The 71,862-nt window shown below is 41.5% G+C and overlaps 4 protein-coding genes and 1 long non-coding RNA gene across 8 annotated transcripts in view; 3 read left to right on the plus strand and 2 right to left on the minus strand.

Annotated features, from left to right (window-relative positions):
* The first annotated feature begins 25,023 nt into the window (after positions 1-25,023).
* On the plus strand, positions 25,024-30,692 carry LOC311022049. Of its 2 annotated transcripts, none has more exons than XR_014598084.1 (3): positions 25,024-25,114; positions 29,104-29,263; positions 30,566-30,692. It is a non-coding gene; the product is annotated as an uncharacterized lncRNA (long non-coding RNA). The 2 variants fall into 2 exon arrangements; XR_014598085.1 differs by lacking the exon at positions 25,024-25,114 and adding an exon at positions 28,028-28,142.
* A 4,637-nt stretch (positions 30,693-35,329) lies between these two features.
* On the plus strand, positions 35,330-41,792 carry creb1b (cAMP responsive element binding protein 1b). The gene is made up of 8 exons (XM_084023770.1): positions 35,330-35,475; positions 37,062-37,165; positions 37,364-37,510; positions 37,596-37,696; positions 37,802-37,956; positions 38,164-38,349; positions 38,602-38,755; positions 38,920-41,792. Exons 2-8 carry the CDS (start codon positions 37,070-37,072, stop codon positions 39,062-39,064), a joined length of 984 nt encoding a protein of 327 aa, XP_083879896.1. The 5' UTR covers positions 35,330-35,475; positions 37,062-37,069; the 3' UTR covers positions 39,065-41,792.
* Positions 41,793-42,542: 750 nt separating this feature from the next.
* Positions 42,543-52,372, plus strand: ccnyl1 (cyclin Y-like 1). The gene is made up of 10 exons (XM_084023312.1): positions 42,543-43,533; positions 45,628-45,702; positions 46,040-46,083; positions 46,460-46,560; positions 46,931-46,966; positions 47,059-47,110; positions 47,603-47,722; positions 48,730-48,896; positions 50,939-51,101; positions 51,195-52,372. Exons 1-10 carry the CDS (start codon positions 43,371-43,373, stop codon positions 51,309-51,311), a joined length of 1,038 nt encoding a protein of 345 aa, XP_083879438.1. The 5' UTR covers positions 42,543-43,370; the 3' UTR covers positions 51,312-52,372.
* Positions 52,373-53,475: 1,103 nt separating this feature from the next.
* On the minus strand, positions 53,476-57,618 carry fzd5 (frizzled class receptor 5). Its single transcript, XM_084022873.1, has one exon. The coding sequence runs from the start codon at positions 57,084-57,086 to the stop codon at positions 55,341-55,343; it is 1,746 nt and encodes a 581-aa protein (XP_083878999.1). The 5' UTR covers positions 57,087-57,618; the 3' UTR covers positions 53,476-55,340.
* Positions 57,619-66,695: 9,077 nt separating this feature from the next.
* plekhm3 (pleckstrin homology domain containing, family M, member 3) overlaps positions 66,696-71,862 on the minus strand; it is a 38,163-nt gene continuing 32,996 nt past the window's right edge. For all 3 annotated transcript variants that reach the window (XM_084023034.1, XM_084023032.1, XM_084023033.1), the window contains exons 7-8: positions 71,616-71,773; positions 66,696-67,416 (exon numbers count right to left, since the gene is read on the minus strand). In XM_084023034.1, the coding sequence (XP_083879160.1) occupies positions 67,254-67,416; positions 71,616-71,773 (321 nt within the window). In that variant the 3' untranslated portion in view covers positions 66,696-67,253. The remainder of the gene's footprint in view (positions 67,417-71,615; positions 71,774-71,862) is intronic.

The following is a 71,862-nucleotide window of genomic DNA, read 5'->3' on the forward strand; positions in this document are numbered from 1 at the left end:
TCGGTTCAGTCTTGCAAACTATTTCATGCATAGCTATGCATTTAAATTGAATAACTGTTTAAAAAAAATCTGCTTTTTCAAAAGAAAATCAATAAATAAAGAAAATGAGCATTAAAGGTGCAGTGTGTAGGATTTGGCGACAACTGAAACTTCTATCCGTGTTGCCGAACATGTCAGAGAAACATAACAACACGAATGGACCAATATAGAGCCAATGTTTGGTTTGTCCATTCTGGGCTACTGTAGAAATATGGCAGCTCCACAAGTATCCTCATTGTAAGCAAACAAAAACACCTGATTCTTTGTTTTTCAGGTGATTATACTCTTAACAAAACATACTCATATTATTATATTCCATTTCTGCCAATAGAACACCCTAAATGCTAAACACTGTTCCTTTAAGTACACTAAAAAGACAGGAGTTACTTTGCCACTTTGCGTGATCCATGAAATTAGACAAGCATGCAACTCATAGTTCTTCTCTTTTAATAAAAAGCCATCAATCCATCCGACAGATCTCAAAGTGATTTCAGATCCAATTTTGTTTTCTCCGTGTCGAAGCAGGTTTTCTGTCACAGTGTTTGCTCCGGGTCTCCGTCTCTTGGGTTCCTCCGGGCCATCTAGCAGCTCTTTAGCAGCATTAGCACTCCCGGGGTCCTCGTCTCTAGTTGCAGGTCGGCTTATAGGTTAGCTGTGCGTCACAGGGAAATGGTTTGGAGGGGAAAAAACCCAACAGGGACCTTGAGATTCCAGTGCTACCGAACCCAGTGGACAGATTTGATGTGGAACAAACAGAAGATCCCGTTAGCATTGAGAAATGCCAGGAGACGGCGAGATATTTAAAAGAATATATAATAATTTACCCTAATGAATATCCAAATCATCAAATCAGCCCTTCATCTTATTAGCGTTTATCTGCAAAAGGCCCTAAAGATGTTTAATCCAGTCTGCATCTCCGAACCCTCCCCTCTTCCTTCACAGCTAAAGTGCCATTTCTTGTCTCCCTCCATCCTCACCCCATCTCCCCCTTCTCTGTCCACAGCAGTCGCCCATGCACTATCAGCCGCAGGAATGCTGAATGCACACTTTACACATTTTTTTGCCCAAAGATTTGCATATTTGCAAGTTAACTGCTGTGAATGTAGTAGATGGTAGAGGAAAAAGAGCCGAGAGGCAGAAAAAAGGAAGCCTTTGGGGTGAGAAGGTAGGAGAGAGGGGGGATTGTTTTTCCTTTTACGTGATCGTCCCATTAAATCTTAATTACCGCGATGCTCCGACTCTTCATGCTTCATAACGTTCTCAGTCTCTTTGTCTACTGTCAGCTGGAGCCCAACTCATTGTTCACAAATGTAAAATAATGTTCTCGTGGTCTTATAGGCGGGAGCGAAGAAGCTTATGCTTTTCATCGGCTTCCGAGCAAACCGCAGATAGTAGAGTCTTTTGGGAAATGTTATACTGTAACACCATTGTTACGCCGAGTTTAGCCTTTCCCCATACATCCGTTAAAGTTCGATTTGAAATCCAGAGGAGAAGTTCTTACCCTTTGGGATTTTGCTAAAGGTGCTTTCACACTGGAAGGTTCGTTCGAATCTGGGAATGGTTTGCCTAAAAAAAAAAAAACTTGATTGCAGACGAAACTGAGCCCCAAATCTTACCTGAATGGGATTGGAAATTTGGAATCACAAAAGTAGTTCATACCTCACAAGGGAAAAACTGGCATTCTTGCAGAATTTGGACCAACAAACCAACAAACCCGGCGTGAAAACAGCCTTTAGACATCGTCTTTGACCACAGCCAGTCGTTTGGACACACCTTTTTGTGGGACCAGGCTTCAGTTTCCACAGTTTTTTTCTACCATATCAACCTTGAAGAAGGATTGTCACTACTGGCAGCTTTTGTAAATAGCTCGAGATCGTTCTGCGCAGACCGATCTGCGTGGGGAAAAAAACGACATTTCAGCGTCTCTATAGATCCGCTTTAGTTTCACGCAAACATTGCACTACATGATCATACTTAGCTATCGCACTCGCCGTGTGCACGCACTGCTAGCTTAGTCTGTTGGAGCACTCTGTCGAAAAATATCCACTTAACATTCGTTTTACACGTCCAGTTTGCACTTTGCCACGAGAACCGCGTACTGCAGGTCCACGCTCGCGATAGATCAGAGTGACGCTTAAACCTCCAGTGAAAATGCCTTTTTTTTCATCAACATTGTTCTGGCGGAGTATGTCGTACTTTACGAACTTTCTTGGTATCAGTGGCATTCTGGAGTGACTCTGTCTGTAACTACTGTGTTTGTCCATGCTTGATGTGTCAGTATATAAGAGATTCACAGATCTTTACCCCTCCCCCTCTCCTTGTGTCTGTATATTTCACCGAACCACCAAAAAACCACAAGCAGTCAGAGCCCTCCGGGGCCGAACTCATGATCTTCGGATATCCTGGGAAGTATTCTCGAGAGCTAGCAGTTTGTCTGGTGAGACTGCAATAACTTCTCCAGTTTACCGGCTAAAAGGTTGAAGTTCAGTCAGTGCATTTCCATCTCTGTCGGTTCATCTGCTCAGTTAGTCCCAAACGCCTGATGGATTCTTGTTAGGATACTTGGGAACTCATTTTTGGAGTTTTGCCCAGTTGTTTGAACCCCTCTAAATATGTGCAAAAAGGATTGGTATCAAAAGTGTTTTATTTGTCTCTGGTACAGTAGCTACAGTATCACATCGTCAGCAAATTGACAAACTTAGTAATGGAATTTGGCATTACTTGCTGATTAACTTATTGTAATTTCTGTCCAAACAGCACAAGACATGCTTAAACTATCACAGGATCAAATGTCTTCTGCCTTAGAAAATATTCAGACATGTGTTTCCGATCTGCCCGCCCTGCTACAATTGAATTGCCGTTTACCAAGAAAGATAATCCATATGGTTTAACGCGAACTGTTAAACCTTCAAAAGAAAAAATATTTAAAGTAAAAAAAACTGAGCAAGGAGTGTCTCGTCATTTACAGGAGAATAGCTGGTCCACCTTAAAGATCTGTCCACCTTAAGTGAAGTCGTCGCTAGCTTTAGGGCTAATCCCCTTCACTAATCCCCTTCACTTTAATAAACCAGTAACTAGCAACACACAGGAATTAGCTTGGGTCTTGAGGAGTTGTAGCATTAGATAACAGAAACTGCAATGCTACGTTCATAGCTGTAACTTTAAAGCTAACTTCATACTCAAAACTATTTAAGCATCCCTACTACCTACATACCTGGATATTTTATACAGATGCAGAAAGATGAATTGTTATTGTTTTGAGACAATTACTTCCCAACAGGTAACGGTTACAAAAAAGGTCGCATTTCCAGGTGTGTAGGATCCAAAATGACAGTAGAAACAAAAAAAAATATTATATCGTCGATCAATGTTTTTGTCGTCAAACCTTCTTACGTTACCGAAAAAAACTAATTGCTGCTCACCAGCAGCGTTCCAGAGATTTAGGACACGATGGAAAAGACACAAGACACCTCTCTATACGTCCCTCAGGTTAAAGTGCCAAACAAAATTTTAGCTAATTTTGGTTGAACTTGAGGTTTTTTAGAAATGTGCGCCGATGCTCATTTCGCGTGCCCAAATGGATGTTGCTGTATTAAATGTGATCTCCTAAAATCTCTGTGATGCATCCGGTGGGTGACACATTGTTATTATTATTATTAATAAAAGAAAACTCATGGCAGCTACAAAAGTAAGAGACATAGAAATGTTTTTGGTGCCAATCCTCATGCCACATATCGGAGGGGGGGAGGAAGTGTACAATCGAATGTCATCATTTAGGGAAAGTTTCAGCACCTTTTTATATCATCACAGTGATGTCAACCCGTAACTGTGTTTCCCTGGATGAGTCGACATGTCGAGAAGAGAAGACAGCAGGTGTGTTTTTACCGTCACAACATCCCTCTCACTCATCCTGCAGGGGCTGTGTTTCATATCAACGTTTAATCCATGAACCTTCACTCCACCGACTTCCTCTCCTCCGTTACCGTCGCCTCTGTTGACTTTTTTTTTATTTTTGTTTCTCTTGTTTTACATTCAATGTTTTGCTGTACAAAGTGTTTAAAATATTATTTGTATTATATGATGTTAGTATGGTAATGTTCTTTATTAAGGAAGAAGAAAAATTTATTTTTGTTACTGGTCTGTTTCATAATTCTTTTCTAAATTGGTATTGTAAGATATCTATGCAAGAACTGTTAAGTGGAGCATTTTTATTTAAGAATGTAATATGTGTAATAAATGGTAGAATCTGGTCGTGGCTCTGTGGTGTTTTTTTTTCACTTCATGAACCAAATGTTCATGTTCTTTTAGCGTCTAAAATTTTGTTTTTTTTCTCATATATTTGCCGCTTTAATCTAAGAATATTTAATTTTTTTTTTCATAAATTTACGACTTTAATCTCACTTTTTCTTTCTACATGATCCTTGTCTGTATTTTTTATTTTATTTTTGTTACCTTATATAGCACTAATACGCTATCATAGACACCTGCGAAAAGGCAAAAGACAAAAAAAAATGATAAGAGTGGACCTAATGATGATATGTCAATTGATCAATACATTATTTGGCCCATAAAATGTGAAAATGCGTAAAAAAAAAAAAAATTAAATCCAAGGTGACATCTTCAAAAGTGGTGAGTATTGAGTTCATAAATCATTTTACTAAGCATTATTTGTATTTATTTTTTACCACACAAGTGTAAGGAAGTTTTCTCCAAATCTGAAAATCTAAGTTTTCGTGGGCGAAGGTCGCTGCCTCTGGCAACTTTTCAGCTCCCACAATCCAATGCGTGGTTAAAAATACGGATAAAACGCCTGTGAAGAGTCATGTTAAAATGCTACGTATTTTTACAGCCTTTTCATAGACTGTTCTTTCACTCTGTTTCATTCCACTGTGCTTCATTAATGTGTTTAAATAGTTGTTGTTCAGGGATGGGATCCCCCCGATGGCATTCACTTGCACAAATTAAACACATAAATTAAAATCCATGTATCTTTTCCCTTTTTATTGTCATCTCATACCTTTGCTTCATAGGCAGAAAAAAAAACCTGTGAGCGTAACCTTCTGGAGAACGACCTGTATGGTCACCCAGACGACTTTAATTATGAGCACCACGGCGGCACATTATTTCTTCGTAACGGCCACTTAAGGCAGATGGACACGTCCTGTCCAGCCGCTGGCGGCGGCGCAGACGTACGGAGAGAGCCGGCGTTGGCATTAACCACAACAGCGAGGCTCGTCCTCTCAACACCGCCGGTAATTTAGCTCTTTATTACAGATTAAAACAATCTCATGAATATCTATAGCTCTCCCCTGCCTGTAAACGACTTCTCCTAGGCTGCTTATAGTGTCCCGCTCTTTAATTAGCACTAACTCGTCACTGACTGAGCTGACATACAAGCCGATACACACACACACACACACATTAAACGGGGTAATCAAATAATGAATGGCTAATTGGGGATAAATTAAGCAGAAGTAAGGGAGCTCATATAGAGCATATCTGCTCTGTGAGTTTGTCCTCCTACACAGAAATTGCTAATTGACTAATTAAAAGGGACCAAATAGTGATTGTACGTCTCTGGATGGACATGGCTTTATATCCATCCCTCTGATTTAATACATTTTAAACTGGTCACTTGGCTTCTTTTTTTGCAAATACATACTTTGCATTTCCACTCATGCTTATATTTGCTTTTTCTTACAAGACATTTGCAGCGAAAGGCAAAACACGCAGGATTATTATCATTTTCTCAGCATTGGCTGCGTTGGCTGGAAAGTGGGTGTTAGGCATTTTGAGGTTCTGCAAGCTTATTCAAGCAGTGAGTTGCTCCGTGACATATTCCTTACTTATCGGCCAGAAGGATGCCGTCAGCTGGTAATTACGAGTGACCGGGCCGAGCTGCTCCGACCACCTCCCGCCGATTCGTACGGAAAAAAGATGAGTTTTTGCCTCAAATTGCCGCCTTCTGCAGCCACAAACAACATCACGAGAGCAGTGAGAGTGAACCTAGATCATAAAGTTGCTTCTCAATTAGCAGCTGCACCAGAATATTTGAAGTTGGAGGGTGGTTACGTGTTGGTGGGTTGACCTCGGGGCATCCTGGGGCAAAAAAAAAAGAGTTTTAACTCAAACCCTCCAAACCTTTGGTAAGAAAGTGCAAACCGTTTCGCTTCCCAACTTGTTACATTCAAGATTCAAAGAGTTTATTATCATATGTACAGTGAAGAAATGTGTTTCCCCATACAATGGAATTCTTTGTTTGCTGTTCACAGAATGCCAAACAATGTTAAATCTAACTATAAAAGAAGATAAATAGTACTAAAAGAAAGTAATTTTAAAAGGCAGCATGTGAGACATGAATAAAACAACATTAAACAGTGCAGTTATAAAATGTAGTCCCTGATCAGCTGTTTAGGAATCTGATGGCAGTCTGGTGGTCCATAAAGACCTCTTGGCATCTCTTTGGTTTAGGCTACTAAAGTAGTAAAACTACTAGTTTAGTAAAAAATTGTAGTTTCCGTTAAAATAAGCACTTTTATTACTATGATGAGTGAAGTCGGCCTAAGTGATGTAAGGACAGTATGTTAGGGAAGTTGACTTTGGTAAATCACTGAAGATAAATCTGCATTGGGGTTTTTTTTCACATTGGACACGAACAGAGGTCTCCTGGGTGAGAGTCCTGCCTCCCCTCTCTGTGGACAGTAATTGCCACGGATGAGTTTAAGTTACACAGTTATTGTTAGTGTTAAAGTAAGTGTAGAAAAGCAGCCACCCGCCTCTAAAAGAAATCCTCTGTGAAAGAATCCGGTAAAAGATAAACGAGGTCTCGATTGAAATGCGAGATGTTTAATCATTTTTTACTTCCTCTTATGTAGCAGCGCATCTCATCAATCAGCAGTCGGCCTCCAGAGCTTTTTACCGAACACGCTGAGCTAAAAATATAAAACGACGAGCACAATCCCTCTCTGTTTCACACACACACACACATACACACACGTATTCCACTACCTGCTTGTCTTCCTAAATATTAATACAGCAGTGAAGTTTAACAGCTTCCAAAATTTGTCACAATCATAAAGAGGCAGCCTGGTGTGACATGAACCAGAGTGTGTGGGCTGAATACTGTGGAAGGTGTTTAAAACATGAAGGAAAGATGTCGTACACTCAGGAAGTCTACTGTTTTTAACGTTTCCGATGATTTATACTGTCCTTTCCACACGACCTGATATTATCGTGAATCAGTGAACAAGAAGATTTATATACGTTTGTGTACACGTTATTAGAAACATGTTAGATGCTTTAAAAATTAGACCAAATTACATAAATGTGTTTCCTCTCATTAGTCAAACAAACCAAACGTACACTAGCCTTTCATATTACCGTATATTCAGCGTTGTAAGTTGGCAACAATTATCAGAGCTATACGACTATTCAGAACTGCAGATCGAAATGTTGAACAAAAGATGGTGGAAGAAGGAAAAGTTTATTTTGCGCCAGACCAGGTGGCAACCTCCGGTTCTGAAAAGTGAAGCCAAGGCTGAAGTGCCTTGAAATTGCATTCTCTCTGCTGACCATCAGGGGGCGGAGCAAATACAGCATGATTTAGTACATTATGGTTCATTTAGAGTCCAACAGACCAGAAAGCAGGGGATGCTTTAGGGGGCGGGGCTTACCTGTTGATTGACAGGTCCATTTAGAGTCCAACAGACCAGAAAGCAGGGGATGCTTTAGGGGGCGGGGCTTACCTGTTGATTGACAGGTCCATTTAGAGTCCAACAGACCAGAAAGCAGGGGATGCTTTAGGGGGCGGGGCTTACCTGCTGATTGACAGGTCGCTACCATGCTACCAATGCTAGTTAGCTACTAAGATGACTTTAACACTTAGCTGTAAAGTTAACCTTGAAGTACGACGCTCACTTTGTTAGCAGCTTCACACCAGAATCCAGATGGATCCAGATCCAGTAAGGGTGCTGCTTGTGTTCCCAGATCCACCCGTCGCTCCTCCACAGTCCAAATATGGTCACTTCCTTCACTGGTTCACTTCTCAAACACAGTCTATAGTCCTGACCCCGTCTTTGGTAACAACTGCGTAAGTTTACGTTCTTTTTTTTAACTTTGTGAAACAGAACTTTTGCCAAGGTTTTAGTTGCTTCTACCTTGAATATTGTTGTGCGTTTTGGTCCATTTAGATTGGAAAATGAATGGAGGAAACACACACACACACACACACACTAGAGGAATAGCAGGATGTAAATATTGATCCTTCTACAGCAGATTATTTTGTAAACCGTCGACCATCTGGACTAAATAAACATTTATTCACAGCAAAGTGTTATTTGTTGACCAGAAATGGTTCAACTTTATGATAATATTTCACTTTCTGTGTTCACGTCCTTCTTATTAAAACAATCAGAAATCATAGATCATTTATTATCATCAACAGTAAGCAACAATAAGCTGACAGACAGAATACCACCTTTTTTTCCTGTTTGAGCAGATGCTCTAAGCTCCTTTATAAATATTGTAAGAATATTGTATTGATGACTCGTGATGTGTTTGGGATGAACATATAGGAACCTGGAGCTCCCGCTGTGTTGCTGTTGGACAGGTGTGTTCCTCTCGCCGTCGGTTTCCTGGTGGTCTGGCCCGTTACAAGCTGCCAAACTCAATACAGCTGCCGCCAGCGTCTGGAGGTGGAAACCCTGATTAGTTGTGACTCCTTCTTCCTGCGTTTCAAACACTATCGGCTCAGTCTTGATAGCGTTTGCCTGCTTGTTTCCTGAGCTAAGTTTTGTTCCAGAAACTTGTCCTTGAGGGTGTTTTGTTTTTCCCCGGGTTTCTATCTATTGTAATGTTAATTTAGCAGCGGCACAAGAACTTCTCCGGGACTCCGGCAGCTTTAAGTCCACAGAGGTCAAAAGCTCAGGAGTCTGGACTGCCGGGGTCGCCGGAGCAGCGCGAGGCGGTCCGTGTAGCTGACTGTCTGCACATGTTCAGATAGATGAACTCATTACAGCGAGTGTCTGCCGAGGTCCGCGGACAATCAAGTCTTTAGCTTATCTGCTGCTTACAGCCACTCAGGAGGTCAAACACACATTAGCCCGCTATCGCCGCTAATCTCCGTCTCCCCCCGTCAGTCTCTTCCTGCTCACTCCACTTCAGTAGCTCTCACACACACACACACATATACACACACACACACACACACACACACACACACACACACCATGCACCATCGATACCTGCTTCGTTCCAGGAACTGGGAAATAAAATGTCTAATTATGTGATGTAGGTTAAGTACGTTACTACTTGGTTGGATTTAAGTACAACACTTTTGTTGCCTAATGTACGGAAGTCAAAATGATTCGGCATTGATCTTTGGTTTCACGCGGGACACAAACTGCGGTCTCCTGGGTTACAGTCCGTTCGTTTGACAATGATCAACCTCAACCTCCTTACTACACTGACGTTCTTTATACTACATCGCCCAATTTTCCTCCTTTACTCCCGTCATAATTACCACGGCCACTAGAGGCCACTAGCTGAGGTACGTGGATCGCCATGGTTTCGCCGACCAAGCTACTGTATTTTGCGAATCACTGACCTGCAGGATTGTAGGCGGAGTAACTGACGTGATAATCTCTATAGTCGGACGGGACAAACATGTCGAGGTTTTCTGTTTCAATCTTTCTTGAAACTTTCATCCAACTGCAGAGGCGTGTTCTTGTAATGTCAACAAACAGACACCATTTCATTCTTTTTTTTTTACAAATTCTTTGCAATTTGAGCACTTAAATCAACATTCATCTGTCTGAGTAATGATCCATAACGCTTTAAAAGAAAGAGGTTTTGGATGATTTTGATATGCAGCGTCATCATCAGTCATTAAACTACACCTATTTTTTTTTAACCTAAATTTGATATTTAAAGTACTTTTCTGCTGCTCAATCTATTTATTTAGGACACTGCTTTTATCTATATTTATAAATGAATATCTTTCATTCTTGCTCACAGATATTAAATTTTTTTTTGCCACAACAGGCCTGAAAGGCGTTTTATCCTATTTATTTATTCTTTTTTCTTTTTTTTTTGCCCTCATAAGCAAAAAGCACCGTCAAGTTTCACACACAGACACACGGACGTCGACTAAACGACGGCGTAGAACCGAGGTGTAATCAGGTTGCATTACATCTTTATCTGGAGCAGCAATCTGGGAAAACGTCGTCCTCCTGCAGACAATGAGCGCCGCCGCGTGTTCCGCTTATCGCCGAGAGTCAAATATCGAGCGGCGATGCTTCCACCTTCGTTCTCCCTCTGTCTCAGTCAGAGCTTCTGCCATTTGGTTGACTTTATCACCGGCTGCACTGTAAAGCTTTAAATTATTCAGTGCCTGAGCAGATCGAGAGAAAGAGAGTGGTGGAAAGGAGGGAGGAGGAGGGGGAGGACATTATCTTTGACAGCAGCCTCTATTTTTCTCCTCTTCCGTCCCACTGCACATCAGTTCAGACGCTGTTTACCAGAATAAAACCCGTCGCCCTGTTTTCCGCAGGAATGTTGCAGCTGGACAAAGTGTTAAGTTAGATCATCAACTACAATAGAACATCATCAGCATACTGTTGCACACTAATATCACCCAACATATGTTCTGTTGCAGTAAACTATACCTTTTCATGTCTGATACCTTGACCTTGGGTATCTGCCGATACCGACACCAGTCGGATACCGTCTTTTCCTTAAAACAACCAAGCTGTTCATAATACATTTGTCTGGATGCACAAACGTTGTGCTCAGATTGTGAAACAAATATTCTACTCCCCTAACGGAAGAAATACGTAGCCCACAAGTCAGTTATGCAAAACCTTTACAGACATAGAACTGGTCCTTTGCAGCATTTTTTATTTGACTCACATTCTAGCAGCTGGTAACATCACATATGCTGCTCTCTTCTGAGTCATTTAACAAGGTAAATTCATCGGATCGGCTCTGGTTTCTTTTTACCGATATCCAAAATAGTAATTTTGGTGGATATCAGATCGATTGCGATGTCAAGTATTGGATCGGCAGATCCCTAATATTGGTGCTTGGTCGGTGGCAAGAAGTCTCGAACTGTGATGCTCTAGTTACACCTCTAGTATGTCTTTTCAAAATAAACTTCCATCTTTGCTCATGGTCGGGGGAAAGACTACGTCGCACAAATAGATAGAATCCTTAGATAATAAAAATCTTAGTTTGAGGGAAAGACCGCGGTTGATGTTTACTTGAAAGCGTTTCTTTGACCCGTCCTTCCTGTGTGGACGAAAGTATCGGACGCTGAGGGTGATCGTGTTTTGTTATCGTCCCAGAGTGATCTCTATCGTGTCCTCTAGTGTCTCATTCTAGTGTCCTATTATTATGTTTTCTTATACTATCCAACAATGTGTGTTCAATTGTATTTATTTTATGGGTCCATAATTTGGTACTTATTCTACTGCTTAATTGGCACACTTCCAGTTAGTAGTTTCAGATGAATGCTTATAGTAACCTGGAGACTCTTTTAGTCAGATGCACAGCAAGTCAGCTTGAACGTGCAAAAATGGGAAATTTGTCTTCAGGCGACCATAATGAATGGAGATTTAAACTGAGCCTTTGCTTTATTTATTTTTTTATAAATATCTAATTTCCTTCCTAACAAATAATATCCAGGAAGCTTCCTGGGAAAGTTTTGGTGCTGTAATAGTACTTTTTTCTGTTTTATCAAAACCTCTAGACGGATCACCAGCCGGAGAAATGTCACCTCTTTAGCTCAGAGGCCTCTAGCTTAGCAACAAAATACAGCCTGTGAGCTGCTTTCATTCATCAGCCTCCAGAAGAAACACAAAATATTACCTGTGGTGCTAAATTATCAATTGATGTGGTTTTGGTGTGAGTTGTCGAGTGTCGGCTTGTGGTGTTTTTGTGTGAGCAGTTTCGTCATTGGAACTATTTTCTGCATGGCGAAAGAAAATAGTTCCTATTTCGCTCACATGAAGCATCATTTTGCATCACTAGCTCTTTATTTATAACCAATAATAACTTTTGATATGAATGTAAAGGTAGAGACAAAGGATAAATGATAAAAACCAACGATAGAGCTATAGGTAACAATCTTCCCATCGCCTATAGGCAGACCTGAGGTCAGAGCTTCAGTCTGTCACCACATCCACAGAAGCGAGCGAGCAGAATGTAATCACAATAACCCACAGGAATAATCATGGAAAACAACAAAATGAGAGTCGTACAGAAAAAGAACCTTCCTTTTCCTTTAATCAGAAAAGCCGCCGGCTCCCCGTCGGATGTAAGAGTGTGATGGTGCTCCTGAGAGGAGACCGGATAGATCACCGTGGGCTCCTCCTGTCCGCCCAGCTAAAAGCCTCCAGCTCTTTGTGTTCTCTTCTGTCAGTCCGCAATCATCAAACATGAAACGAAGCAACGGGAGTGAACCGCAGAGCTGCAGAAGTGGCCGGTTCTCCTCGCAGGAAGACGGCGGAACAATGAGACCCTGTTCCTCGTCGAGCCACGAAACCCGGGTTCAGATTTCTGAGGGTTAGTTTTCTGTATCCTTTATAAGATTTCAATGACAATAAGAGTGATTTCTTCAGATTAATGACGCAGATGGGAGGAATGTTTATAAAGTATATAGTGTTCTGTAGTTCTCTGTGTTTATTCAGAGTCCGTTTGTGTGTTTTCTGCACCTGGTGCATCCTGCAGCCGCCCACTGTGGAAGAGGAAGAGGAAGTATGACCTCACACACACACACACGCAGCCCGTTCACGCTCGTACACAATTCCTGTGAGGTCATCGTGTGAGAATCTGCTCTGATAGAACTGGAACAAAGAGTGTATCTCACCAATGCATCATAGTACCGCATTCAGCACAGTGTATGTGTGTGTATGTGTGTGTAATGCAATATTTATACATCATAAACCAAGTAATATGCTTTGTTTTTCATGTGTAAACATAAATTAGCTGCAGCATACACTGTGTGAAGAAGCTTCCCTTCAAGAGGTTAAATTATTGATGTAGAATTCCAATAATCTTCGTCTCATCATCACTTCCCCGTTTAAAGCTGCACTAAGCGGCATCCGCTGAGAACCACCGCCAGCTATTTTGTCGCCACGTTGTCTGTAATTTTTCCATTGAATTAACATCAGAAACACTCCAATGAGCTGAACGTGGTCCATGGATTCTTGACAAGCTGGAGACTAAAGACTCCTTTGAGACTTGACCTTTATCAATCATAAAACCATATATATATATATATATATATATATATATATATCCACCTGCAGCCGTGCTCACCACCACCTGGATCTACTCCCCTTTTTCCTGGATCTTCTGGACTCATCCAGCTCCATCCCCCTCGACCCTACCTTCCCTTGACTCTGGTGCATATTTCCACTTTTATTTAATAATCCTTCATTTTGCTCCACCACCTGTCCCGGTATATCTAAAAACACGAGTAACTCTCCACCGCTGCGTAGCCGCACATGGACTCTGAAAGAAAAAAAATGTTTGGTGTCATTTTTAAAGGTCAGGAATTCAGAGACTCCGTCTGGAGACTTAAATGCAGCGGAGCAGTCGTATCACACTACAGTGAATCAGTGAGTGTCCCTAAAACACAAATCCACTTAATGGAGCTCCGGCGTTCAGAATGAAGCCCCTGATGAGTGTGTGTGTCAGCCCGTCCTTGCCCGGGTCCAGCGGTGACAGCAGAAGCTTTGGTCTTGTCACCGCTCATCGGCCGCCTCGCGTCCGCGGCGCTCACAACGCGTCAGTGTTCCTGTTCCACGCCACGGGGGCCGGCGGGGGCGGCATTACCATCTGGATATAAGGCTACGCTGGTGTCAAATATAGGCCAGCGAACACACACTGGCATGGGCTTGCACGCTCGTCTCGTGACACCACACACACAGCGGGCCGCGGAGCAACGAGGGGTGGGGGGGGGCGATGAGGACGTGAGGCGAGCTGCTGTGACAGTCCGTCCAAAAATTGACCGCCAGCGCTCTGGTGGCAGTTGGCCTGGTTCCTTCTCATTGCTCGGTGACATTCCCTCAATCAGCACCCCGCAACACCCACCCACACCCACACACACACACACACACACACACACACACACACACACACACACACACATGCAGAGTGATCTCCTCCAGCAGCCCTCATTGTCTCACTACACTATCCTTATGACTCATCCCCCCCCCAACTACAGCTTCCAGTAAAACACACACACACACTTTATTCAGCAACAATAAAGATCAACACGTGGCCTGTTATGATAAAAAAAGGTCAACTATTCAGGAAAAGGGGTCTTTTTTTCGGCCCCTTTATAGAATAAATGGCTTCCCGTTTGTGAGAGGAGGAAGAGTTTGTTTCTAGAGTTTCTACAACATGCTTTAAATGCTTCTTAGCTTCTCCTTTGCCCCTCCCTCCCAAAAAGCCCCTCACCATAACCAGATAACCGGAGTTGTTCTGCTGAGGAATAATGATAAAAATGTATTTTTTCCACTCGTTTCTTCAGCTCCTCTTCCTCTAGAAGTCCAGACAAAGGTTTTACGTTTGTTGGAAATTAACAAGATTAAACCAAATAGGAAAGATTCTGCAAAAACCCCAAACTAGGAGCAGAGAGAGGCTGAAAGAATGCTGCAGAATGAATCTGATAGAACACTTTAATGTTATGCATATGTATCCACTGAAAGATATTGATTGGTCTGTGAGTGCATTTGCATATTTAAATATTCCAGTCATCCATTCAGCTCAGTGTATTTTACTTCCAAAGCAGGCTGAGGGATGAACAGAGATCACGGAGTATATTTAGCAGGATATCATTCTAAAAGGAAGCGGGCGCTGCACATGCCTGGAATACATAAAATGTGTTGGGTTTTTTTGCATATCTGTGTAGGAAAGAGATGAATCTACAGCACTTATCCCTGGTGAGTTTCACCTTGCCCAGCGGTCCTCCGAGAGCTGTTGCTCTCATTAATCTCCTGTTTTCTCTCCCCTGCCTGCTTTCTTTTCCCTTTTTCTTTTTTTCTCTCCTTCCCTTCGCTCCTCCTCTCTCCTTTCCAGACAATGATCCAATTAGCTGCTAGCTGCGGTGGCACCAGTTGCCTACAGATGTCAGATGCTCGTGTATCTGTGTGTGTGTGTGTGTGTGTGTGTGTGTGTGTGTGTGTGTGTGTGTGTGTGTGTGTGTGTGTGTGTGTGTCAGTAATTACCAGTCAGGATAGTCCTGCAGCTCGTAGCCTCACGCTGCTACAACTTCTTTGGCTTTTAATCAGCTACACTGCTGCAGAAGTCGCTCTAAATGTTTGTATTTCATCACATAAAACATTTGAACAAGAAAGCTACTTAATGGCCAGACAGCCTTTACGTAAAGGCTAGACAAGGCAACGCCATCCATCACTATATTTGGCTGGTCATGAATAACTGCCATGTCATGAAGAATGAAAGTTTTGGCGTTGACAGGCTGGCATCTCTGTCTGCTTCACGCTTGGCGGGTGTATTGACGGGAACCCGAGGACATGCAGTGTCTGGACGTACAGTATTTAAAAAAGACTTTGAATAAAGAAGCGATAGCTCTCTGTGCAGCAGAAGGGGCTTCAGGGCTCTGCAGGCTCGTTCACTGCAGTTCACTTTTGCTGCTGGATGCCAGACATATTCAAATTACATCTAAACTCTTATGTACTTCCTTGGAGTCGACGGGCGATCAGCCTTTCTGCAAGAAGCACTTGCTAAACCACTAGCCTGCATCTACTTCTTATAAAGGACCTCAAGCCATTGGAGCTAGCATGGAGCCCACGCTGTCACTAACTGAGCTCTCTGCATACAGTTTATCTCGTTAAAATGTCAGAGAGAACCAGACAGGAGGGTTTTAGAATGTAATATTTCCAGGATGCTAAACTGATTCAGCAGCGATGACAGCTTAAAAAGACCACAGTGTAGCGTACAGTTGCTAACGCTAGTTAATGATGTGCTAATATGCTCTGCTCATGTTAGCTCCTCAGATTTGACCATAGAAATGTTATGTTTTACATATTAATATCTCCTTCCAAACTCCAAACTTCCAAACGACGAGGACGAGTTCCAAAAAAAACAGCCTGAAAATGAAGAAAATCTGAAATGATTGCATGTGAATCTACAGACTGTTTCTACCTGCTTATTATATTAACATGCTTATTAGTTTGCAACGGGACATTTAAACCGTCAGAATGTTTAAACTCAACGTTCTGATTGACAGCACGCATCGTCATTTGTATTCCCGGCAACGTGGGCGTCATGGCAACCAGAGCAGGCTTCATGTTTCCCTGATTAGGTTTGAGCACTCAAAGCACTTGGTTCGGATTAAGGAAGGGAAAAAAACGTGAATCCGGAGCACCGTTTTCCCTCCTTGCATATGAATGTGATTTCCAGGAGACGGGGGTTCGGTTAGACTGTCCCGTCCTCCACATGTCCTCGTCCCCCCATCGGTTCCCAGTCGCCCTCGTCTCCTCGCCCACCTGCTCCTCGTTACCTCATTAACTCCTCCAGTATAAATACCTGCTCTCTGGCCTCTTTGCACCTCATCGCGAGCTCGTCCCCGTTTGCTCTGCTTGTTGCCGTCGTGCTCATCGTACTGTAAACCTGCCTGTTGGTCCGCCTTCAAACCGTAAGCATGCTCGTTAACCGGCGGCTCGTTAAGAGCATTTTAAAAGATAAACACATCGTACGTTAGCGTGCATGTGGATGTTTCTGGCAACCTGATGAAAGTAAGTCTAGTTTTACACCTGAGGGAAAACATCTGGCTCTTTTTTAAAGCAGCTAAATAGTATTATTCTCTACTCTTTTGCAGTTTGGCACCAGACAAACAGCGTAGGGTCAAATCACAGCTGCAAACAAACAACACTTAAGAGAGGTCAAGGTTCAGCCAGAAAATCAAAAAAATAACGATTGAGATGAAAGATGCTATAAAAAATTGTAAAAAACCCCGAGGGTTCATCGTGACGAGTGACCCGTCACGAATACAAGTTGTTAAGTGATTGAAAATATTGATTTACGGATGTTTTACGTCAATCTGACACAACGATGCATCATCAGAGTTTTGTACGATATACTAAACTATTCTTCAATAATCATGTATTTAATCAAAACCTTAAATATATATATGTGTGTGTGTGTGTGTGTGTGTGTGTGTGTGTGTGTGTGTGTGTGTGTGTGTGTGTGTGTGTGTGTGTGTGTGTGTGTGTGTGTGTGTGTGTGTGTGTGTGTGAGAGAGAGACAATGTAGGGTTTTTCTGCTTTGATTTAACTGAATGAATTGATCTGAAGGTTAACAGCTTTTCAACGGTGCTTCTAAAAAGCTCCATTCTGCACGATGAAAAGCAAGGCCGTCCAATCACATCCTGAAAAGATGGGGGGGGGGGGGGGGGGGGGGGGTCTGCTGAGTGTTGATTGAAGGCCAACAGTAAAATAAGAAAATGAACCGTTCTAACGTCTACCTGCGTTATTATGAACGCCGTCGTATAAAAGAATCTATTGTCCGTCAAGCTCGTCTTTCCTTCCATCCTTTTTTTTTTGTCCTTCCTTTTCTTCCATCAAGGTCCTCTCGGGTCAAAAGGAGGCAGCCAGCTGCTTCAGGCTTTTTTTTAGGATCCTCAGGGTTTGACCTCTGACCTTTTTTTTTTTTTTTTAATACTACACCCCCGCACCATCCATTTATACTCAATTTAACTTGGCCATATGAGTGAGCACAGAGCAGAGCGGGATCAATGAGGGAGCATGCCTGGAATCCAGCAGCAGGGGTTTCATCTCTCCTGAGGAGGGGGGGGGGGGTATGGTCACATGACAATCTCATGTTTGGGGACGCAAGCCCTCAATATCAATAGATGTTATTCAATGTTTTATTCAGTGTCGACCATAAAGGATCAGACCGCAGGACGCTGAAACTGAAGTTTTAACAGGAAACGTGTGGCGTTATTTAAAAAAGAATCTAATACGACTCCACATGGAGAAGAAGTGTGAAGTGCTGCGTCAATGAATTGATTATTTGAGAGATGGCAGATTACTTTTTCACGATTGATTCATCAATTTGAATTAATCAAGCGTCTCACATTTTATAGATTTATAGATTTGCCGTTTGTTTTCCCCTCCGTTTTGTATAATTGTAAATTAAATATCTTTGGGTGACAAATTTAGATTTTAAGACACTTTCTCTTCTTGTCTTTTCACAATAAAAGCCCTAAACATATGATATTTGCAGGCAGTATTTTGGATTCCTGTGTTACTCCATCACACCATCCGTCTGTTTAAATATAACAGAAAAAACGGGGGAAAGAAAAAGCATCATTTTGTGTAGTAGAAAACGTTTTTCTTCTTCCCCCTCATCTTATTACTCTTCTTCACGACCTGTCAGATTTATCTCTCAAGCCCCTCGGGGTGTCCCGACCCCCCCCCCCCCCCCCCCCCCCCCTCCACGTTGGGACCCACTGCCTTTTTTTAGTACATAAGCCTCAGGCTGCTGGTTTATATTTGGCTCCATCACGCACCTTATCAGGGCTCCAGACTGCCATCATATATTGATTCATTTCAAAATGAATCTCTCTGCATCGCCTTGAGATGTCAATATTAAGGCGGCTACTTGAGAAATGTATTCAAAGGAGAACTGAGGACCTCTTAAGCGTTCGGACCAACTGGGTGAGATTAAAAAAATCCTATCTGCCAGATTCAATACAGAAACGAGGCCGGGTTAACGTGATGTTTTTGTCCAGCCTGGATAGGTTTTTGGTATTCCTGTAAACAGTGTGTGTGTGTGTGTGTGTGTGTGTGTGTGTGTGTGTGTGTGTGTGTGTGTGTGTGTGTGTGTGTGTGTGTGTGTGTGTGTGTGTGGTGGTTGCCAGGTGTGGATCATGCAGAGACGGAAGAAATGCACAAACATGCACAGATGGCCTAAACCTCCGGAGTGTTTCATATGCACATGTGTAAACAGACACGGATGCGGCAGGAATTAAAAATAAAACAGAAAACTGAGGATTCCGACGTGTTTCAGTTAAGACGGTAACGTCTTCGATTCAACAGCGGACACACAGATGATGAGCATCAAAGCGGGAGCCAATGAGCTGAAGGAGAAGGGGACTGAAGTGGATTATCCTGCTTGTGGCCACTTGCCAGCGATCAATATTTATGTATTGCTTATGGACTTTGTAATCACTGCAGTCAGCGTAAAATGATGCAGAAGCATGGAGAATGATTTCTAATCATTTGTAATAATAATAATTGATATGTGATTTGTTTGCAGATATGAGGATGCCACAATCCGTAAGTGACCATATTTAGACTGTGAAGGAGCGACGGGTGGATCTAACAAACACAAGCAGCACCCTTATTGGATCTGGATCCATATGGATTCTGGTGTTGAAGCTGCTAACAAAGTTAGCTTCTATAAGGTTAACTTTACAGCTCAGTGTGAAAGTCATCTTAGTAGCTAACTAGCATTGGTAGTGACCTGTCAATCAGCAGGTAAGCCCCGCCCCTAAAGCATCCCCTGCTTTCTGGTCTGGTGGACTCTAAATGGACCATAATGTACTAAATGAACATCATGCTGGATTGAAGAAGACTTGAAACTAGAGATTGAGACCAGAAACTCATGTTTACAATGTTTACTGAGATAATACATCAAGAGAGAAGTAGGACCATTTTCTCATAGACTTCTATACAACCAGAGAGGAGTCGCCCCCTGGTGGCCAGCAGAGAGAAGTAGGACCATTTTCTCATAGACTTCTATACAACCAGAGAGGAGTCGCCCCCTGGTGGCCAGCAGAGAGAAGTAGGACCATTTTCTCATAGACTTCTATACAACCAGAGAGGAGTCGCCCCCTGGTGGCCAGCAGAGAGAAGTAGGACCATTTTCTCATAGACTTCTATACAACCAGAGAGGAGTCGCCCCCTGGTGGCACAGTAACCATAGGAACAATAGCTTTGCTTGATGCTAAGTTTTTCAGTTAACTCAGGGTCCACCAAAGAGGTCTGATTCTCGGTCTTGCTGTTTCCTCTCTCTCCCATGTTGGCCTCCATTGCTCTGAAGGAGAAGAGCTCACCTGTGGCCCCTTTTTTTTATTGGAAAAGCTGTGATTGCTAATTTGAACAACTGTGCAACATGTGTTTGCCCACTTGAGGATTCGGAGTGGATAGTAGGAAACTGTGGCACGTTTTGCCCACCATAGTGTAGATGAAAGAAACCCACTCATCTGTTATTGTTTATGTTTTTGACACCCTGTCTAACATCACAGCTTACACATGTTTACCTCAGAATAACGTACATGTGACGTGAAACGTCCACACCTTTCTTCTGCAGCGTCGTGTTTGCTGTGAAAGTCAAATTGACTTCAACAGTTCATCACAATCAGGCTGGTAACCGTTGACGACGAGCTACGATTGGCTCCCACTGCTGCGGTCTAAAGTCTTTAATTAACATGTCGGTGTGACAGTGTGTGTGTGTGTGTGTGTGTGTGTGTGTGTGTGTGTGTGTGTGTGTGCGTGCTAGCAGATGAGTGTGAAACTGGCTAATTAACGTGACCTCCCTTTGATCTGGGGAGAATACACATTATGACATCTGAATTGGGTTGAGCCTGAGGGATGGGAGGGTTCCTGGAAGTGTGTGTGTGTGTGTGTGTGTGTGTGTGTGTGTGTGTGTGTGTGTGTGTGTGTGTGTGTGTGTGTGTGTGTGTGTGTGTGTGTGTGTGTGTGTGTGTGTGTGCACTCTGTTTTTATTTTTTTTAAACGTGATCTAACCCTGTGTTAACCCTTAAGCTGTCACATAAACATTGTCACATTTTCTGATAGCGATATACTGTTGCACGTTTTCACCACAAATGTCACTTTTGATAAATGCGTCATTTCAATTTAAATGTAATCTCCAGCAAAACTGTTTCTTATTTGTGTGCAAACTTTTATTTTTTTATTGTAATTATTGCAAAATTTCAGCCATTTAACGTTTAATGTGTGATGCTCTACTATGACAAATTAACATATGTTCCAAATGATTCATTATTTATTATGGAAAATATGTTTTCCAAGGTAAAAAAAAAAAAGAATTATTTAGTGATGACAATAGAATAGAAAATAATTTAAAAAATAATAATCCGGACTGTATTTGTACCCATACACAGCCAAACCTCAGTGACATGCTGTGTGTGTGTGTCAAAGTCAGAATGAACATTTGAAAATAAGTCTGTTGGTGGTTGTATCTTATAAGGAATAAGAGAAAACAATGAATTAGCTGTTCTGTTCGCTGCACCAGATGGACGGAGTTATACTCAAAGCAGATGGACGATGAACTGCTTCATCACACAGATATGTAAAAACCATATTCACTGACTTCTGCAGCGTTCGGCCTCCACCAAAGAAACCGAGCCTGGCAGCATCAGCAGCATTGTTATCATCTCACTTATATTAGAGGTGGTGTTTTGTTTTGTTTTGTTTTAACCCTCACTTGGTCAGTTTAACATTTAAAAAACAACGTAATAAGTCACTGACACACAGTGAAATCTTGTAAGGCAACCGGATATAAGAAACTAAGTGCTGATAAATATTTAAAATTATCTTATTGATTCAATTCAATTTGATGAAGTACTGCAAGTATGAGAACTGATTTTAATTGAGGCTTTTAGTAAAGGCACTTATTCACAATACTTACAGCAAATCATCAGTTTAGCAATGATGGAGTCACAATGAAACGACCAGAAGTGAACTTAGAAGTAAAAATACAACGGGGCCGACAATTGAGCCTTGAGGAACTCCATAGCCAAGAAGAGTCAAATGAGACTCCGTAAACCACCGAAACAAAAAAAACTTTCAGTGCTACATGACATGTCTGAGCCAAATCGCATTATCTCTCAAATATTATGTATTTAAATATATATTTTTTATTTTAGTTCACTTGTAATCTCCCATCATATTTCTACTGTTTTATTAGTTTGTCACCTATAATACTGTTAACTGTTTTGTAAGGTGACCTTGAGCATCCTGAAAGGCGTCTATAATTAAAATGCCTTATTATTATTAAGTTATTATTAAAGCTCATTTAAATACACAAATTTAACCTTCATTGATTGACTGATTTGTAGTGTTGTCTTGTTTTGTTTTGTTTTTTTGTTTTTTTGGGGGGGGTTTCTCTCTTTGTATGTCTATAAAATTAAATGTATTGTTATTGTTATTACTGGTTTCTCCAATATTGGTCTATTAGTTCATGTTTTGTACCACTTTTGGCATAAATCTATCTCAGTTTAACGAGGCTTACTATAAATGAACAGCTTGAATTTTTGATTATTTCATTCACTTCAGCTTAACTTGTCACATTTCAAAGCTTCCTGTCGTTCCCCTTTCACAAGGACCCGCCTTTCTTTCCTTCCTCCTTCCTCTCCACGTATCTCCCCTCTCTGATCCGTCCTTCGCCGTCCACCATCTCCACATGTCCTCTCTCATCCCATCTCCCCGTCTCTGTCGTTTCCTGTCCTTTCAGCAGTCTCTCAACGTCTCGTCCACGTCTCTTCACCTGCAACTGTGTCACACCGAGGTCTCTGCTCTTTCTGTCTCTTTCTCTGTTTCTGTTTACCCCCCTTCTTCCCTCCTCCTCCTCTTCATCATCATCCTCCCTTCGTCTGCCTCTCTGTTCCCCTCCATCACCTCCTGGGTAATGACAGGGGGGACAGGTGGAGACCAGACCACCACTACCACCAGCATGTGTGTGTGTTTGTCATTTACACACACACACACACACACAGATGGTGGACAGGGGTCCCTGCCGGCCAGCCTGTCTGTCTGGTGATGGGGTGTTGTTGTTGTTGAGTGCACTCAGCCACACATGATTAGCTAGACAAACACACACACACACACACACACACACACACACACATCTTCTCGTCTACGTAGCACATATGGGGCTCAGCACCAAAACAAGTCACCTGCTATTCAAGTCACACGTGCAGGAAAGAGAAAGGATCAAAGGGCTGCGGGACTGTCAGTAGCGGTGATGCATCAGTTTGGTTTCTGTGTCTCTGCTTTTATGTAACAGAATCCGTTTGCTGTTAGTGAGCACTTCTTACGGGGAACAACATCGCTAGAGACTGTTCCACTCCCTTTAGGCAAATTAGCCTTTTTTATGTTTTGCACTCTCTAACAGCGTCTCCATCACCGTGGTGGCAGATTATCATAATTGAGTGTGAATATTGATGAGATATTTTTTAAAGGTAGGTTATGTTAATACAATCAGCTTTCTCCAGTTAGCTGATTGTTTGATTCTCAAGCTCAACTCACGCGGGGAGGAGGCGGGGCTTACCTCCACGTAGACAACGACAAGGTTTCAGCAATCGTGGCTGAAATAACCATTATTGCTAATCAAACGCTGCCCCAAATTCATGACATCATCCATTTCACCAAGCTGTATTCACTCCGTATAGCAAGACACACTTCGGCTGGTTTACTACAGCGGTATGAACCCTAAATCAACATTTTGTAGTGGTTTAATTGCAATAAACGGATAAAAAAAAGGATGCTGATGTAACAACATCATGATGACGATTTGTAAAGCGTCTGAAGTCGTGGTTTGTTAGGTCGGTCTCCAAGGCGGCAAGCAAAACACTTTTAAAATGCTTGTTTTCTGAATGGAGTCTGGTTTGATCGGAGGTAGGGTATGCTAACTCTGTAGCTGCTCCGTCAACACTTAAAATAACGTCATCTAGACATAAATACGGCAGCGACCTTGTTGTTTGGACCACAGACGGCCTCTGGTTTCTCCACATAGTCTGGTCTGGTCTCTGGACTAATGTGAGGGTCTATCGTAGACCTCTAGGAGACCACAGACCACTACGATATGTATTTGTTCCCATTTCTTATTCAGTGACGACAAAACTTCAGAATCTTCTGTTTTAGGAAATGACAGGACATCACCTGTTTTTCTTACAGATTTTTTTTCTTAATGCGTACACGGTAAGAAAAAAAATCTGTATAAAAATAAGGGGTTTGGGTTCATTCTTACTCGTGTTTTTATTATAAATTGCCTTCTGAGCAGTACTTCAAGAACAACGTCACCCAAACCTCCCTGCAATCCAATAATGTTCCAGGAACACTATTCCCGTGTGTGTGTGTGTGTGTGTGTGTGTGTGTGTGTGTGTGTGTGTGTGTGTGTGTGAGTGTGTGTGTGTGTGTGTGTGTGTGTGTGTGTGTGTGTGTGTGTGTGTGTGTGTGTGTGTGTGTGTGTGTGTGTGATCTCCTGGGAACCGTCTGAACAATGGAGTCTGTTCTTTTTCCGAGCTCATTAGCTCCCTTACACAGAATGTTAGTTTTACTTCCTGGAAGTTTTGGTGGCTGACGTTGGTAAAGTGACGCACTAAAAAAAAACACCTCAAATGTCATGAATGTCGTTCCTCCTCTCTCCACAGAGAGATCCCGTCGATAGAGATCCTAAAGGGCAGTGGCACACAATAAATTCTCTTCTCCCATCGTTACAGCATCAATTAACATCACTCCTGCATTTTAGTCGAACATCTCAAAAATCCTGAAATGTCTGTTGGGATGTTGAGGCACAGCAACAAGACAAGAACGATGGTGTGTGTGTGTGTGTGTGTGTGTGTGTGTGTGTGTGTGTGTGTGTGTGTGTGTGTGTGTGTGTGTGTGTGTGTGTGTGTGTGTGTGTGTGTGTGTGTGTGTGTGTGTGTGTGTGTAGCCCTTATCTCTTCTCTCCACAGTGCATCAGCGGGCGCTGTCAGATCGGCATCAGGCCTTGCCAGTCAGATTAAGGATGTTACAGCAGCAGCTTCCTGGCCGACAGCCGAGCGGCTGCAGATAGATTTCACATACACTCTCTGTTTATCTCCACCTCGCTCTCCGTCTTCTGCTTCTCACTGCAGGACACTTCTGCTGTCGGCTCGGGTCCCAGGGTCGAACGGAGGTGAGGTGAGCTGAGGCGCAAGAAGGAGGACAAGTGGCAGGACGCCATCACAGATCACAAAATAGTCCCATTGCAGGATAAAATAGATTCATACCTCTGTGGAGCGAGAGGGAATGCTGATGGAGAGGAACTTGAAAAGGTAGAAAGTTTCAAAAGTCTTTTTATTGCCACTCGTATTATCATGTTAATGCCTTCAGTCAGTCATAGGTTTGAATATTTTCCTCAGTGTGAGTTTCATTCAGTTGGCCTTCAATGAAACGATGGAACGGTTGCCATGGCGCCTCACAGAAAAGGTGCACCAGATCATAACCCCGCTGAATATGATTTCACTTTACATTTAGTTCTCTCAATGAGCTCAATTAGATGATTATTCATGAAATTCAATAAGATACGTTTACGGATTAAATCTTTTAAATTTGAAAGTGTTTCCAAAATGTATCTCCAGAACTTTACAAATTACAAATGTCCTGCATATAATATTAATAATTTGATAAATCAAACCCAAAGATGAGAAGTCTACCTCAGTCTCTTCCAAAATATCTTGCATTTCTTGTCTTTTGCTTTAATTGATATCACTAGTTTTATATTTTTCTGATCACTTAGTGCTATTTTTGAAACTATTGTGGCAAAACTCTAATTTGTACTATACTTTTTCACTTTTACTCGTACTTAGTATGTGTACTTCTACTTGAGTAGATAACGTCTGTACAGTTTCAGAGCTTTTGCCTCAAGATTCACTGTGTTTCCGCTTTCAGCCCCATGAGAGGACCCTTTCCTTCCTTAAAGGAACAGTCCCACATTTTGGGAAACGCTTATTTCCTGCTGAGTTAGATGAGACAATAGCACTTCCCTGTCTGTATTATGAATGTGATTCAGAAGCCAGCAGCCAGTTTGCACTTTAACATTACCGGCAGGACGCTCTGTTTTTCCAGGAAGTGACAGTGACTTCTACAGATACATCAGATCTCTTCACCTCTGTAGTCTGGATAAAGTCTCCCAGTTCTGCAGCGTCCTATTGTTTATTTTTACGACACCCTGGAGTATATTTAATACATCACACGAGCAGGCAGAGCCTATTTATACCGCGCCGCTGAAACCTCGCTGTCATGCGGGTTTGTCAGACTTCGGTCTGTAACGTGAAGCTGCTGTGATTCTTGGAGCTCCATCACGAGGAAACGTGATATTGTTACTCTGAGAGGCCGTGCACGGTTTACAGCACAGAGGGTTTTACTGAGCGTGACACGACCCCCGTGAAGGTCACCCATCCGTGTAAATAATATGGCATCCGCGAACAAACACGTGCAGCGAAGGGCGGCGACACAAAGACAGACGAGGATCCGAGTATCAGATATTAGGGCCTATATGAATAAATCCATAAACCTGCTGTGAAATATGAGATGCAGATACGACCCAGGAGAAACACTTTATGTTCAAAAGCAGATATTAAATTCAAAATGAAATGAAATACACATTAATGCAAACAGACACTGGACATCAGAGCAGCTTTTAAACGGTAACGAAGACCAATTTGACCATAAAGAGTTGTACTCGTTGGTACTCTCCGAAAGTAAACGGGCTGCAATTGTCTGCTAAAATCTGCAGTTGTCCATTAATGTGTTCACACAAGACATATCCTAATTAACGAGTAACAAAGACATTTAAATGCAGTACTTGGAATTGTGTTTTTTTATTGGAAAAGGTAATTATTTAATTACTCATTACCGTCAAAAGTATTTGACGGATTTACTTTGTAGCGGGGTTACTTTGTAGCGGGGTTACTTTGTAGCGGGGTTACTTGGTAACGGGGTTACTTTGTAGGGGGGTTACATTGTAGCGGGGTTACTTTGTAGGGGGGTTACATTGTAGCGGGGTTACTTTGTAGCGGGGGTTACTTTGTAGCGGGGTTACTTGGTAACGGGGGTTACTTTGTAGGGGGGTTACATTGTAGCGGGGTTACTTTGTAGGGGGTTACATTGTAGCGGGGTTACTTTGTAGGGGGGTTACATTGTAGCGGGGTTACATTGTAGCGGGGTTACTTTGTAGGGGGTTACATTGTAGCGGGGTTACTTTGTAGGGGGGTTACATTGTAGCGGGGTTACTTTGTAGCGGAGTTACTTGGTAACGGGGGTTACTTTGTAGGGGGGTTACATTGTAGCGGGGTTACTTTGTAGCGGGGGTTACTTTGTAGCGGGGTTACTTGGTAACGGGGGTTACTTTGTAGCGGGGTTACTTTGTAGCGGGGATACATTGTAGCGGGGTTACATTGTAGCGGGGTTACTTTGTAGCGGGGTTACTTGGTAACAGGGTTACTTGTAGCGGGGTGACTTTGTAGCGGAGTTACTTGGTAACAGGGTTACTTGTAGCGGGGTGACTTTGTAGCGGGGTTACTTGGTAACGGGGTTACTTTGTAGCGGGGTGACTTTGTAGCGGGGTGACTTTGTAGCGGAGTTACTTGGTAACAGGGTTACTTGTAGCGGGGTGACTTTGTAGCGGAGTTACTTGGTAACGGGGTTACTTTGTAGAGGGGTTACATTGTAGCAGGGTTACTTTGTAGCGGGGTTACTTTGTAGCGGGGTTACTTTGTAGGGTGAATTTGGAGCTGGACAGGAAGTGTGAAGCTGCCTGACTTTGAACCATACAGAAAATGCACCATCAAACCAAAACAATGAGCTAAAAGCTTGCAAAGCTGGGAGGATAATTCACTGTGGTTTCCTTTATGTGCTCAGCATTTGATGTATCGTTGCTATATGGGGATATTTTAACGTGTTAAATAAATGTGATTCCCTTTACGGTTCCTGTGTTATGTCAGCGAGGGTCCTATAGAAGTGAACGGTGTCCCAGCTTCTCTCCCTATGACTAATGCAGGAAGTCACATTTTCAAACCCCCCCCCCCAACATGCTGTAGTAAAAATAGAAGCACAAGCTTTCGCGCTCCCATGTTTACACCGTCATGACCCTCCCCGCTGCTCTCTCTCTCTCTCTCTCTCTCTCACTCTCTCTCTCTCTCTCACTCTCTCTCTCTCTCTCTCTCTCTCTCTCTCTCTCTCCTGACAGTTGGGTTATTACTCTCATTCATCTCAGCATGTTCTCTCCATCCTCCAGCCAGAGAGGCAGGAACAAGAGGCGAGGTTGCCGGGGCCAGACTGAGCTGAGGGAAAGGTCCTCAGGTAGCACATAGATGCTTCATCTCCATATCTTTATTATGTGTCTCGTAAAAATAGCCACTCGCATCCTCTCACCTCCCCACTCCTCCTCCTCCTCCTCCGCATGCTCTCGGTCTCCACTCGGGGGAAATGAGCTGCCGCTATACGCTCAGACGTTAAATGTAGAAACTCGGATGCTCAGACGGAGAAATGAGAGGTGCGGATGCAAAGCAGCAATAAAGTTCCTCGAATAAACTTGCAGGAGGCATGAAAGCTGTGGGAAACCAATGTGAAGTTGGTTTTATTATTTGTCAGATATCACCCTCAAGATAAGTAACATTAAACTGGTTAACAAAGTTCAAATCAAACTTTTTTTCACCCTTGATTAACTTACAAGATCAATATGTGTATTAATGTTGGTGAAAATGTTGCCATTTGCAAAATCTGGCACATTCACATAATAATCGTGTGAAATAATGTGTAAATGTTTTCTTTTTAATCGCTTCGGTTTCACATGGGATGCGAACAGCAGTCTGCTGGGTTACAGTCCTGTGTTTGTTTGACCCATACACACAACGGTCTGCTGGGTTACAGTCCTGTATTTGTTTGACTCATAAACACAGCCGTCTGCTGGGTGACAGTCCTGTGTTTGTTTGACCCATAAACACAGCGGTCTGCTGGGTTACAGTCCTGTGTTTGTTTGACCCATACACATAGCGGTCTGCTGGGTTACAGTCCTGTGTTTGTTTGACCCATACACACAGCAGTCTGCTGGGTTACAGTCCTGTGTTTTTTTGTCCAAGGTCATTTTTTTCAGGCGGCTGGGTTGGATTTACTACATGTCATCGACTTACTTAAGATTTAATATCATAAACGATGAGTTGTTTATACTATTTACTTTAAGGGAAGCAAAGCAGAAATTTGTAATATACACTCCGTTGATAAAGGTCTCCTCTTGGTTTAACCGCCTCTCCTCCTCCACCAGAGTATTAAAGGTTACCGTGGAAACGAGGAGAAGACAGATGGAGCCGACAAACCGGCAGCGTTTGAACATCGTCCTGCATCTCGTAGTGGAAGACCTGTACTGAAGCTCCGCCCACTCAGGATTCCCTCATCTGGACGAAGAGTGAAAGTGTGACTTAAAGGTAAAGCCATCAGTCAGGTGGGGGGGGGGGGGGGGGTGATCTGGTGATCTATGGGCCAAAGACCCAAATTTCACGGTGTTGTACCCTTCAAGGTGACAACATTTTGAAAAGATGCACAGTTTGTCATGCGTGATTATGAGTAGTGTGTTGGGTTCTGCTGAGTAGTGTTGTTTTTTTATCACCTGTTCATGAAGAGAAGGCTTACTTTATAATATTTATTAATGGGAACATTATTAACAAATTATACTTTCCATATCTGCACAGCTTCAAAGGTCAGTTTGACTTCAATGTCCAGACTGGATGTCACTTTTTTTCTAACCAAAGTCTAACAAATAGGACTTAACATGTGATTAAATAGAATAGTGTAATTCTGGGCTTACTTCCATGCAGACCAACAACGTGTTTATAACTTTCACTGTAATCTAGCAGAACACAAAACGGCTGTATGAACCCAAAATTAACAATTTAGTTGTGACTGCAATAATGGCTAAATAGAAAGACACACCCACGTAATGATTCGTAAAAAAAGTCATGCTTTGTCAAGTCTGTCCTTAAGACTACAAGCTTTTAAAATGCTTGTTTTTCTGAATGGAGTTTGGATTGATGGGTGATTATTTGGAGATTTTTATTTGTTTTATTATAATTAAGTTTCCAACTGCAGCTTTAAGGCTTTACTGCATCTGTTGTGTCTCGTTGCTGTCTAGACTAAAATAGAATTTGAATCCAAATAAATAAAAGGTTGGCTCGGTGTCTTTTTATGAATGAAATGATGCTGTCCTTTACTTTTGTTTCTTCTGTAAAAACACTACAATGTTAACCTGTTACTCTGAACCACGTGATCTTTGGTAGAGGATGCAAGTAAGAGAGGAGGAGATAGAGATTTAAATGAGGAGCGTTTAGACCACCTCCACCGGTTCAAATAGAAACAGCAGCTGTGAAGAATCCGTGGCTTTATTTGAAAGGACAGCCGCACAAAAGCAAATCACGTGAACGAAAACAGAGTCTGAAACACGCTGAAAACACGGCGATACGAGGAATCAAAGCGCTGTCTTCGGACCCTTTGTGACTATGAAGCGTATCGCAGACAGACTGTCACACCTTCCCTCTTTGACCGTTTTCCCTGGCAGGGTTTTTTAAATTACCCCCCGGACATCTGCAGTCGCCAAAGCTTTTCATGGCATTTGATTCCCTGCTCTGCTTTTCCCTGAGACGTGTCTATGTTTCCTTTTCTTCTTCTTCTTCTTCTTCTTCTTCTTCTTCTTCTTCTTCTTCTTCTTCTTCTTCTTCTTCTTCTTCATACAGAGCACCTTGGCAGCTAAAAGGCATTGTTGGAAGAGTCCATCGTTATTCAATGGGGAGAGGAGACGACATAAAGGAGGAAAGGAAGCAAGAAGAGGAGATGAAAGAGGAAAGGAAACAAGAAGAGGAGAGATTAAGTGAGGAAGCCACATAAAGGAAGAAAGGAAACAAGGAGAGGAGATTAAAGCAGAAAGGAAACAAGAACACAAAAGGTTAGGAGAGGAGATACAATAAAGGAAGAAGGGAAACAAGAAGAGGGGAGATTAGAAGAGGAGAGGAAAGGAAACAAGAATAGAAGATGAAAGGGGAAAGGAAACTAGGATAGAAGATAAAAGGAAGGAAACAAGGAGAGGAGAATAGATTAAATAAAGGAAGAAGGAAACAAGAAGAGGAGATGAAAGGGGAAAGGAAACTAGAAGAGGGGAGAAAAAAGAGGAGACAATGGGGGAGGAGAGATAAAGGAGGAGAGGATGCAAGGAGATTAGAGGAAAAGAGACAAGGGAAGGAGGAGAGGAGCCAAGTGGAGAAAATGAAAGAGGAGAGAAGTGCAGAGGGAGAAATGAAGGCAACCATCACATGAAAGAAGAGCAGAGTAGATAAAAGCAGAAAAGAGGAGAGAAAAGAAATGGACAGAAAAGAGGACAGGAGGAGGAGGAGCTGGGGAGGGAGGCGCAGCAGGGGGTGAGGGAGGTGAAGGGGGGGAGGGGAGGAAGGTGGGCTCCTCATCGCTCTCTCTCCTCCAACTGAGCCTCCTTCCTCAAGGTCAATCACACACACACATGTACACACATGTACACACATGTACACAATCACAGGCAGGCGGGCAGGCAGGATGGCAGACATGACACACACACACACACACACACACACACACACACACACACACACACATTGAGACGAGCTCAAGTAGAAAAGACGCCTTCTGCCTGCTTTTCTTTCTCCGACTCTCTGTACCAACCAGCCAAGTCTCAGACAACCATCTGGAGATAAAAACACCATTCTTTCCACCCACACACACACACACACACACACACACACACACACACACACACACACACACACACACACTGTGTGTCTATGATAATAGACCAAATGCCTCTATTGATTATTTCTCTTTCTATGTCTGTCTGTGTCTCTTGGTGGAAAATGTCTCCCCACACTTTGGTTAAAAAAAATCCTCCACTTCTCCCTCTTCACGAGTCGTTAACACTTTCTATTACTGAGCTAGAAATCAGAAACGTGTCATGATGATGATTGCCACTTTGTCTCAAACGACAAAATACAAATGTGTCGCTGAAATACGCAGAAAACACGCAGCAGCAGGGGGTTCGAACCCAGTGGAAATTTTAAAAATCATTGACTTCTCACAATAAATATCGAACAACAACACGTGTTTTTTACTTAGCTGGATTCTCACGATGTCGTGAGATCACGCAAGAAACGTGGCATAGCATATCACATCTCAAGCAATGATTATTTTGTGTGACAAATTATCCGATGAGTCTATATTACAAAAAACATGACGTTATTTTAAGTGTTGATGGAGCAGCTACAGTGTTAGCATTACGTACCTCCGATCGATTCGAACTCCATTCAGAAAACAAGCATTTTAAAAGTTGTTTGCTTGTCGTCTTGCAGACAGACCAAACAAAGCATGATTTGTGATTTTTTACATCTTCATTATGTAGTTACTTCGGCATCCCTTTCATCCATTTATTCCAATTAAATCACAACAAAATTGTTAATTTCGGGTTTATATCGTGTAGTAAACCAGCCGATGTGTCTCTTACTAGGCCAGTCTTTGCTTCCAGGTTCGAACGATCAATCAAGGTTGCTTGCTAGCCTTGTCCACAATTGACCCTTCACTAAGCTTCCGATCGATCCGAACTCCATTCAGAAAACAAGCATTTTAAAAGTTGTTTGCTTGTCGTCTTGCAGACAGACCTAAAAACCCTTAATATCTGATTTTTTTTTACAAACATTACATTTACATTGATTTTCAATGTAGAGTCGCCGCTCAATTCGCGTCTATCGCGTTCGGTGTGAACGCCCCTTAAAAGGGGCTAGTGAGTGTAAGCTGTGTCTGTCTTACTTCATTTTGGGTTTATATCGTGTAGTAAACCAGCCGATGTGTCTCTTACTAGACCAGTCTTTGCTTCCAGGTTCAAACAAACACTAACTCACAGATTTAGGGTTTTACAACCAATCTATTTCACTGTATAATATGGAGGACTTGTTGTCACTTACCCAACAAGGTTTCCTTCATGTTTTGCTCGTCCCTGACACCCTTGAAAGCATCTGAAATATACTTCCATTTAGTTTCACCTTTTCTGAGCGGTGCCCAACTTCAGTTCCATGAAACCGGTCCAGAGAACAGAGGCAACCAAAAACACACACACACACACACACACACACACAGAGCCTGCAGGCGATGGTTACACATCAGGTTTGTTATGCTCCTGCGGTGGAGTAAGAGGCTGTTAGCGAGGTGTCGGTCCACCGCAAAGCATCCAGAAACCGCTTCGGCGTTCCTTCTCATAGATTCTCCGGAGTCTCCGGGGGGACCAACACCTTCCGAGAGGTATTCCCTTATTTGGTGTTTTGCTGTATGGCGGCGGACAGAGTGCTGTCTGAGATGTTGCTGCAGAATGTCAATGTTTAGTTGGTGGAAAGGCCGGTGCTTATGATTCACACAGTGTTTAACCGTTCGGTGAGGCCCTCATGGCCTTTATAAGCCTCTGTGTTCTTAAGTCTCTTTTTCTATTCAGGTTTTCCATCCTTTGATTTCTTGACTTTCGGTGTATAAAGCTGATTTAATTTATATTGCAAAATAGCACTCAACCAATGGCAATAAACATCCTTGGTGTGTGTGTGTGTGTGTTGATTCATGGGCGACAATCCTGCAAAAAGCACAATACAACTAAAAATCATCCGTGTTGAAAGCTCTAATGGGACGTGCTGCCTCCCCCTTCTTGTAAAATATTCCTCCTCTCCTCTTTGGGTCAAAATTGCCTCCCTCCCTCCTCCTCCTCCTCCCCCCCCGTCCCGTGTTTTTTTTTTATTTTTTTATAACTGGCTGCAAATTCACTGCTGTTCATTACCCAGGCAGGGTCAATTCCCCAAACAATGTGTTTGGTGTCACAATAAAAAGGGTGTTTTTTACGGCGCGTAGCAGTAAAATGCTATTAAACAGATAAAACACCGGCAACGAGCATCGGGAGGATTATAAAAGGAATTGCCTTGATAAACTCAACATATCTGTGTGATGACACACCGGCAGCCTCCCCCCCTCCCCCCCATCACTGGGGGAGGAGGAGGAGGGGAGGCAGACCAAGGAGCACATGGTCGGAGGGTTTATGCAGCTCTACAGCGCCACCATCTGGGGAGATTAAAAATAAATAAATCTCTGCTTCTGTCCTGTATCCTCTCAGACTATAATGTGATGCTTTCTATACTTCTAGATTTATTGATTTCTATTTTTCTACATCACATTTCTCACATCTGTGTTTTTAAAGACGTAATAATGAATGTTTTTTTATTATATCATTCTCAGTTGTGTGAATCCCAGATGATCCCATCCTGAGACATGGTGCTGCTCCATATTCTAACTCGGGATGGGGGAGAAATAGAAGCAGTTTGGGTCCCATGTTGGTCGGAGGTGATCATCTGGTCAAATAAAGCTCAATCTCCTCATCATCACAATGATGCCTGAGTGAAAGTCCTGTTATTGCCTGTCTGTGTTCCTGATCACTTGTCTGCGACTCAAATGGTCTCGTGCCTCCATCTGGTGGTTACAGCGAGAATGCCTAATAGGTAGCAGACATTTTGACTTGCACAGGTGTCACTAACTACCTTGAGGACGTTCTATTCAAGTGTCCCCGTAAACCATGATGGCGTGAAAGTAAACCAGCGTGGACGATGTGAGGACTAGCTCAGTCACATCGACTGGAGTTTATAGCCATCATCATTTTGATTGTTTACACCTGCGCTTTTCCTCGTGACATGTTCAAATTACTGATACAAAAACCGACCTATTTGCAATTGTTATTATTATGCTATTCTCTCATCCAGCCAGGACCCAATAGTGGGCCTCAGTGCACCATCTAGTGGACCACGGAGGTACTGCCAAATAGTTTCCATGTGCTCAAGAAATCTCACGCATAAAAAAAACATGTCAGTTAAAATTGAATATCATCACACCAATCATGACACATCATCTGGTAGAGACAATATTTAGTAGAAGTAGAAAGTAGCATAAAAATGTAAACAATGAAGTAAAGTACAAACAAAAATTGGGCTTAAAACAGTAGCCTACTTGAGTAAATGTAGTTACATCCACTCACTGAAATCGTCTGTAGTGTACATATCAATAGCCATCTTCAAACAAATAATAAATAATACAATTAAATTAAATTAAATTAAATAAAACAATTAAATAAAACGTTTTCTGTGATTGAAGTGAACCGAATGACCCTTTAAGTTGCATTACATCATTATTGAATCGCTTATTTATAACATACAATTTGATCAAATACAATTTAATAAAAGAAAATTGCATATAATCCAATAATTAAATAAAACGTTTTCTGTGATTGGGGTGAACCGAACGACCCTTTAAATTGCATTACATAATTATTAAACAGCTTATTGTAAAATGTTGTCATGTTGCCAAACTCGGCAGGAGGGCGTCGTTCCGGTCCGCTCCTCTTCGGTACTTTCCGCCCTTCTCCGTTCCCCCGTCGGTCGTTTTCGGCCGGTGTCGCCGTCTGCCTTCTCTCGTCCTTCTCCAATCTCCGTGTTGTTGTTCCCGGTGACGCGGCGGAGGTGTAGCCTGACGCGGGCTCTTACGTGTCGGCCAGAATAAAAGTGGAGCTCCGGAGGCCCGGAGGAGTGACGAAAGGGAGTCAGTATCGGTAAGGACGGAGCTGTGTCCGGGGCTCGGAGAGAAACGACGCGGCCGGCGGGAGGAAAAAAAAGTGTCGGGTCTGGTCGGGTTCGGCCCGAAGGAAACAAAGAGATCATGGCGCCGCGGTGTGTTTGTAGAAAAAAGACGGAGGGGAGGGGAGAGCGCTGCGGCTGTTTTTTGGGGGAGAAACGGGAGGAAAACCTTTGCGGTTTTTTTTGTCTTTTTTGACAGGCGAACCAGGAGGGATCGTTTGCGCGTTAGCATGACATAAACGTTGTCGTTACGCTTTGCTTTAAACGCATTATTTTATGCGCTCATAATTGCGCAATTTCCCCCGAAAAATCGGTGCATTTTGAACCCCAATCGGCACCGACAGATTCCGCTGCCTGTTCGGAGTTAATTTGACAGCTACGGTGACGTTTAATGTCTCTGATTTACAAAGCCGATTGTTTTCTTGTCAGTGATTATCTGTCTTTGATGGAATGCAGCGGCACGCGCGCCGAGTCTCGCTCGCGCTTTGCCCGTTGGAAACAGAAGTGGAGGTTTAAACAGTGTTTTAATGGGTGGTGGAGGTTCTTTTCTCCCGGGACCGGGACCACTAGTGACCCTCCATGGGGGGGTGCGATCCGAGGGGAGGGGGGCGTTACCCGGCCATGTGGCTCCGCTGTCACACGGAGTTTTTTTTTTTTTTTTTTTTTGAAAAGCAGAGGGAAAAACGCGTAAAGCCAATCATGCAGCGGAGGGAAGCGACGCACAGTGTGAGATCACCGAGCGACACCCCCCTCCCTCCCTCCCCAACCCCGACACTCGCTGATCCGCCGGAAGTCACGAATCAATCAAACCAATATATATTATAACCATACGCTTATACACATAGCAAGGATTTGGTTTATGGTGCCAAATCATTATATATTCATCCATACTACTACTATACTCAAGTAGAAGTACAGAAACTATAAAGGATATATATATTTTTTTTGCAAGGCTGACTGAATCTCATGTCATATTAATAAGAGAAAGAAAAATCAATATTTGCCCTCAAAAACGCATTAAAACAAAAGTAATGTGTGTTTTGAAAATGTGAGGAGTAGAAATTACAGATATTTTTTAAGAGTAAAAAAAAAAGTTGACAGAAAAATAAATACTCAAGTAATGTGCAGATGCCTGAAAATTCAACTCAAGTACAAGTAGTTGTATTTTGTTACTTCCCACCTCTGGTTACGTAGCAGATTCTGACTATGCAAAAATATGATAAATAAATAATTATGTATTATTATAGGTTATTCATAGACTGTGCAACGTACACATTTATGCATCAATAAGTAGCCAGTAATCCAATAATGTACATTATTCTGCATTATGAGCACTTTAAGTACATTTTGATGTACTTTTACCAAAGTTTTATAATGAGTGTTGTCCCGAACAGAGTAAATGGGACATGCGTATTTTCCTGCACATTTTTCACAGTACTACCAGATCAGTTTAATTATAGTATGAGTATAATGTAGTCCATGACCCGCATCCTTACTGTGTGGTGAAAGTCCCAGAGCTGTTGGCTGCAACCATTAACCAATTACAAATCATCCTCCTCAGCTCAGCCAATGAAGATGGAGACCGTGGAGGTTCAGCAGGGCGTGGAGACTGCTGAGACGGAGACCCAACACATCACGCAGGCACAGATCGCCACTTTGGCACAGGTAAGGGAAGGAAGGTGTTCACGCCATCGGCTATTAGGGGGAAAAAGAGTTGCTACTGTACATTTTGAATGAGGAGGAAAAGTGTGCAGGACCATTGTTCTATATTGTTGACTAAAGTTATCCTCCTGCACACCTGTCCACCCCACAGGTGTGCAAAAGTTTGCTCTTTTATTCGGCAACGTCGCTCTGAAATTTCAGGTCACCATGACGACAGGCCACGCCTCAGCAACGGGCCCCACAGTAACGCTGGTGCAGCTTCCCAACGGACAGACGGTCCAGGTCCACGGTGTGATCCAGGCTGCACAGCCGTCTGTTATCCAGTCCCCACAGGTCCAGACTGTACAGGTAAAACACACACACACACACACACACACCCCTAGTCATGGTGTTTAAACCACAATGTAGAGAACGTTATGTTTGATTGTTCCAGATCGCCACCATCGCAGAAAGTGAGGATTCACAGGAGTCCGTAGAAAGCGTCACCGACTGTCAGAAGCGCAGAGAGATTCTGTCACGACGCCCCTCATACAGGTAGTGTGTGTGTGTCTGTGTGTGTGTGTGTGTGTGTGTGTGTGTGTGTGTGTGTTTTAAGGAGACCTGTAAAACTCGCTCCCGTTATGTTGCTTCTCCCAACAGGAAAATCCTGAACGACCTTTCGTCCGACGCACCGGCCGTCCCTCGTATCGAGGAGGAAAGAGCCGAGGAGGAATCAGCCATCGCCGTCTCCACACCTTCCATCACCACCGTTACCATGCCAACGCCCATCTACCAGACCAGCAGCGGCCAATACAGTAGGTGTTGCTCGCTGAACTCCACCCGTCTCCACCTCAAGCGTTACGATGAGGGATATATTGATTCTATCTGTTCTTTTTTTTATGACTAAAGCAAATTATTGTGATTTATTTTCACATATAATAAAAAAATAACTAATAATAAAATAAATAATATGTTTTAAATTAAAAGTGATATTTGCTTCTCTGTCTCATCACAACACACAGTCGCGATCACACAGGGCGGAGCCATTCAGCTGGCCAACAACGGCACCGACGGCGTCCAGGGCATCCAGACTCTGACCATGACCAACGCAGCCGCCGCCGCCCAGCCCGGAGCCACCATCCTCCAGTACGCCCAGACCAGCGACGGCCAGCAGATACTGGTCCCCAGTAACCAGGTGGTGGTCCAAGGTGTGCTTTTTGTTTTTTGTTAAAGGACTGAAGCGTGCGATATCTGGTATTTTACTTCTAGAGCCATGATTTTGATTGATGTGCACTCAATTTAAACAGTGTACGGCTAAAATTAAACAAATTCCTGTACCTTAATGTGGAAATGGACTGTTTGGGGTGACTGAAAAACAAACAAAAATAACGAAACATGATTTCTCCGAGTAAAAGTTGGTATTAAATGTACAATTCTTTTGCTGAAAAACCACCTTTCAGCCGCGTCCGGTGACGTCCAGGCCTATCAGATCCGAACAGCCCCAGCCAGCACCATCGCCCCGGGCGTGGTCATGGCCTCGTCCCCCGCCCTGCCCACCGGGGGCGCTACCGAGGAGGTGACACGCAAACGGGAAGTCCGCCTCATGAAGAACAGGTAGGAGTACAGGAGGTGTCTGGGTCTCAATAGTGGCTTTGCTCTTCCATTAAGGGGTGGCGCATTTAAGAAAAATCAGTATGATGATCATAAAAATGATATAGTCTCAAAATTCCCCCCAAATATAAACAAGAAAGACGAGCTGTGTCTCCTCCTCCCTACAGAGAGGCGGCCCGTGAGTGTCGCAGGAAGAAGAAGGAGTACGTTAAGTGTCTGGAGAACCGAGTGGCCGTCCTGGAGAACCAAAACAAGACGCTAATCGAAGAACTGAAAGCCCTTAAAGACCTCTACTGCCATAAATCTGAGTAGTTTATGTTCTGAACACCGAGCTGGGCCAAGTAGCGTTTCGGTTCTCCTCAAAGACTGCTGGATTCTGCCTGCCTGGCATTCCAGTTTGCACACGACTGCTTATACTACCTTTTCTCCAGTTTAACGATTCATTTAAAATGCACACAATCTGATGTCGGTACCCTGAAGGAGCTGCAACATCATCATCAAATCAGCTGCTGACGACAGCTGAGATTTGTCCGCTACTCCTACAAGTTGGTTATTATAGTTCATTATGGTGAGTTTAGTGTTAAACACAAACTGGCTAAAACGATGACAACAAGACATTGATTATAAATCGGATACATCGAAGCTAACATTCAGCTTCGTCCCAGAACTATTTGCACAAAGTTGAGATATTTAAATGCGGGGCAGCTCAGTGAGGATTTAAATGAATTATGAATCTCTATTTCATCCAACTTAAAAAAAAGATAATTATGTGCACTTATATAGCCGACTAACTAATTGGACAAAAACATTTTAAATTTTTATTTATTTTTTTTTTTAGTTGTTTTTAAAGACGCTACCAACTGCCGATCTTTTCCACGACGGTTGCCAGAGGTGCTATTAAAATTAGTTTTAAAGAAAGATTAGTCTAACGACTCACATATTAGTTACTATGGTAACGTCACTCAATAGCTTAACAGGGGAACAAAACAAGCAACCAAAGTATTTGGAAGTGAAAACCTATCTGAATGTTCAAGTTATTACGTGACCGAGTTGCTTTTGACTGACGGTAGTTTCGCCAGTAAAAGTAGTTTTTCAAGGCAAAGCACAATTTTGCTGATATAAATATATTTATATAACCAGTTATATGGTAGATGTAACTGTGAGTAAAATGTTGTCTCGTAAAAGATGAGAGTGATGTCTAAAAAAGATCAAATTAATACCCAGGTTGTACAAAAAAGCCCACATTTATTGAGTAAAATTCAAAGTCCAGAGATTTTGTTTGTTGAGCGTCGTGATCAAACATCATTATTCTCTCACATTTCATTTTTCAGTGTTTTTTTATTATTGTGTCTGTTTGCCAAGTCTGTTAAATGGTTGTTAAATATGGATCGCGACAAGTGAGGTTGCAGGTCGTTTAAAAAAACAAGAAATCATCTAGAGAAGCTATCAGCTACAATAACAGGAGTTCAACACTAACGAGAAGTGTTTCTTCTCTCGGTCACTTCTTTGTGTTTTATTTGGAGAAGATAAATGTACGTATTTGTCTGTTTATTTTTTTATACAACTGTACATAGACTCTACAGCATGTGTAGACCTCGTCGTGTGTTTCTGTTCATTTGATATGGAAAATGTTCTTGTATGAAATCAACGTTGCATATTTTTTAACGCGCATCTTGTATAATAGAGGACAATGTATGTGTTTATTATTAATAATCCACCAGGCCTACCAGCATCATGGCAGCTAAGTGTACGAGGGAGAAAAAAAGGCCTTTAGTTGGAGATGTTAATGTTATGGAGCGCTGTAGTCTCTTTAGGATCGACGACATATATCAGTTTCATAATCGACTGTTTTTGTTTCTTCGATAAATGCACATTAGAACCTTTTGGAGGCTTCAGACTGCACACGGCCTGATTCAATGTAAAAGGCCTACTCAACTGTACATGTATTTTTATCACAGAAAAATGGCTCCATCAGTAACCGTTTTTTATATCTTCCGACTCATCAAATGAAAGCACAATTCTTCCTTCCTCTAAATCTTTTTTTATGTTTACTTTGATTGCATTTATTTTACCCAGGTGTATGAACCCGAATCCTCTACAGAAAGGTTTTACGGTATAAATCCCTCCCTAATTCCTCCAACTCACTGTTTGGAGCTCAGCGTACTCCTAGAGTTGGAGTTATATTCCAGTTACAAAACCAAAATAACTCCTTGGTTAACATCACTTTTACTACAATGTTTTAAAACAGTGGGGGGATTATCAGTTCATGGTTAATTTTTCTTGTTAAAAACATTTTTGATACAGTATGTTTTTGGATTAAAAGGTCAGAGACGGGGAAATAAATCACAGCAGCAGCTTCAGAAAGCTTTGAATGGATCATCTCATGACAAACCACACCTTTGGCCTCGCTGATCGTGAAAAGCTAATTTTAGAGGAGAGGAAAAAGTAAAATGCTTGTGGGTTTAATAGGATTTCTGGTGCCATTATGATACTGAGCTGAAAACATTTTTATATACGTGTTCTGACTAAATCAAAAGCATAATGTCCACCTCTTGTAATTCACACATCCAGTGTTGGTGCTGAAAAAAACCTAGTAATAATATTTCCCATTGGTTTGACATAGGAACTCAACTTTGTCGTGTGATTACACAATATCTTTGCAACAAAACCAGTTTTTGTTTCTGTGCCAGACTGGTTTATACCTGCAGGCCTCACATTGTGCATGAAACAGATTGATATCATGTCTGTAAAAGTATATATAGAGAGAGAGAGACTTTCTAGAACAGTAATAATAACATTTTTTCTAACTTTTAATGTGATCAGTTTATATACTGCCACTTTTACAAGTTGTCGATTTAAAATGCCATGTATTGTAAAGTATCTTGTAGAGACAAGGTCACCAAAGGATGCGTTATATAGCATTTTGTTTCATTATTGTCGCATTATGAAACTATACCAGCCCATTATTGGAAAGTGCTGTTACTCTGTGACATTACATCATTCTTTTGTAAACTCGTCGCAATAAACTGCTCTTGGAACATTGTTATGTGACGTCTATTGTATTGTGAATTACTCAATCATTATGTGGACAATGCATTCGTGACAGACCCTGATTTAAATTTTGAAACATGGGTGGCAGCATATTTACTTAAATATATGTACCATATGCACTAAAAGAAAAGGTTTTAATTAATTATAATTTTTAAAGTAACATTTGCTCATTTATGCATTGTGTTAAAATATCCAATTACAAGTGAAGGTTCAGCATTCACATTTTTTAAGGGAAATTAAATAGAAGCATTAACAATTTAAAAATACTCATGCTGCTGCTCTTGCAAGATAATTTGTGCACAGCATTGTAATGTTGCAGCCGGTCATGGTGGACGATTTATCTGCATCATATTTAACAAAGTGATAATATGTTTAATATGTAACCGGTAACTACATAAATAAATGCATCTAAAAAGTAGCAGAAAATTTAAAAACTCACACGTCATATCGCTTGAATGAAAAGGGATGCAGATTGACAGGTAGATACAATAGAATAGAGGGTGGGCTCCGTTTCCACTGTCAAATGGGTGTGGGTTGGTGAAGATACAAAAATAGTAGTGTTGTAAATACAGTTCATCGGTTTAAATCGTCTCCAACAGACAGCTCCTTCAACCAATCAGCGTTGCCGAAAGGTCCTCGTTTTTACTTGTCAGCCAATGGGAGTGAATGGAATTTCTAACTGGGCGGGGCTACACATCTCCGGGGGCCAAGCGGTGCCGTATGTGAGCTCCGGCAACAGATGGCGGCGGTGGCGGGGAGGACATCCAGCACAAATCTGACTGGGTTGGAGGCACTGACAGAGGGGGAGAGTCCGGACCACCTACAAGACGTGGTTTTCTTACGAGGAACTTGAACAAGGCACAGCCGATCCAGGCTCATTGATAATTTATTGCCTACACTCTTGGATTTTTCAATTTTTTACCTTTATTTTTACCCAGGAGGCCGCAGAAGCCTCGGACTCGATTTGGCGACATACCGACTCGAGTGCACGAAGACGTCTGCGAAATTGTTTGGAAAGTCTCGTGACATGTATTTGCCGTGTATTTGGGCAGTTTTCAGTCTTGACGTGTTTATTTTGATTGTGTTTACAAGATAGCAGAACGTGTAATTCATTTGGAGTTGAAACAAAGTTAGAGAGACAAGCTAACTAGTTAGCGAGCCCGCTACGATGCTAACTAGCTACCTAGCAGCGAAGCTTTAGCATGTTGAATGAATGAACGCATTAGCGACTCGCCGCATTTAACAGCTGCTTGTTGTTATTGCCAGAACACGTTGGGTATTACACGGGTCGTTACATTATTTACGCCCCAACAAGGGCGGCTAACGTAACGGTTATCTCCTCTTTGGACTGTTAAACTACCACAACGTACCCTCAAATGGACAGGAATGCGAATCCGGGCAGTTGGTGGACAGCGGCGATTTAGCACGCAAAGATAGTATCGTGCTAATATTGTCAAAAAAGCCCCGGTAATGTTTTTGAAGCTGAGGGAAGCTAACTTTAGCTAGCTGCACGTATTCTTATTTGTTGCACTACTCGGGGACTCTTTAGCTTTACGCCCGGTTCGGGATGGGGAACACCGTGTCATGCTGCGCCTCTCCCGAGTCCAGCCCCAAACTACCATCCAGGCAACCGGCACAGCGACTGGAGGAGCTCCAGACCAGCACCGAAGTGAGCGATGACAACACCGTGCCCTACCTGCAGCACATCAGCGACAGAGAGGTCCCCGATGGTAGGTTTCCTACCTGACACCTATAAATAGCTGTGAACTTGACTTCCCCGTGTTTTCAGCCCATGCAGGTCACACCCTTATTGTTTATTTATAGGGAGGCTCATCTTATTCTAGTTCACTGTGAAGAAGCACCTTCACGTGACGATTTTGGTGACAGATTATGCCAAATATCACACCCAGTTGTGTGAGCACAAGGTGACCCCTCCACTAATAGTAGTAATAACTTGATTATATATTATTTTGCACAACAGGGAAATACAGACACAGACGCCCCCTCCTCCTTAGCCTGGTGTCAAGTTGCCAGACGTGTTTATTGCCATCGGGCTGCCAGCAGTCCACTGATGAGGATGACATTCTTCTCACTCTTCAGTTGGGCATTTGAGCTGCAACTTAGACATTGCATGATAGGGAAATGACATGCCACCATTATCCCGATAATTATCAACATTTTCTTAAGATTCTTAAAATTTAGACATACTGGTATTACTTCTATTTCATCACAGATGAGACTTTTTTTTTTTGTGAAATTGCTATTTTAGTGCAAACTAAGCTTAGATAGCATGGTCATAAATCATATGGTCTACTTGCATAAATAAAAGATACATAAATAGAATTTTAAAATGTGTTCTTAAATCAGCCTCTAATTTTCACTTTTCTATCACGATAGCGAGCTTGACAGCTTTTTCAAGCCACTCGTGACGATATTTGTGATTATCCCGGCAATGAAAATCGAGTGTCTTTTTTTTTTTAATCCCGATGCATTATAACATCCTTTGGTTCCCCATCCCAAGCTGCAGCATCATGTTAAATCACACTGACATCACATTGCCCAGTCAGGCATTCATAATGAACATAAACCTGCCTATCGTTTTAATGCCACATTAACCACTCTGCAATAAATTCAAGTCCGATTTCAGTTTCCATGGCCAATTATTGAGTGGGGCGACCTGCAGTGCATTAACCAGAACAAACATGCTTTTTTATATATATCTTTGCACAAACTGAATCCTGTAAAGTTCTGGTCATTGACATTACAGAGACAAAGTCTCAGCCAAGGTTAGCAAATGGGAAATGTCTTCAAACAGGAATTCCCTCCCACTCACATTTTTCCCCCCTGACCTGCTGTGATCTCATACCGTGATACAGGCCCCTAATCAGAAAAGCATCTGAGCTATTTCCCTGCGATGTAGGCCCACGCTCAGTTTTGTACTATAAGAGTGTCGCCACTCCTCATTCACCGCCTCACACACACACATGCGCAGTGTTCATCCCATTCACGTTGTTGTGTACAGTAGTGTGTCAGTGCAGTTTGGTGGGAGCAGCTGTTGGCAGGGTGAGGGTCAGAGTCTGTCCAACAGTCCTTCCTACATTCCTCATGTCTCCTCTTGCTGTCCTCACTTCACAAATGCTGCCATGGCTTAATCCTCGGTCTTTTTATGTAATGTGCCGTCTGCACGGATTTAGATGAAGAACACAATTTTCAGTGTCGTGCTTGTCGATGTACCGACGCTGTCTTAGTGTTTGCATTGCCTGAATTTACACTTCTGTCTGTTTACGCGTGGAAGACATTAAAAAGTCGCAATATGATTCTCAATCACTTAAATGTATATTTTGGGTGAAACACTGGTAGTATATTCTCACTTTATTGGCAGTTCACCACTGAGCGAAGGGAATAGTGAAACGAAACTCATGTGAAGTATGTTCAGTGTCTGCTTTTCATGCTAACACTGCAAATGTTCAGTGAGATATAAAAGGGGCAGTACTGGTACTGGTATTGTAGCATGCGTAACAATACACACATGCATTAGACATAATCCACATGTTAAACTGTATTTGTTTGGTGTCAAGTTCCCTCACAGACACATTCAGACACTTTTTATTGTGAGTTAAATCCAAAGCACATGTTATTTCTTCATGGTGGATAATGACATTTTACAGAATTACACTTTGTGCTATTGTTATCGATCAAAGCATGTCAGCGAAGGGCTTCCTGTTCACTCCTTATCATTACCCCCACAAAGGAAAGCAGCACACAAGGTGCCTTTGTTGACAGGTCGTCATTACAATGCGCTCATATTACACTTGTTTTCTCAGAGCTGGCCTCGGAGTCTAACCCATCTGACCACGCCCGAGCGAGCACCATCTTCCTTAGCAAGTCCCAGACAGACGGTGAGCAATCCCAACGTGGTGCACACACACACACACCGAAGTGATTCACATTAGCCATCTTCCATAAGATCTTTTAAACGGAGCAAACACACTCAGTCACACACACATGCAGCTGGATAACATGATTCATTGTTGAATGTTCAGTCGGATGATCTCTCATAATCTCTAATAATTAGGTCTATCTCTGATTAAAAATGGTCTTTTCTATCAGGCTTCTGTAGACGTCTTTTAGTTTGCTGCAAGTAAAACTGTACACTTTCAGGTGTGACACATTTGTTTCTGTTACAAGATGCCTGCTTCTAGCTTGGCTTTGTTGAACATTTCTTTTCTTTTACAGTACGAGACAAGAGGAAAAGCAACCACATAAATCATATAAGTCACGTAAGTGTCAAAATCTAAATGTTTATCCTCCAATCTGAGTGCTAATTTGATTACATGTGCCAAGATGACCTGGAGGTGAGTTTACACTGTAGTTTATAAGCATTCGAAGGCATGCTTTTATGAATGAATTGATGCTTAGATATTTGATGCAGTACATATTTGGTGTTGGAATTGAATATCTTTAAAACAGACAAAGTTTTACCAACAACAGTTAGCCGTTCGTAGTGTAGCATCTTCCTAAACAGCTGTCAGTGAGCATAACTACCTAATTGTTTGAGTCTTGGGCAACTATCCAGAAGCGTGGGACCAGTGTAAAGAAAGGCAGCCGCCGAGGTTAATTCCTGTTGATTTGATTGTGTGATTTCTATGTCTCAAGGTCTCTCCTGGTCCACTGTCGAAGAAATACAGCTCCTGTTCCACAATTTTCATAGACGACAACACCGTCAGCCAACCAAACCTCAAAAGCACAATTAAATGGTGAGCGAATTTCACACACAGAGAAAACATAAATACACAAGGCTGTTTTATCCAAAATCCTCTCATTTCACATGACAAAATCCTGTTGCATCACAGCGTTGTAATCCTGGAGTAATGCTTAATGGATGCGTGACTAAAACAGATGCTGTTACGCCTAATTTTCTGTAAAGGGCTTTGTTTCAGTGAAATTTGAAAGAAAAAAATTCATGAGGATTACCTCATTGTGTTTCCTTACTGAATGTGTACAGATGTTATGGTGTGACACACACACACACACACCAGTGTATTATTATCCAATTGCGGTTGTTTTTGTAGAAGCTATTAAAGGCTAACACTATTTGTCTTTCCCTCATTTTCTCTCTTTCTCCAGTGTCACATTAGCAATATACTACCACATCAAAAACAGGTAGGTGATGATCTCAATTGTGTCATTATTGACAAATTTGTGTTGTTAAAACATGTGTATGTGTGCTGACAGATGTATTCTTTGTTCCTCAGGGATTCAGGCCGGTCACTGGACATCTTTGATGAGAAGTTGCACCCCTTATCAGTGAGTATGACTCTGTAACCTTTGCTAGTCGGAGGCTCTCATCATCCTTTCGCAGCGTTCGTGCTAATCTTCCCTGTATCGATTCCAATTTATCCTACGTGCTGCCTGAGCAAGCACACTGACCCAAACGCTCTGCCTCAAATTGAACCCCCTTGTTGTGGGAACGACTCGTTTATGGCGGAGGTCGGAGCAGTAAGATAAGATGTGCTTTGTAACGTTATTATTGCCAAATCTGTTATCCTGCGTACTTGAACCTTCACTGGAATACTGCAAAAGAAACACCCACCAACTAAGTGGCGACGTCTGGTCTCTATGAGCTTACTTCATTCCATTTTTTTGGAGGCCCACTTTAACCTGAAAATCATATCAAATAGATGGGGAAGCTAAGAGGGAGATTTGGGGTAAAAATTGTGGTGTGTAGCGTCTCGATGAAGCTGTAACCTCCCATCGTTCTTGCTTCCCTCAGACGTGTGTGATGTTTGTCTCATACAGAGAGAGCCGGTGCCAGACGACTACGCCCATGCAGACCCCGAACACAAACTGATCTACCGCTTCGTCAGGACGCTGTTCAGCGCCGCACAGCTCACTGCAGAATGTGCCATCGTCACTCTGGTAGGTCTGCTTCTGTGTGAGGTCACGGCCTACACCAATACATTTTAAAATAATGATGTTATTGTTGTTATTAGGTATCTTAAAAAATAAATAAAATACAATAACACTCCAAGGCCCATTTGTTAATATATATACATATATGTATGTGTATATTATACATTCTACAGAAGTTTTGAAATCCAGGAAGATATTCATATTATTGGCAACCATTTTTTTCTGTTCTTTACTTTCATTATCTTGTTGACTTCTGTTGAAACTACTGAGATGATCATGATTGGCAATACTACTGTGTGTTGTCTGAAATGGACCTGTTGATGCAATGTTTTTGTCCACATATAAAACCTAAAATAAATAGTGGAGTATAGCTACATACCTCACACGCTACATTTGGTAAAGTTTATGGTAGAGTTTTAGAAGTACACTGAAGTTTTGTTTTTGTTCATACTGTGCCATGACCATAAACTGGTCACTAGAGGGCAGTAAACGCCTACAAACCGATTTATTCCAAATAATACAAATCATACTCGACAGGTGAGCGTCCATGTAATGATCCCGCAACACAGTCTTTTCATCAGAGGTGATTAAAAAGCATCATACAGTATGATGTCTTTTAGGACGTGGTTATGAAAGAGCAATATTAATTTGGTGTTTTGAATTTAACAATAACTGAATCGCAGATGTAAAACGAATGTCCTGTTTTCAAAATGGCATGCTGGCCCCGATTTAATATCACAGAGATGTTGCTTTGTAGTCTGCTTGATTAGCTCTGGCTTCCCAGTGAGTATAAATACTATGTCATCCTCCTCAAAGGTGTTCCCATTCCAAGAATAAAAACACAGATTTACCAGATACAATAATACAGTTACACATGTATTCCCATTAAACACAGGGATAGGAGAATTTGTTGGTACATAATGGACTTCAGCATCACCCAGCGTTCTCCCATCAACTGCCAAAACCTTGTCCGTTCCCCCAGTTAAAACTTTCAAATGTAAACTTTGCTCCAGGTGTACTTGGAACGCCTGCTGACCTACGCTGAGCTGGATATCTGCCCCGCCAACTGGAAGCGCATCATCCTGGGAGCCATCTTGTTGGCTTCCAAAGTCTGGGATGACCAGGCGGTGTGGAACGTCGACTACTGCCAGATCCTTAAAGACATCACCGTGGAGGACATGTGAGTTGGTGTTTAAACCCCGCCAAAATAACAGCTGAAAATGAGGAAGATGGCGATGCAAACAGAATAGGTGGTTTCAATCTCAATACATTTTTGTGAAGGGAGATATTTTCATGTTAGTAGAGATTCAATAGTCTTATGGTATTAAACGGGTAAAAAAGATGCCTAGGTAACGACATACTGACGACAGTTTGTAAAAAGTCCAAAGTCATGCTTTGTTAGGTCCGTCTGCAAGACGACGAGCAAACAACGTTTAAAATGCTTGTTTTCTTAATGGAGTTCAGATCGATCGGAGGTAGCTGCTACAATGACACTCAGTGCTGGGGACATTTTTTTTAATTTAATCGATTTTGGAGAGTCGTGACACTCTTTGTGTCTAGCTTTGTGTTTATCAGGCTTGTGTGTCAATAGTTGTAAGGTTATTTAACTAATGCACCAATAAATGTAACTTAAATTGTCCTGAGTTGAGGCTTACAGTTAAAAAAAAAAAAAAATCCTCCCTAGATTTGGTTGCTGTTTGTGTTTCTGAGCTCCAGACTTTAAGGAAAAGGGAGATTTCCTGATAATAACCTGCTTTTCGTTCTGAGACTACATATAGCTTGTCCTTCTAATCAAATAAATGTAACACAGATGCACTTAGAGCAGACGGAAGAGGAGAAGAGATGGGTGGATGGATGGGTGGATGGAGCTTCGGGCTATAAGCCAGTGAAGAGGCCAGGGGCTGCACTCGGAGCACCCTGCTTTATTTCCTACAATTGCTTGATATCCGTGTGTGTTTGTGTCCGTGTGTGTGTGTGTGAGTGTGTGCCTGTATGTCCACGAGCCCCGATCCCTCTCTGACTCGCTCTCTCTCTTTCTGTGTCTGCACACTCTGCTCTGTTTTCATTGCCGTCATTGAAGTGTCTTTGTAAGCCTGGTTGGGTCTGGATGGACGGATGGATGAACGGATGGACGGACGGATGAGAAGAAGGGTAGAGAGAGAGAGAGACAGACGGGGGAGAAACGCAGGGAAGGGTCTCAAGTGCTCTCACTGCTTCTACATAATGGCCCCGGCTCTCGCCCACTCCATTAGTTGCCCCGGGAGACCAGACATCACACACACACACACTCGCGCTCACTCTCACCACCTTTGCTGACCAACAAAGCATCCTAGATGCTGTCTCCTTGGCGACCACTTCCCTTAGATTTTCACATGGCTGTGATGATGGTGATGTGGAGGAAGGATGATGGAGGTTGTAGTCTGTAAAACAGATGAGGTGTGTGTGTTTGAATGTACACGTGTGGTTGTTTGTGTGTGAGATCTACATGGAAGTGATTTGATTCATCTCCAAATGCACTTTCCATTGTGAAGTCGATGCACAAGTTCCTGCCACTGACTTTTCTGCTGTGACTCTTTCTTTAGTAAAATCAGATCGTAGGCATGGGGGCTGTATGCATATTTCATGTCGCGATTATCCTGGCCAAAATCATTAAATTCACGATATTATCCTGATTTTAACGTAAAAATACTGGTATTACTTTATATTTTGTTAAGAAACTCACTGATAAGACACATTTTTATTTAAAATCTTCAATAAGATGATCATGAATCCTCAGGATCTCCTAACGTTTAATAAAGGATCCTGTATTTTTAAAATCAGACTCTAATAGTGAACTCGACTTGTGATGATATTTAAGATAATATCAAGTATTGTTTTTTAATGCAGTCTGTGGTCAAAATCCATACACGGGTCTTCATGTCTCTCTGTTTAACAAAGATGTGAGCCGCCTGAATGGGATCATAGTCAGCCTATGAGGATCTCGTAGATCTGTAGTTATTACTTTTGTGATCATCATTTGTGAAAAACATGAATAACTTGTCATAACTCAATGTCAACATTTGGTATATCTGCTGTCCATTTGGATTTGAAAGTTGAGAAAAGCAGGTTAAATTGATCAAGGAGATTAGAAATAAATTGCTGATTCAACGTTGGCGTTCGGCGAGGTTCTCTTGGAAAGTCGACCGTCTGAATAACCCTCCACTCTCTCTCTCCGCCCTCCAGGAACGAGATGGAACGCCACTTCCTGGAACTTCTCCAGTTTAATATCAACGTGCCAGCCAGTGTCTACGCCAAGTACTACTTTGATCTGCGGCAGCTGGCTGATGACAACAACCTCAACTTCCCCCTCGAGCCTCTCGACAACCAACGCGCCCAGAAACTCGAGGTGAGGTCACGTGTCAATCAGGGGTTTCTGGTCTGCACCTGTAACGTTGAGCTCTCCTGGAGCTGATTTATCCTGCGTTCTTTGTCCGTCCAGGCCATTTCAAGACTATGTGAAGACAAGTATAAGGACCTGAGTCGAGCGGCGATGAGACGATCCATCAGCGCCGACAACCTGATCGGTATACGACACTCCAACGCTGTGCTGTCGTAGGCCAGACCCTCTGAATCCCAGACCGGCAGCCGGGCCCGGACCAGCGCAGCCGACTCACAGGTCCAACAACGCCGCACCAGGCAGACTTGAAATGCTAATGTAGAGCCGCAACGTTGTCAAATTACACCTGAAATTGAGGTGTTGACCTAAAACTTCACCACGTAACTATTGTTTTACAAATCCCTTATTTATTTCTGACTTTATTTCCTGGAGGAAGCGTTGGGTAGAAGTTGCTCTGCTGCAGTTAGAGAGGTAATCTTGGGTCTGTATTCTCATAAAAATGTCACTTTCTTTCCCCAAGACGATTTGAATTGTTCCATACAGACTGGTGTTAATATTTTAGTTGTTGTCACCAAATTCCACCAGACGACCAGTACCAACAATGTTAGTCTCTCTGTACCACCTGTAGGTTTTAATCAAACATCAATCAAACCACGTCTAGAAGGTGATCAAAGAGTTGTGAAACTCACAAGATAGTTAAGACTGACCTGACTGGAATGGTTAAAGAGGACCTATTCTGCTCCTTTCCTGGCTCATACTTATATTTCAGGTTACTACTAGAACATGTTTACATGCTTTAATTCTAAAAAAAACACTTTATTTTTCCATCCTGGCTGAACTGAAGCCGTTCTTCTCAGCCTCTCTCTTTGAAAAGCTCTGTTTGACCCTCCTGCCCCTCCCTCCCAAAAAGCCCAATCTGCTCTGATTTAGTTTGTCTGCCAGATAATTAACTAGCAGCAGATATAATGCAAATGAGCTACACACAAATACAATGACTGTCAGTCGGACCAATTCATTGTTGGTTTTTGGTCTTTTTCATGGAATTTGTTCACGATAACGAAATATAGAAATGTCTTTTTAATCGGGCACATCGAGGCCATTCCTCGTCAATCACAGTTGCTTTCGAGAGTGTCAAAACAGAAATGTGTTTACTGTTAATTTCAGTGGTGTTGGATTCGATTTCAGTGAATTAGCAGCATGTCAAAGTATTGAATTATAAATATTTCACGGGAGTTGTAGTGCGTCCGGGGTGGGGTGGGGGGTTCACTTTCCAGATACGCTTCAGGTGGGCGACTTTACAGATTCTGGATCAGTATTGCTACTTAGTGGCTCCATATAGCAGTGGCCAACCCTGTGCTTGTCCCCGACCAGAGCTTTGAACAAACTACATAGATATTGGGGGGAAGGGGGTGGGGGGGGCTGATGGATACTCCTCTTTTTTGCTTACTATGTAGGCTACTTAGCTGTGAAATTTGTCTTGTTTTTAATTGAAAAAGAAACATTTGCAGATGGAGTATTTTAAATAAACACTAATCATGTATCAAAGACACGTTTTGTATGTTTGATCTGTGACCTTGTTTTGTTTTTTTACAAAGTGATCAATATGCTGTCGTAGCACAAAGCTGATTAAACTTATACAACCAGTCATCTGAAACGGCGTAAATTAAATAGAACATAAACCTTTCAGGATGTTACGTTCAATTAACTGACAATGTTCTCTCTGTGTGACATCACAATTATTCAGCATATAATTATGATATCTTATTCGATTTTTGCACTTAATTTTTGCATCAATGTGACGATTTACTGTGATTGGAAACATATTTGATAAGCAAGATAAGCCCGTCTTCATTCATAAATGGCAATCAATGGATTTTCCAGATCACATTTGTATCGACAAAGTGATGAATTTACTGTGAATTCATTCTTCTTTTTTTTTTGGTATTTTATTGGATTTTTTCCCAAAGAGGGGAATTTTTGGTGATTATGATTCATGTCCAACATCTAAATATACAGCTTACTTTATTATATATTTATATATATATATATATAGGGTGAAAGGTCAGATGTGAGTGAATGAGTGTCTCGTAGCGTTGCATTCTCGTTGCCGAGACGACGGCCGGTAGAGAAGTCTCGCCGTCGGCGCTTTAAAGATGGAGGACGATGCTGCAAGCGAGCGACCACTAGTGTGACGTCACTTGCAGCAGGAATTCAGGACCGTGTCTGAGGTGAGTTCAGATTTTGTTGATTTAAAAAAAAAAAAAAAGTTTAATGATTTCCAATGGTTAAACTTTCACTGTGTGGAAAGATTATAACTGAAACTGAGTTTCGCTGTTTGGACTTTTAAATCAAGTTATTTAAGTAATATTTTGTTCTAGTTGACCAGAAGCACAAATACAGTCAAATACAGTGACAGACTCAAACAAAATAAAAAAAAATCAAACATGTTACAAAGAAACACAAGATTTGCACCAAAACGTGGAGATCAACTCAATTTTAATTCCACAAGAATTAATCAAAATCTACAATATTTTTTTTAATATCCTTTGAGGAACTATCAATACGAAAGCAAATTTTACACTCGGAACAAAAAAATGAAACGTCAGTTTTTATGGACATTTAACGTTCATCACTCATTCATCGTCGCTCGTCCAATCACGCTTCCTCGCAAAAATCCGGCTAATAAATTAGAGATTTCATCTAAACAACATTAAATGGTCAAAATCACAGCAGGAAACAATAAATGTGCTTCATTTTTATTTTTTTTTACCAAAATCTCAAGACATTTAAAACACATTCTGTCTTCTGATGTGAGACAGCTTTCCTTTATTTTCTAGTTGCGTCTTTAAGTTTCGGGTTACGTTAAGACGGCTCGTTTGTGACCTCTGACCTCCTTCAGTTCATGAAAACAGATTATATTGTTCTGCACAATGGTGTCAATGTACAACTCACAAATGAATGGAATAAAGATCCTTATGTTGTCAAAACAACAGCCAAAAAACACCAAAATGATGAGTTTCTTCCTCTGTAAGTTTTAAATAATTATCAATTAGTACTTTTTATCAACAAATTCCTGGATTTCAGCACTGTTTATAATTAAGGAATAATTTAACCCGGTTTCAAGTCAAATTATCCCAATAAAATAATTTATAAGAGCAACATGTAATATTTGACTTTTACCATTATTATACCCACAGTAAAAGGGGACTGCACCTAATTATCATTTTATAATCTGCTGATTTAGCTCGTTTTCCCTCCAATCAACAGTGCAAACCTTAATTATATTCACTCTGTGTTTATTCAATTGAGAAAAACACCAATTTCTTGCATTTCTACTTTACGTGTCTTTAATAATTAGCAAAGAGAATAAAAACCGTTGCTGGTTCAGTTTTCTGTCGAACCGTCCAATCAATTAATCAACTAATTAATTTGTTTTAAAAATATGACTATTGGCGTGACATCACTAGAACAGTAGAGAAAGGTTCTCAAAGTGAGGTCCAGGGACGTTTTAAAGGTCCTCGGGTCGCTACCAAGGAGTCCACGGCAGAATTGAATTATTAAAAATGAATAATTTGAGTAGATTGAACTCAATTTTTAACGCAAAATTTCTTTGACTGAGGGTCTGTCGTCTAATTGATCTTTTAATGTGGAGTCAACATAAAGAGAGCAGTTCCACTGTTGACCAGCAGATGGGGGTAGAGGCCAAGTTCAGTTTCACCCTGCAGCTCTTTTAAACTGTCAGAAACAAAACCAGCAACAGGAGCGTAGAGGTCACAACGGAGTCCGCTGGAAAAAACCCCAAAACAAACGATTTCACATGGTAGTCGCACAAACACAAGCAGATATCACGCAAACACCGACGTGTAACGGCACATTTATGTACAAGTTTATATACAAATCAAATCAGACAAGTTCTCTCTGCTGTTTCACACTTAGCTTGTGGCATTAGTAACAAACGTATCACATTATACACCAAATGTATACAATATTTACATAAATAAATATGTTTTTTTTTATCTCAGTGCTCAGGATAAGCAGGTAGGAAGAAGTTCGTGTGATTCCATCCAATGTTTGAAGATGGTTTTCTCAGTAAATGTCAAGTTTCATCCGCTGTTTCAGCATTTGTTGGAGTCACTTTTCACAAAAGTCGGACTCATTTTTACTTTTTTCCCCTTTTTTCATCGTTTGGTTGCTGGGTTTTAATTTCGTCACAATCGGATCCTCGGGTTCAGGCTCCTTCAGTCGGGTTCATATATGTGACGGAGCAGATTTGTGGTAGATGCCGGATGTCAGCCCGGTTCCAGTGTGTCCGGTTAAAGCCGTGCTGGCCTCGCTGTACATGGAGGGCGGCGCGGTGGCTTTCTGCGGCCAACAGGGGCAGCATCGAGCCACGAACCTCCTCCAGGATTCCAGGGTTTTACCTGACCAGATCCAGACCCCCGAGGTTATGCCCACCACGAGGCACATGAGGTACTTGAGCATGAAGACGGCGTAGTCCGGGCCCACGCCTGAACGCTGGCGCTCGGACGGGCAGGAACACGCCAAGGCCCGCTCCCAGCCGGGCCGGTAGTGCTGCTCGTAGACCAGGCAGGCCACCACGATGGTGGCGGGGACCGTGTAGAGCACCGTAAAGAGCCCGATGCGGATCATGAGCCGCTCCAGCTTGTCCGTCTTGGTGCCGCCTTGCTTGATGATGCTCCTGATGCGGAAGAGAGACACGAAGCCGGCGAGGAGGAACAGCGAGCCGGTGAAGAGGTAGACCACCAGAGGTGCCAGTACGAACCCCCTCAGGTTCTCCAGACTCTGGTTGCCCACGTAGCAGATCCCGGCCACGGGGTCCCCGTCCACCGAGCTGAGGGCCAAGACGACGATGGTCTTGACGCTGGGGATGAGCCAGGCGGCGAGGTGGAAGTACTGCGAGTACCCGGCGATGGCCTCGCTGCCCCACTTCATGCCCGCCGCCAGGAACCAGGTGAAGGACAGCACCACCCACCAGATGGAGCTCGCCATGCCGAAGAAGTAGACCAGCAGGAAGACCAGGGTGCAGAGGGCGGGGCCCGTGGTGTCGTAGAGGATGTGCAGCTGGTCAGAGGTCACGCTGCTGGTGGCGCCGCACGCCACCCGCTCGTGACCCGCCACCAGGCGGATGATGTAGCCCAGGGACACGAAGAGGTAGCAGGCGGCGAGGAAGATGATGGGCCTCTCGGGGTACTTGAAGCGCTCCATGTCGATGAGGAAGGTGGCCACCGTGGTCAAGGTGGAGATGAAGCACAGCACCGACCACAGCCCCACCCAGAAGGTGGTGAAGGCGCGTTCGTCCGCCGAGAAGTAGGGCTGGTGGCAGGGCTGGGCACAGTTGGGTAAGGGTCCGGTCTGGACCTGGCCGTAGAGGGGGTGGGACTCCCTCTTGATGGGGACCAGGGGGTCTCGGCAGTGGCACTCCCTGTCACAAAGCGGGGGGCTGGGGGGTCTGGTGCGGCCTTTAGGGGTGGGCTTGGGGAACGGCGGCGCCAGGGTGGTGGTCTCGCTGCTGTTCTGGTCCATGCACAGGGTCTCGTCGCCCTGCTGGGGCAGCTGCTCGCAGCTCATCCTCTCGGGCCACTCGAAGCCGTACTGGCTCATCAGGGGGGAGCAGCCCCGCTTGGCCCGCTCGCACACGGACCGGCAGGGGGGCAGCGGCTTGCGGTAGTCCGGCAGGCAGATCGGGGTGTACATGCTGCACAGGAAGAAGAGCAGGTCCGGGGAGCAGCGGATCCGCACCAGGGGCCAGAACTGGTGCACCTCCAGGCCCACCTCCTCCTGGGTGTCGTGGTTGAACTGGTTGGGCATGTAGGTCAGGTTGTAGCCGATGCCCCTGCACATGGGCACGGTTATGGGCTCGCACACCAGATCCTTGGAGGCTCCCGACGTGAGACCGGGAAACCGGATCAGGAGCAGCAGCAGCAGCACGAGGGGCCGCGGGGACACCAGCGCGTGCCTCACCGGAGATGCCATCAGGAAAATGTTTTTAGAAATATGAATTTAGAGTCTTTAAAACAAGAACATGGGAATAGATTAGGAAGCAGTTCCAGAAAACCTGGATGAGAACTTTGTCCCCTTCTGATCCGGATCAGCGTCTCATTGTGTTTCTTCCATTACAGGTTAAAACGGATCCAGTTTGTCCATAAAGGTCCAAAGAGCGCCGGAGTCCCAGCTGTCAATCATTCACCAGAGAGAAAGTCCATCTCCGGTGGTCACGTCCCAGGAAATTTAACGACCCTGTAATAGTTTTGCCAGACCCGGTTGATCCCGAAGGACCGGAGGAAGTCTCATCATGAGCGAAGATTCAAAAATAAAATAAAAAAAGGCGTAAAAGCTGCACAACGAAAGTGAGAATTAAAAAAAGTCTGCAGCCTCTCTGTGGGTCCGGAGTCCGGAGTCCGGAGTATAAAATCCACTTGACGTTTATTCCCTCACGTGAAAACCGCGCTTCCTTTTCTCTTTTTCTTTATTTTTAAAGTTTGTTTTCCCAGTTTTCCTCCAAAAAGAGAGAAAAAACAAAAACAACCAAACGGGAGAATAAATCCAGAAGAGTCCTTCAGGGTTCAAAGTTGTCCCGGTGTTGACAGCGTGCGGCCGCGGACTCCACTGAGCCTCCGGGACGGAATAAAGTCCGTGTGAGGCTGCAGCGCCTCCTCATCACACTGCTGCGTTCACGGGCCGTAGGACATGTCAACATTCTACCGCGAGGGCACAGACGAGTCTCAAACGAAGAGAATATGAAAAGGAAAATTAGGATTTCCTGTGAAAACATCGATTTGATGTATTTTTATTATATTGAATTATGTATTTATTTATTTATTTGAAGAAATATATTGAGTTCAGTTCTCAGCAGGAAGATTGTAAAAATGTAACACATCAGTAAACAGATAACCAACAATGGAAAAAGTATAAACAAGGAGGACATACGTTTATTAATATGACACGTTTTTTACACTAAAACAGTTCTGAGCCAAAAGATCAGATATTTTTTGATAATCTGACCTCACTTCTTCTTTTTATTCAGCATTTATCAACAATAACCCAGTTTGTGTACAAGGCAAAGGAAAATACATAAGGGCTGCATTTATAATATAACATATAATAATGTTGAATAAAGTAAGGGAAATTAAATCAATTTAAAGAATGAATTACATTTTTAAACATTTACATGAACACACGTGTACACAGCGTACAGGGCAAACTACAATTTCGATTTGTTTGTATAAGTATTTACACTTTGTTTCTACGTTGTCTTAAACTTAATGACAATTTTTCCTGATACACAACTTTAACAGTTAGCCACTTATAAAAGTCTTTCGGCAATCAGTTTTTTTGTAAATCGACTAATTAATCCACCAGTTTTCATATTAAATACAGTCTGACGGTAAAATGAGATCAACCATTAAAATCCTGCCAGTAAGTGAATGCAACACCAATAATAATCCAATGATAGCGCATGTGCAGGATTTTGAGTATTTTTTAAGTTGTATTTACTACTTTTTCTTATGTTTAAGTTCTGGTTACTTTAAACACTAATTAAATTCAACCTCTGAAGTTCAGTTTAAAAGTTGTAAAGAAACTAAATGTGTTAATTTCCTGTTGGTGTGTGTGTGTGTGTGTGTGTGTGTGTGTGTGTGTGTGTGTGTGTGTGTGTGTGTGTGTGTGTGTGTGTGTGTGTGTGTGTGTGTGTGTGTTGTGTGTGTGTGTTGTGTGTGTGTGTGTTTAACATAGAGTTAATTAAAATGTGAACTTCCTTTCTCATTTCTTTCCTCTTTATTCTGCAGCTCAGCGAAGCCTGAGTCGTCACCAACGGCACCTGAACGCACCACTGAGTTGTATTTATGACTTCCTGCATTAGGAGGAAGGAGTTCACCAGGAGAGCCTGAAGGTATCGGATGATGGACGAGGTCCCTCCACCCGCTTCCACCCCGACCACACACGCACACAAATAGTTGTTTTAACTGTGATTTATCGTAAATAACGTAGCATTTTAAATCATTTGTTAACATTTACAGTAATTAATCCTACTTTTCTTCCATTTTTTCAGACTCTTTGCTGTAACTCTTAACTTTTCATCCGTATTTTTATTTTTACGTAATTCTCTTGTCTGAAACGATCAATTAGAGTTTCAGACATTGTTGCTTTCAATATCCCGATAGATGTCCAGCTGTTTGATCAGAGGAGTATTAATACGACATCTGTTCACACTGTCCTCTTCTTATCACTCACATCCGCTGATGGCCTGATCATCATTTCCTGTTTGTCTGATTCCCCGAAAGACGGGACGTGATGGAGCGACATGTTTATTTAGAGTCCACACACTGTGGTCAAACACCCTCGTTTTGTTCTAAAAATGTGTTTTATTTTCTTTATTTTTCTTTATTTCATTTTATTACTTAATTTTTACATTTATTTACATTTTTATTTTTATTTTATCATTTATTTTTACATTTATTTACATTTTTTTTATTCCCCCAAATCACAACTTTGCCTTTTTATTGTCAATAATCATGATCTCATAAATGATAAGTCGATGAAATAGAGAAATGAAATAAAGTAAACCCCATTTTAACAAATTGCTTAAAACCTGAACGTTAACACGATTTATGAAATCATCTTTTTTGGGGGGGGGGGGGTTTCTTGAAACTGAGATATTACTCGTTACTGTCAGTATTTGACTTTTCAATACTTTCAGAGCTAGAGACAAAAAAAATCAAATAATTCAAATATCCTTTACTCAATAACTGAACTCTGTGTTGCTCAAACACACACACACACACACACACACACACACACACACACACACACACACACAGAGAGCCATTTCCCACATCGGACAAAGGTCACAACGCTCTCTGGGGGACAAAGGTCATAAAAGGGTGTGTGTGTGTGTGTGTGTGTGTGTGTGTGTGTGTGTGTGTGTGTGTGTGTCTCAGTCAGATTTACCTTCACTCAGGTTACTTTGACAAATGGAAGCAAACAGCATGGAGTTCATGTGTAAAGAAGGGATGACATCAATCACACACACACACACACACACACACACACACACACACACACACACACACACACACACTAATTACTTGTGGTGATTTTCCCAGCTAGAGAACATAAGACATCTCCACCACTGATCAGGTAAACTTGTACTTGTACACCTGAGGACCCTCGTCAGTGACCAGCTACCTGCTGAACCTGAACAGATGTTTAAAGGAGACCAGAAACAAACCGCTGAAAAACCCTAAAGTCTAAAAACAAGCAGGAGAGTGAACAGCGTGGCGCTTGACAACAATTCTAATGCGTTTTGACAGAAATGTAATATTTTTTAACCTTAAAATCGCCACAGAAACGCTGACTTGACATCTTTTATCACAACAAGAAAAATAATAATAAGAGGCTCAATTAATTGAATGTAATTTAACAGAAAACATGAAAATCATGTATTTTTCTTTTGGGTTCTTCTTGCGGGACGAAGACGAATCCACCCCACGTGGGATTTTCTGTTGACTTTATCGTAATCGTTCTGCCTCCGAACCTCTTTGTGCTCACACTTTCATGTCAACATGCCGAGACTCGGAGCTCGCTGATCCGTCAACAAACACCACGTCTGTGTTTTCGTGGTCAGTTGCGACATCGATGTATATTTATGTCTGGATGATTTTAATGCGATTGTGAAATGAATGGAAACGACCTCCTGGAAGGGAAGAAAAACACTTACATTTAAACATTTAAAGCTGCAGCGTAGAGATGTGGCATGTAATTTAGTTTTGTGATATGAATCGGCTTATAATATCTAAAATTTAAAAAATGGGTTTAAAACAGACTTTATTATTTTTATAAAGGATGGGTCACAACGACAGAATCTGATTGTTCTGGTACATTTTTTTTATTGTGTCCCTTGTATCATCAGCAGGAAGAAGACGTTTCTGTCGAGTTGGAGAAGTGGGCAAGGCTGCAGTTCTCGCTTCCGACCAGCAGGTAAAAGTGATACTATTTTCATTTTATTTCCTAAAGAAAAGCAACAGAGTAAATCACTTTGCTGCTCCAGCCGTAGCTTATGGTGGCTAACGCTAAAACCTCACATAGTTACCGGTAGTCGTGCCTCTTGTGGTCGCTGCTACGTTGTCTCTAGATGAAAAAGATCTCACACTGAAGTCCATTTTGGTCGCTGGTCTAGAGATTCAGTCGTATCTTAATCAGCAAACCTTTTCTTAGCATTTTAAACCTGCAATAACCGACGGCAGCAGAGTATTCTCTGTGTCTCTCTTTTTAGCTCCGTTTTGGTCTCCACCAACTCATTTCGGAAACATTTGTTTCTTTTAGCTGCTGAACGCTCCGCTTTGTTCACCAGATAGTGAACTCGTCTGTTTGCCGTTGAGCAGGTAGCGTCCAGTGAGCGTGAACTAAGTCGGCTGGACATATAATTAACGAACAAACCAAAATCCGAAGGTGTTAGCTGCGGATTCACCTGGTTTTGATAACATTTCTGCCGTAACCTGTCACAAAAAAATAACGTAAAGTAGACTACTGTACTACAAGAATGTAACCAGGGCAACGACTCCGAGATGTTTCTGGAAATTCAAACGTAACCCATAAAGTTCTGACCAATCAAAAACGGCTGTCAAGCGCACAACGTTTAAAGTGATCTCGGCGTTCCGAACACAAACCGAACCGACGTCCATGTGCAACGTCTTTATGAACATTTAATTAAACGCCCAAGTCTTTAGACAAAGGTGCACGTTAGTTTTAGTCTGATTTTAGTCGCTGCGTTCTTAACGTGTGAATAATTTTGTCGTTGAAATCACTGAATCGTTCATCAGCACAAAAACGTCCGTCGGCTTCAGATATTCAGAGTTGTTACGCATCAGAGCCTTTTTCAAACAACATCTGTTCCTCTGTGGTTTCATTTATCCTCCCATGCAGGTGTCCTGCTGCACACACACACACACAGACACACACACACACACACACACACAGACACACACACACACTCTGTTGATAACACTGTGACAAATGTTTAATTGTAATGATTTTAATCTCTCATTAATCTTTCTCCGTTATTGGTTCCGTTTGGATTTGAGTTTATGGTTTTGAGTTTTATTTTCCAACAAAGGTGGAGCTGTCACTGATAAGTTTTCCATCAAAAAATACATCATCTGTCTATTCTGGCCATTAATTCAAAGGCCAATCCATCATTTTATATTCCTTTACATGCTACGGGTATATTCACACTAACGATTGGTTGATTGGTTGATTGATTGATTGCTGCATCATTATAATAGATATTTTGTGACCATGACTGCAACTAGAGATTATTTTTGATACAAATTAAAGCATCTTTTGTTTTTCTGATTTCATTGTTTACACATAAATTGTGATGAAAAAGAAATCCTGTCAATGTTTTGAAAATCCCCCAAAATCCAACGATTCAACAAAAAAATTAGCAAACGACTAATTAGCTGTCAGAAATAGAGGTTGAATGTGACTGAATATTTTTTTGTTGATGATTAACGTGAGTATTTGACTGATGAGCCACAGAAATCAGACAGCTGGGAATGTGCAGTTGTTTGATTTTCTTAAATCCTTAGAAAATTGAATAGAGTTTGGTGGGCAGCTTCTCAAACCCTTTTTTGTTAGGTTGTTGTGGACATATTGATCCCGTTGTTTTGCTTCAATGACTTCCTGTTTGGATTGCGTTTTATTCTTAATCACGAACATATTTTAATAAGGATGGAGCCTTTTAACGCTGACAAAAGCACACGAGACGATCTGCTGGGCTCAAACCTGCTGAAAGCTTCGACGTGGCCAAATGAGCCTCTGAACAACCGGGTCACTGGGAACACTGGGGCCCTGCCAGCTTTTGTGTAGCAGCTCGCTAAATGTCGGGTGGTGGTGGTGGTGGGAGGAGGAGGGGGTTCAGTGTGTGTCAAAGCCATGCACCTCCTCTCATGTTGGGAGAGCAGAGGCCCAGTCCTTCACCCCCCCCTTGTGACCGTTGTCCTCCTTCCTCCCCCCTCTTTCTTCCCCTCCGTCCTCGTTTTCTCCTTAAACTGTCTTTTGTTTTCATTTTCGTTGGCATTTCTGCTCCGTCGTTGTTCGGGGCCCTAAATGAGTCTTGACTGGTCCGCGGGCCATTGGAGAAGCACAAAGGACTCCCTTCTACTCGCTACAGTTGATCCATTGTGGGCGTCCCACAATGCACTAATTGGCGATGACAATTAAGCGTGGTCGACACTCAGCTTCAATTTGCCCCGCCGCTCGACGCACATCACAGGCGAAAAAGAAAAAAAACGATTCGGCCCCCTGAAACATCGGACGATCTGCATATTCAGGTTTTTTACGTGCAGCGCCGGCTCACGTGGATGTGCGTTTTTTTCTCACGTCATCGTTTTACGTCACGTCACGGAGGTTCGAGCTAGTTCGGAAAGGTCATTGTTGTCCCGGCAGCTGCCGACAAAACAATGTCACCACAAGCTCCGTTTAGTTGAGCTTTCAGTCGTATCACACGACCTTCTTCTGCCGATTGGGTTCACCCTCGTTATCATGACAGTGTTGGCATGCTATCAGCTCCCAGCTTTGAGACATTTTTTACTCAAAACCACAAATGCTGACTTTGTTTTGGTGCCACGGAATTACAGAATCACCAAAAGGTATTAGGATGCATCCTCTGGGGACAATGATCAGAATTCTTTGAATAGTTGTCAAGATATTTCTGTATATTTCTGTCAATTTGAAGCAAGTCGAACCTAAACGTTGTCAGGGAAATGGTATGAACACACAGGACTCAAACACGTTTACTATTAAGAAGTTCGTCTTTATTGGCATCAGTGGCTGAAGAAACACAAAACCAGAATCAGAAAATCAACTCCCTGTATTTGCATAAGAAGTTTGGCTGCGATGCGGAAAAAAACAAACAAAACAATAACTTAAAAAGTGCAAAAGAGAAGAATTTCAGTCCAGTTTATTCAACTTAAATATGTACGATATATTCTTCTCCAAACGCGTCACGTAAAACATGCTGCAGGATCGAAATGTGTCGGCAACATAAACAAGATGTTGTAGGAAGGACGGTAAAACACAAACAAACAAATGATAAACTACAAATGAACATGCGAACACATAACAAGCTAACGAATGAGTACAAGTTTCGTCAGACTGCAGAGCCCAGCAAGGTATTGTGGGTAATTTTTGTGCATTTATTGGTAACTCATTCTCACTACGTTCGGTAGAGTACGTTGAGTTGTGGCTCAGGATGCTTCTTTCTTCGACCGCAGGATGCAAATTAGCCTAAAAATCTCTCTGAATGCGACTTGAAACACAATCTCCGAAACCGCTAACACTCGTAGCCAATGAATTTACAGAATTTTCCTCACGTTTTTATTTATTTTTTATTTTTACAAAACTCACCGCTTTACGTCCAGTTTACAATTTATTTACACACTTGTAGTAAAACTGTAAACCTCGGTCTCTACGTCGCGGCACAATTTCCACGTTTTAGATGAGTTCACGTAGAAGTTTTTGCTAGAATTGTTTTGCTTTTTGCGAGAGACGTTTAATGTTTTGACGGTTTCGGGTTTTGTGATTAGCGTGTAAACTATCAGATTAAAAAAAACCTGTAAAATGTGCGTTACATGAATTCTAAATAGTAATTTACACTCGGAAAAATATTTTAAAAAACGAAAAAAACATGCTAAGATGATCTAAAACAGTCAATTTGGACGTATATTGTTTATATAGTCAGCCTTTAACATAATTTACAAACCGTTTATTTAAAGACTTATTGTATTAATTTGTACTCTACCATAAATATTCTGCGATAGTGCTGCTGCCTGAAATACTTATGGCGTAAAGGATGTTTTCTGTCATGTGTTGCCAGTAAATAGCCAAACTCTTATCTGACAACTATCTAACAATCCATGAAACAAACGTAATAAACAAATGAACAGCATGATTTAAAAACAAACATACAAACAAAATAATAATAAAAAAAAATTCACAACATTTTTTCTTCACTTTTATGCAGCAGGCTCAATCATCAACATCTTAAACATTAAAGGTTTAACTCAATAAAACAAATGTAAGCAACCAACACATCAGTGCACTTTTTCCTGCCATATTTTTATTTAAAACTAAGCTGGGTTATTTTAGTTTTAGTCTACGGTTCCCTACATGCTTCATGAACAGGAATAACTGTCAGTTTGACCTCAAAAATACATATTCAGGATTATTCACACTTAAATCCCCGTCAACGTTAACGAGTTATGTTTTTATGGCTCAAACAAGTTGGAAAAGACGGACGAGCGAATATTAACACTGAAGTAAAGATAAAATCAGTCGTTTCTCAGAGAACCAAACGAGCCGCTTCCTTCCAAATTATTACAAAGTTTGGCAACTTTAAAGCTGCAATCCTCCCTTTTAATAAAATATCAACAGAGGAAGCATTTTACTTTCTTTCTTTCCCCAAATTTCTGGTGAAATGCTGCATTTTCTTTGTAGAAAAATTAAAACTTACTGTATCAGACTATTTTAAAAAATCACTTTCTTGGATTCGCCTCATTAGTTCTCAATGGTTTTGGAAACTTTCAACAAAAACCAAAGTGAAAAACATAAATGTATTTTGAAACAAAATTTGCAGAATTTTCTAAAATATCTGTAGTTTCTTTTTTGTTTTAAATTCTGGGGCTGATTTATTAATTATTTTCGGCCGGGGAACAAACGTAAAGACGTGAAAGCAACGCGTCATAAAGGCCATCGAGGTTGCATAGAGATGCTAAAAGCTAAAGCTAAATCACAGTTGATTCTACATGAATGAAGCACAACAGGAAGTAGAATCAGAGGAGGGGGGGAGGGGGGGGTTACAGAAGATTATTGCCCCTGTTGTTGTTTTCCAGTTCCACCGATGGAGGGAAGGAAATGTGCTCGGCATCTTTTAAATTAAACTCCGCCCATTTTTGCATTAAAACGACGGCGAAATGAAATGAGCGAATTAAAATGCACCTTTAATTCTACACGTCGCTAAATCACTCAGTGGGAGGAAAAATGGATTTCTATACTTCACTCACAGCTATCATTGATCACTATTATTATTAATTATTATTATCATCATCATCATCATCGTGAATCTAATGACTCCAGTTAGATCTCAAATGCAAAGCGTTAATCCGTCCAAACCAACAATTTGTCACAGAAACGTAACCTGCAGCATCGTTTTCCCTGTTTCAGAATAAAAGCACCTGATAACGACCAGTAAATAATAACTTTACGGGCTCATCTCTTTTTTGTCGACGCATATTTATTGCAAATATGTAAAATTGCGTTTTACGGCCAGAACGTAAAAATAATTAAACATGAACATAATGTAAACAACCCCTAAGACAATCTCACAAAGAATAAATAAATAAAACACAGGTTCCTAAATCAGACAGTTAATGCCTTCTTGGGTTACTTTATTAGATATTATGGTCTGTTTGAACATAGTAATCGTACAAACAGAAGGATCAATAGTGGATTGTGCTGCAGGATTAAGAAGCTTCTGGACTTTAAAGGATTCATTAATGTTGCAAATACTTATTCACTGTACTTAAGTACTCCTGACATTTTAAAACAAGTAAACAAGAGTACTTCCTACTCCCTTTTCAAAATCATTACTTTAGTTTTAATTAATTTTTATCCTAAAGAGACCCACATTTTGGGAAAATACCAACTGGATTTGACTTCTACGACATGAATGAATCCGAGTCGATGACTGCTGCAAAGAAACTTTTTATATTGTCATAAAGAAAGGCTCCCACTGGAACGGCAGAATGATAAATGATTCATCGTCTAATGGTTTCATGACTGAACTTACAACTCCACCTATTAGTTTCCAGTTTATCAGCTGTGAATACGTGAAAGCGGTGACGGTGGGGGGAAGATGGCGGGCGGTGGCGTGGGATGAAGCCTGGTGAAGCAGCAGCTTCTTCCGTCTGGTTTTCCTCCTGCTCTTCTCAGCAGGTGAGCTCAGGTGTCAGCAGGTACAAACAAACCCGACGAAGCATCGAGGCGCTCTCAACGAGGTCACGAGGTCCGTCCCGTCGCCCCGCAGGGATTCAGAAAAACAGGCACTTTGTCCGGCGCGGCTTCCCGGCGGCATCCCAGCTGGCCTCAGGTGTCCTGGTAGGGCAGGTGGAAGCACCCGGGGGTGTCATCGTCGGGCGACCAGAAGGACGATGGCCTCTTGTGGTGGAGCTCTCGGCGAACGCAGCGAGGACACGGCTGAGCTTTCTGTCGACACTCCGAGTGGAAGACGGCGCCACAGCCGTCGCACCTGCAGACACAAACGCACGGGTCAGCACGGGTCACGATGAAAATGCGAAAACGAGTGAGGAAGCTGAAGGTGTGGTTTTACGACAGGCTGTACGATTACTTTTTTCACTTTTTCGAGAAACTACTGACATTTTTTCACTTTCTTCAAGAAACTATAATGACGTTTTTAAATTTTTCGAGAAACCACTGACTTTTTTTTCACTTTTTTTCACTTTTTTCGAGGAACTACTGAAATTTTTTCACTTTTTCAAGAAACTATACTGACGTTTTTTTTCACTTTTTTGACATTCTTTGCTATGAATTTTTTCACTTTTTTTGAGAAACTACTGACTTCACTTTTTTGACATTTTATACTATGAATTTTTTCACTTTTTCAAGAAACTATACTGACGTTTTTTTCACTTTTTTGACATTCTTTACGATTAATTTTTTCACTTTTTTTGAGAAACTACTGACTTTTTTTCACTTTTTTCGAGGAACTACTGACTTCACTTTTTTGACATTCTATACTATGAATTTTTTCACTTTTTTTGAGAAACTACTGACTTCACTTTTTTGACATTCTATACTATGAATTTTTTCACTTTTTTTGAGAAACTACTGACTTCACTTTTTTGACATTCTATACTATGAATTTTTTCACTTTTTTTGAGAAACTACTGACTTTTTTTTCACTTTTTTCGAGGAACTACTGACTTCACTTTTTTGACATTCTATACTATGAATTTTTTCACTTTTTTTGAGAAACTACTGACTTCACTTTTTTGACATTCTATACTATGAATTTTTTCACTTTTTTTGAGAAACTACTGACTTCACTTTTTTGACATTCTATACTATGAATTCTTTCACTTTTTTTGAGAAACTACTGACTTTTTTTGGAGAAACTATACTAACGTTTTCACTTTTTTCGAAAAACTACTGACATTTTTTCACTTTTTTCCAGAAACTATACTGAAGTTTTTATACTTTTTTCGAGAAACTACTGACTTTTTTTCACTTTTTTTCACTTTTTTCGAGGAACTACTGAATTTTTTTCACTTTTTCAAGAAACTATACTGACGTTTTTTTTCACTTTTTTGACATTCTTTGCTATGAATTTTTTCACTTTTTTTGAGAAACTACTGACTTCACTTTTTTGACATTTTATACTATGAATTTTTTCACTTTTTCAAGAAACTATACTGACGTTTTTTTCACTTTTTTGACATTCTTTACGATGAATTTTTTCACTTTTTTTGAGAAACTACTGACTTTTTTTCACTTTTTTCGAGGAACTACTGACTTCACTTTTTTGACATTCTATACTATGAATTTTTTCACTTTTTTTGAGAAACTACTGACTTCACTTTTTTGACATTCTATACTATGAATTTTTTCACTTTTTTTGAGAAACTACTGACTTTTTTTTCACTTTTTTCGAGGAACTACTGACTTCACTTTTTTGACATTCTATACTATGAATTTTTTCACTTTTTTTGAGAAACTACTGACTTTTTTTTCACTTTTTTCGAGGAACTACTGACTTCACTTTTTTGACATTCTATACTATGAATTTTTTCACTTTTTTTGAGAAACTACTGACTTCACTTTTTTGACATTCTATACTATGAATTTTTTCACTTTTTTTGAGAAACTACTGACTTCACTTTTTTGACATTCTATACTATGAATTCTTTCACTTTTTTTGAGAAACTACTGACTTCACTTTTTTGACATTCTATACTATGAATTTTTTCACTTTTTTTGAGAAACTACTGACTTCACTTTTTTGACATTCTATACTATGAATTCTTTCACTTTTTTTGAGAAACTACTGACTTTTTTTGGAGAAACTATACTAACGTTTTCACTTTTTTCGAAAAACTACTGACATTTTTTCACTTTTTTCCAGAAACTATACTGAAGTTTTTATACTTTTTTCGAGAAACTACTGACTTTTTTCACTTTTTTCGAGAAACCCCTTTTTAAATTTTTTTTTTAACTTTTTTCGAGAAACTACTACTGCTACTGAAACTACTTTTCACTTTTCTGACATTCTATACTATGAATTCTTTCACTTTTTTTGAGAAACTACTGACTTTTTTTGGAGAAACTATACTAACATTTTCACTTTTTTCGAAAAACTACTGACAATTTTTCACTTTTTTCCAGAAACTATACTGACGTTTTTATACTTTTTTCGAGAAACTACTGACTTTTTTCACTTTTTTCGAGAAACCCCTTTTTTTAAATTTTGTTTTAACTTTTTTCGAGAAACTACTACTGCTACTGAAACTACTTTTCACTTTTCTGACATTCTATACTATGAATTTCTTTCACTTTTTTCGAGAAACTACCAACTTTTTTCACTTTTTTGACATTCTTTACTATGAATTTTTTCACTTTTTTTGAGAAACTACTGACTTCACTTTTTTGACATTCTATACTATGAATTTTTTCACTTTTTCAAGAAACTATACTGACGTTTTTTTCACTTTTTTGACATTCTTTACTATGAATTTTTTCACTTTTTTTGATAAACTACTGACTTCACTTTTTTGACATTCTATACTATGAATTCTTTCACTTTTTCCAAGAAACTACTGACTTTTTTTCACTTTTTTTGAGGAACTACTGACATTTTTTCACTTTTTCAAGAAACTATACTGACGTTTTTTTCACTTTTTTGACATTCTTTACTATGAATTTTTTCACTTTTTTGAGAAACTACTGACTTCACTTTTTTGACATTCTATACTATGAATTTTTTCACTTTTTTTGAGAAACTACTGACTTTTTTTGGAGAAACTATACTGACGTTTTCACTTTTTTCGAAAAACCCACTTACGTAGTATTTTAAGTGATTGTTTCATTACTATTATGGATTTTGCAGAATATCAAAAGTATTATTTTTTATCAATGAAAACTATGAAGAAAAATATTATTTGACCACCTGTTTTCACAACTAAATGAAAAATGTCATAAATGAGCTTATTACTACTGTAATGTAAAATCTTCCTCAAGGCGTCGGTCGGTCCAGTTGTTGCTGATTTGCTGCTCCCTCAGTGTCTGAGCAACTAAGTCAACAACTCTGGTAAGTACAGTAGATGCAGCCGTTATCAGTTAAGACTCGACACTTCCTTCACAAGTCATAATTCCCAACTCGACCACGAAGGTGTGTCTGTGTGGGAGTGATAGCAGACTGTGTGACGGTGTTTCTTCTAGGAATCGCTCCGTCACTCTGAGTTTCGCTGGCGAGGACGAGGCTCTGGACTGTGTCAGCTGTCAGGCATACTCATGCTAACCAGAGACCCAGAGGGAGACTAAACCAGCGTCTATTCAAGGCAAATTTCAATTTAATGTGTCAAGGTTATGAGATGATTATTTTAATGACATATGATACTACGACTTTTGACCTTGTAATGACATAGTATACAATGATTATTATTTGACTTCTTCTATAATATGCCTTGTTTAATCTGTTTTTTATGACATTATTCGAGGATTTATTACATAACATTTTAATGATATACTACCATGACTTTGTATGACACATTATGCAATTACTTTCTGGGACGTGTGGGCCTGCTTTTATATATTTTCTCAGTCTTTGTCATATCTACATTCGCCCATTCACACACATATTCATACACTGATGGCAGAGGATACCTGTGTGTATATATGTATGTAAATAAATATACATACATACATAAATATATATACATATATGTATATATATATAGATATACAGTCGCTGGTTTCACTTTTTTCGACGTAGGCTACTATACTACTATAGTACATTCTGTGAAAAATAGTCAAATAAAAAATTGGATTGTTAAAAAAAGTGAAAAAAGTCATCGTATAGTTTGTCAATAAGATGACTGGTCTGCAGGGTAAAAGGCCAACATTTAGCATTACCTGCTCACACAGCGCCAGCAGCCTTTTAGCATTTGTTTGTCTATTGTTTTGTTTCTGCTTTGTTGCTTTGATTGAATAAATACTTTTAACTTACTGCCATCCATGTCTGTTCTTGCATTTGGAAATTAATAGTATAGAATGTCGAAAAAAGTGAAAAAAAAGTCATAGTGTCGGATATATCGAAAACACGACAAAACATAGCATCTAAAAAAGTAATATAAAAATGAATACGTCGAAAATAGTATTGTATGTTGGGCTCGGTAAATGTCCAAGGGTATAGAAAGGCGACCCGGCCTGCACCTCTTGGTGGCGTTCTCCTGGAACGGGTAGATGACCTGTCCGTCGTGGCACAGCTCACAGATGAAGCCTTTCTCTCGACACAAACTGCAGCTGAAGACGTGGGAGCTGGCAAACTTGATCACCTTGGACAGAAACGGAGCCAGTTTCCCATCGATCACCTGGAACAGAAGAACGGGCGTGGTCAACAGCAACAAAGACTTGAGAATGAATCTCCATCTTTTGGTAGTAAAACGTGCGACGGGGTCAA

Source organism: Eutrigla gurnardus (genome assembly GCF_963514095.1).
Source record: "Eutrigla gurnardus genome assembly, chromosome: 12".
In the NCBI taxonomy this organism is placed as follows: Eukaryota; Metazoa; Chordata; class Actinopteri; order Perciformes; family Triglidae; genus Eutrigla; species Eutrigla gurnardus.

What these genes read in the sequence shown, in the direction of transcription:
- creb1b (XM_084023770.1), top strand. Translation starts at nt 37,070, where the DNA reads ATGAAGATGGAGACCGTGGAGGTTCAGCAGGGCGTGGAGACTGCTGAG. An exon ending in AGATCGCCACTTTGGCACAG is followed by an intron (nt 37,166 to 37,363) that starts GTAAGGGAAGGA and finishes CTGAAATTTCAG; the next exon opens with GTCACCATGACGACAGGCCA. An exon ending in GTCCGCCTCATGAAGAACAG is followed by an intron (nt 38,756 to 38,919) that starts GTAGGAGTACAG and finishes TCCTCCCTACAG; the next exon opens with AGAGGCGGCCCGTGAGTGTC.
- ccnyl1 (XM_084023312.1), top strand. Translation starts at nt 43,371, where the DNA reads ATGGGGAACACCGTGTCATGCTGCGCCTCTCCCGAGTCCAGCCCCAAA. An exon ending in AATGTGCCATCGTCACTCTG is followed by an intron (nt 47,723 to 48,729) that starts GTAGGTCTGCTT and finishes ACTTTGCTCCAG; the next exon opens with GTGTACTTGGAACGCCTGCT. An exon ending in AACGCGCCCAGAAACTCGAG is followed by an intron (nt 51,102 to 51,194) that starts GTGAGGTCACGT and finishes TTGTCCGTCCAG; the next exon opens with GCCATTTCAAGACTATGTGA.
- fzd5 (XM_084022873.1), bottom strand. Translation starts at nt 57,086, where the DNA reads ATGGCATCTCCGGTGAGGCACGCGCTGGTGTCCCCGCGGCCCCTCGTG.